At 37.7% G+C, this 72089-nt stretch overlaps 1 protein-coding gene and 1 pseudogene across 1 annotated transcript; both read left to right on the forward strand.

Moving 5' to 3' along the window:
* Nucleotides 1–641: 641 nt before the first annotated feature.
* Nucleotides 642–1538, forward strand: LOC128124328 (vomeronasal type-1 receptor 4-like; annotated as a pseudogene).
* A 5905-nt stretch (nucleotides 1539–7443) lies between these two features.
* LOC128124329 (vomeronasal type-2 receptor 116-like) lies at nucleotides 7444–59214 on the forward strand. The gene is made up of 7 exons (XM_052760473.1): nucleotides 7444–7448; nucleotides 35342–35521; nucleotides 51686–51977; nucleotides 52332–53138; nucleotides 53802–54020; nucleotides 55538–55661; nucleotides 58286–59214. Exons 1-7 carry the CDS (start codon nucleotides 7444–7446, stop codon nucleotides 59212–59214), a joined length of 2556 nt encoding a protein of 851 aa, XP_052616433.1.
* The last annotated feature ends 12875 nt before the right edge of the window (nucleotides 59215–72089 follow it).

The following is a 72089-nucleotide window of genomic DNA, read 5'->3' on the forward strand; positions in this document are numbered from 1 at the left end:
GGATTAATTTAAACTGTAAGAACAGTTAGCAAGAAGCCTGCCATGGCCATACAGTTTATAACCTGTATAAGTCTCTGTGTTTACTTGGTCAGGTCTAAGCTGCTGTGGGACTGGTGGGTGAGAGAGATTTGTCCTGACTGTGGGCCAGGCAGGAAAACCCTAGCTACACTTTATAGCTGCTAGAAATGTTCACTCATAATTTATATTGACCTACATGCATGATACAACAGAGATTTCAAAGAAGCATCATTGTAGGGTGAGCAGCTATGTGTAAGCACAAAGGAAGTACTGCACTGCTGTGTTTTATGAAGCCATTTATGCAACCATCAGGAAGTGCATCGCAACTTTGAAAGCTTTCTCTGTGGCCTTTTATCCAGATTTAAGCCCTGTTGTACCTATATGCAGAGAATGAATTTACACATCCAACCCCCCTCTTCCAAAGTCAGTTTCTCTAGGATTTTGTATTCATTTTACATAGATCATCCTCTCTTCTCCCCTCCCACTCCCCCACCAGCCTTCCCATTATTTCTAGTGGAGCTTTTTGTGGATTGAGAATATGGACTTTTCTTGGGACAGATATTCAGCCCATGCCTCATCTTCACCTGCATGATACTTAGGTTCAGAAATCAGGAAATGACAGGATGACTGGCAGGAATCTGGTTCTAGGAGTGGTCTTGTTATCATGCACTACATTTAGACTTCTGGTCATCTCTTCTATCTTCTAAAATTACTTAGTGCTTCACTTCACAAGGTACAAGCTGAACTCCACAGACTCGATTCTGAACTACTTTATTGTAGCCAATTTCTCAACTCTGCTGTGTAAAGGAGTGCCCCAGACCATGGCAGGTTGAATTTTTCATAACTGATTTTGGATACAAGCTCCTTTTCTACCTTCACAATTTGGGCAGGGTTACATGTATTTGCTGCTGCAGCTTCATGAGTTTTTTCCAAGCCATCAACATCAGCAACAGAGATTCCAGATCACAGAGTCTAAAGACAAAACTTTCGAGCACAGTGGCTTCTTCCTACACTTTGGTTGCATTCTGAACATCGTCATGAGTAATTATAGTCTTCTCTACATGAATGGAAAGTTGGGAGATAAAAACATAACAAGTTTAAAAGATTTTGGTTACTGCCCTGTTTGTCTTGAAAAAACTGTTCAAGTCCTGCATGCTGTGTTCCCGCCCTGATGCTGTATGAGTGGGCCTCATGGTCTGGGAAAGCATATCAACTATTCTCACATTTTATAGGCACAAGCAGAGAATGCAAAACATGCCCAGGATCAAAACTTCCCCAAGATCATCCACTGAGTCCAGGCTATCAAAACCATCCTTCTTCAAGTGGGTACATTTAATTCCTTTTGTATAATTACCTAGCTCTTACAACTATTCTTGGACTTCTTGCATAATCCTAGCTGGTTCCTAGTAAATACATCCATAGTCATTTCCGGGTATTTCCCAGCTGTGAGTCACTTTCAGCTCATGACCCAATATTCCCTAGCATCCAGCCCCAGTATTCCCTGGATGAGAAATGTATAAGACCCTGATATGAATAAAAATATGAACTGAAAGCCTCTGAATGTTATGTACATTGTGGACAGTCATCACATAAAAACTTTGGTGTGCATGCATAAAAATTTGTTTTGTAATATGTGTATGTGCTTTAATGTACCTGTGTTTAGGCAAGTGTATAAAAATTCTGTCTCAGAAAGTGTTTACCCTATTTCATGCAATGTATTTATCAAGTTGTTGGTGATATATGCTATGGGAGCCCATTTTCAGGTTTACTAGTGGCTTTACTCATTAGGTCTGCATAGAGAGGATGCTTAGACCAAGGACCTGAGTGCAGGAGTCTGAGATATTCTGCACTTGGCTGTGCTTGGGAGAGGTCTTTTGCTCCATTCCTTAGCATTTCTATAAATATTCTAGGACAGAGTTTATTAAGGCTTGATGGAATAGGTTCCAGGCCCACTTGAGGCTATCCTGTATCTTCTATCTGTTTATTTCCACACTCTAAATCCTTCTATATAATATTTCCTGCTGTACCCACTCAAGAGCACTCTGGGGAAATGTGGGGGTGATGGGTAGACCCCTCACAAAATGGTACCCTGAACAGGGACTGAAGACAAAAATAATAATAATAATAATATACATATTTAGATTTATTTTTATATATCTTTTATTTTAATTTAATTTTACATATCAGCCACGGATCCCCTTTTCCTCCCCCCTCCTTCCCTTTCCCCACCTTCCACCCAGACCACCTCCCATTCCCATCTCCTCCAGGGCAAAGAATCCCCTGGGGATTGAGTTCAACTTGATAGATTCAGTCCAGGCAGGTCCAGTCCCTTCCTCCCAGCCTGAGCCAAATGTCCCTGCATAAGCCCCAGGTTTCAAACAGCCAACTCATGCACTGAGGACAGGACCCGGTCCCACTGCCTGGGTGCCTCCCAAACAGTTCAAGCTAATCAACTGTCTCACTTATCCAGAGGGCCTGTTCCAGTTGGGGGCTCCTCAGCTATTGGTTCATAGTTTATGTGTTTCCATTAGTCCCTGTGCTTTTTCCAACCTTGGTCTCAACAACTCTTGCTCATACAACCCCCCCTCTTTCTTGCCAATTGCACTCCTGGAGCTCCACCTGGAGCCTGGCCATAGATCTCTCATCCGGTTTCCTCAGTCATTGGATGAGATTTCTAGCATGACAATTAGGGTGTTTGGCCATCCTATCATTAGAGTAGGTCAGTTCAGGATTTCTCTCAACCATTGTCAGTAGTCTATTGTGAAGGTATCTTTGTGGATTTCTGGGGACCTCTCTAGCACTTTGTTTCTTCCTATTCTCATGTGGTCTTCATTTATCACGGTCTCTTATTTCTTGTTCTCCCTTTCTTGATCCAGCTGGGATCTCCCGCTCCCCTAAGCTCTCTTTCCCTCAAACCTTGCCCTTCATTACTACCACTCATGTCCAGGTTGTTCATGTAGATCTTGTCCATTTCTCTGTCACTGGGCGATCCCTGTGTCTTTCTTGGGATCCTGTTTTCTAGGTAGCCTCCCTGGAGTTGTATCAGTCTTGTCATCTTCATTTTACATCTAGTATCCTCCTATGAGTGAGTACATACCATGTTTGTCTTTCTGAATCTGGGTTACCTCACTCAGGATGATTTTTTTCTAGATCCATCCATTTGCCTGCAAACCTCATGATGTCATTGTTTTTCTCTGCTGAGTAGTATTCCATTGTGTATATGTACCACATTTTATTTATCTATTCTTCAGTTGAAGGGCATCTAGGTTGTTTCCAGGTTCTGGCTATTACAAACAATGCTGCTATGAACATAGCTGAGCAAGTGCCCTTGTGGTATTACTAAGCATTCCTTGGGAATATGCCCAAGAGTGATATAGCTGGGTCTTGGGGAAGATTGATTCCCAATTTTCTGAGAAAGTGCCATATTGATTTCCTAAGTGGTTGTACAAGCTTGCATTCCCACCAGCAGTGGAGGAGAGTTCCCCTTGCTCCACATCCTCTCCAGCATAAGCTGTCTTAAGTGTTTTTGATCTTAGCCATTCTGACAAGTGTAAGGTGGTATCTCAGAGTCGTATTGATTTGCATTTCCCTGATAATTATGGATGTTGAGCAATTCCTTAAATGTCTTTCAGACATTTGAGCTTCCTCTGTTAAGAATTCTCTGCTTAATCTATAGCCCATTTCTTAATTGGACTACTGCACATTTTGATCAGCCATTAATGGTTAGGTTCACAACCAAAAATATTTAGATTTATTACAGTGTTTGGTAAAATGAGAGTGAGGACCTGCTAGTTGAAGTGAGTGGTCCAGTGTTGATGTTGAAGTGAAGGAAAGAAATTAAAAAGGGCAGGAGATTTTATCCTCGAGAGAAAATGAAAAAACAGACTGAAAGTATGTCCCATGCTGCATCACAAATATCCTCTATGAAGATTTCTATCTTTCTGTCTCTCAATTTTTACCTAAGATAAATAATTAAGAGTATAGTGTAGCAATATATTACAGGAAAAACATAGAAGTGTAAGGAGTGTAGAAAAAATTAAGGTAAGTTAGACAACTAGACAGAAAATGAGTCTTCAATTTTCTAAGTGTGGGGGCTATGAATACAAACTGGGGAAAAAATCTATCTTTTTTGAAGATTACAAACAGAGAACAGTTTTTTTTGTTTTGTTTTGTTTTGTTTTTTGTTTATCGGGCAGAAAAAAGACTCCTGTGGGAAGAAAGTTTCTTCCTGAGGAAAAATGAGGATGAAATAGAACATTTCACTCTACTGATGCTGCTACTATATAGAAACATCTTACCCTCAGAATTGGTTTCCTCCTGGCCAAGAAGCCAAAAAGTTTAGAGAATAGGTCTCTTGGGGAGAAGCCTTAATCTTTCCTTCTTAGGAAAAAAAATTAATCTCTTTAAAAAGCCTTTCAGAGATTTCTGTTTTCTTTCAATACAATGCAAAAAAAATCACCTGGATATATTAGTATGGGAAATCATCTGTGATTAGCTCTAAGGGAAAACAACAAACCTCTCAAGACAGCAAAACCTCCCTAAGTTCTGTCTTTCAAACCAGAAAAATCCTCCCTGCAGAAAGGGAGGCAGGGATTGAATTCCTAAATACCTCTCTTGTAAGCTCTCTTCAAGCCCATAAAAACCAGCAGCCAGAAGTTCCCTATGGTTAGTGCCTAACAACAGAGGCAGGCAGATAACTCCCTGACAGGAGAGGTGACTGGCAAGGAGAAAATCTGTAAAAGCAGAACCTTTAAGCTGTGGCTGAGCTCAAGCATCAGGAGCTCTGTTTACATCCCCTGAAGGGATACAAACCCTCTCTGTCAGCATTGTAACCTTGCTTCTAACTTACAACTGAGTAGAAAATAGCCAGTACCTCCAAGTTTGAGTCTATTCCATGGATACTAGAGATCCTGAAGTTGTGAACAGCTTTGTCCATCATGAAGCTGAGGCAGAAAGGTGCAAGACCTTGGAGAAAATTTCTGTCAAACAAGCAAAGCCAGAGCCTGTGGGAATGGCACTTTTGCCCACCTTCTTGAAAGTCCTGGGTTGATAGGAGGGGTTATGAAGTGTCCACAATTGCAAAAAGAAATCTGAGAAAATCTCTTTTCTATCAGAGAAAGCATCTATCTGAGAAAAGCTTTGTTTTGACTGACTACTGGTGAGTTGAGGGAGTATAGCCCTAAGGGGTGATTGCCTCTGGCATAAGCTCTGTTTGTGAGTGCATGGACAAACACACACAACCCACTGGGAGACCGGGTCAGGTGTAAGGCCTGATGAGGCAAAACACCTGTCCTAATGTGAGTTTAGGGATAAACTTCTGTTAGTTTAAAAAAGCAGAAGCTTGATTCTCATTACAGAAATGGAGAAGGGAAAAATCCTTCCCCAGAAAATGCAAGATGTGAAGAAAGCCGCTAGAGTTTGAAGCAGATTATGAGAAATGTTTTTAGCCCCTACCTCCAGAGGCAGTTAGCAGAGGAACAGAGACACAGCCTGAGATATCTGAATCTTTGTATTTGGGGAGTAAGGAACAAGCAAAATGAGATAAAGACATATTAGTTAAAGACTTTCTGAAGGAGCTGTGAGATAGCTTTGTTGTAAGTGCTTTTTTTTTCACTGACTGACTAAGGCAAACACAAACCCCAAGGGAAGTGGGTAAAAGGAATGCCCCTCTCAATGCATGCTAATGAGGCACATGCCTGGGTGGTGTCAGATGAAGGAGAAGCACCTGTAAAGACCAGTTATGGGAGAACAGAAATTTCCCAATGTCCCATAACTGAAAACTTACCTTTGGTTCAAACCTCCCAGCCAAAAACTTTGAAAACAAGTCTGGTAAAAGAGAATGGGAAGTGGAGTACCAGACAGTAAAAGAACTACAGGAAATGAAGTCCATAAATTAGCTTGTAACAAGGGACTGATATAAGAGAAATGCATTCTGGGAAAGGTAGTTTTTCTGCTAATGATGGTGACACTTCCCAGAAAAACTTTTCAGCTCAAAAAGACGTTCATAGTAAACTTAAAATAGAGCTTTTAAAAGAATAAGAAGGAGGAAAATCATCTCAGAGTCTTTTGAATATTAGTTCCAAGGAAAGGTGGTAAGAATATGAAACTCGGAGCTTTGTGGGTTTTGGCTCCTTTAGGAAAATACCTTATTCTTTCTAATAGCTAGGAAGGCTTTTTTTTTTTTTACAGTAGTTGGATGACAAAAAGCTACCTATAAAGAACAATCAAGTCACTTACAAATAGTCTAACAGGAGAACTTGCTGAATGATTCCTTTGCAAATCTTATAAGGAGACAAGAAAAGCAGGCACTCAAAAGGAAATGACTGCTTTATAGATGGTGTTCAAGCTTCAAAAATTCTAGCTGTCTTACAAAATAGAGTTGCTTCACTTGAAAGTTCTCTAAAAGAAAACAATGTTAAATCAGAATGTTTGCTTAGTAAATGCACTGATGTTTGTGAGAACAATCTGTGTTAGCATAACACAGCTGCTAGTAATAATAACATCAAGGGTTAAAAAGCTAATGAAATAAAACATGAAAGAACATTGAAGTTCGTGACTCCTTTGAATAGTAGCAATTTTGGTGAAAATATTGGGCTAATAAAATCTATCAGAAATAACAGCATTGTTAAAGGACTCATGGCAAATACAGCTTTAAAAAATTTAAGAAGGGGGAAAATTGTCTCATAGTTTGGGGATGAGTGTGGTACATTCTTCTAAATGTCAATTCTAATGACACTCCTCTAAAGGAACTGGAGTGATAAGCAGCTAAATCAATTTTCCTGATATTAAGGTTCCATGCTGCAATTTGGGGATAGTAGGAGCATAAAGAAGCTTCCAGACAGATGAGGAGATTTGAGACCATTGTAACTAAGTTTCAACAATGTTTTTGGTATACAGAGGAACCTGATGAAAGCTGTAGGTCTGGAACCCCACTCCAACTTAGACTATTGTCTTCTGTTGGAAAATTGTCTGAGTCATTTCCTAAGCAATTCAGAAACAAAATATTCCTTACAATGTTTTTCTTCTCATCTCTTTTCTTTCTTTTTGGATTTGGTATAAACTGAGATAGTTCTTAATAGAGTTTTTCTAGAGGATCTGGAACTCATAAAGTATTGTTTAGCAACAGAACTCACTAAATACCAGAATTGAGAGCATTATTAAAGAATCAGACTCTTGTTTCAAATGTTCAAGAACTTTCAGAATCATAAGCTCTGAATGTTAGAAATGGTTTGTGTACTTTCTGTCTTGTTAAGAGGATCTTTCTAATAGAGAGAGTGATACTAATTAAGAGTAAGAAATAGAAAATTATTGTCTTGTTAGAAAATGTTAGATATTTAGGTGTTTGCTAAGTTAGATATCTGCTTATAGATCTATAGAATTTCTTTAAGAAATGTAGTAATAAGCTTGTAAGAAGTAAAAAGGGCCATGATGTAAGTTTAAATAAGACTTATATTAGATATTTGTTAGGGTGGTTCTATAGAGTGTCTTTAAGAATATCTAAGGTAGTCCTAAAGTAAGCTTGTAAGAAGTATGTGAGTTCAAATGAGATGAATATAAGAAAGATGCTAGTTGTAAATGTAAGTTTAAATAGGAATATAAGAAGTAAATATAAGTTTAAATAATAATATAAGATGTAAATATGTAAGTATATTTGCTAAGGTAGTCCTATAGAGTTTCTTTGAGAATATTAGCTTGTAAGAGGAAGCTAAATAAGTATATGTGAGTTTGTAAAAAAGTGTAAATATTTTAATGTAAGTTTTAAATGCTTTGCAAGATATGTTGAGTGTGAGTTTGTGAAAAAGTGTAAATGTTGATTGTGAGTCTATGCTTAATGTTTATGGTGAAGGAACCTGTGACACAGAAGGTAGTGTGCTAGCAGACTGCAAAGCTGGCAGTCTGAGCAGTTTCAAAAGCTCCAGAAGCCTCTAAGAAGCTAAGAATGATGGATGCCAGAACTAGTACAACAACCACAGATAGACATCTGCAACTGAGACCCATTGGAAAATCAAGGCAACACAGAAAAACCTGAGTTAATAGCAAAACCTATACAGTTTAAAATGTTACTATAACTAAAAATGTCTTTGGCCTGAGAATGTAAGCCATAGTGATGTTTGCAAAAAGTTTTTGATTATAAAATATTTTTTCATATTTGGAAGTAAAAGTCTAGGACAAGAATTTACTTTTTGAACTTAAAAATGAGATAATACTACAAAAAATTTTGGTTATGGATTTCTTCATATTTGGAAGGCTGGTACTAGAATTTATTATTTGAATTTTGGAATTTAAGAAATGAAATGAACAATAATGGTTTCATTGCAGCAGGACAATTTTGAATTTACTTAGATTTGATCAATGGTGGTGACCTAGGAACTGTTTAAATGAAGAAATTTATTTTTTCTATGTAGTCTCAAGATGCAGTTTTGTGTATGCATATATGCTGGTGATTCAATTCAAAAATTGTTTTGTCTTAAAAGTGGAACTGTTTTTATGGAACTGTTTATGAAAAAGTGGAATTACTTATGGACCTGGTTTTGTGTTACAAATGGAACTCTTTAGATGAAAAAGTTTGAGTGTTCTAACTAGGCTTGAGATTTTGTTTAAAAAATTTATAAAGAAAAGACAGAGTTAATATTCCTTAGTCTATTTAATTTAAAAAATATTTTCCTGTTATTTGAGTAGATTAATGTTATGTTTTGTTAGTAAGAAATGCAAATGGGTATACTAAAATTTAAAGTGTAAAGAATTTTATTAAGAAATTGCTTGTCTCAAAAAACCAAAAAAAAAAAAAAAAAAGAAAGAAGTTGCTTGTGGATGTACTGCTAAAAGTTTTCAAAGTGTTAATGGTTAGATTGAGAATATTGCTTTTAAATATGGGTTTGTAGGAACTGTGTAAGTTTGGGTTTTTTATAACTAGGTTTAAGATTTTGTTTAAAAAATAATAAAGAAAAGGGGGAATTATGAGTGAATTAACTCATAACTGAATGTTGAATGTATGTTTGTACAAATTATGTTAACCTATTGATATTAATGCACCCTGATTTTGTGAAGTTAAGGAATTATTTAAGGTTAATGTGAAAACATCAGAAGTTTTTTCTGTGTTCTGTTAGCAAGAAATTCAAATGGTTCTATTAAGAGTTTAAGTTGTAAGCCTGATAAAATTCTTACTATATATAGCACCATTTATGTTATCTCAAGTGGTTCTGTTAATAGTTTGCTTTGAGTTGTAAGACTGAGAGAATTGTAACTATGCATAAGAATATTTATGTTAACCTGTTAATGATAATGATGAAGCTAAGGAATTCCTTAAATTTGCAATTGCATTAAGAGTTTTTGTTTTAGAAAGGAATGGATGCAGCTAAAGACTGCTATAGACACCCTGGAACCACTCCAAAAAAGAAATGCCGTCTTTATCATACTCTACTCCATACTGGGAGGTGTGACAGCTATGGAGATTGCTGTAAACTATTAATTAATGATGATTTGGCTTTTTTATATTTTAAGAAAGGGGGACCTGTAGAAGCCCATTTTCAGGTTTACTAGTGGCTTTACCCAGCAGGTTTGCAAAGAGAGGATGATTAGATGACTGGCCTGAGTGTAGGTGTCTGAAATGGTCCACACTTGACTGTGGTGGGGGTGGTCTTTTGCTCCACCCCTTGTCATTTCTATAAATACCCTAGGGCAGAGACTATCAGGGCCAGATGGAATAAGTTCCAGGCCCTCTCCAGTCTATCCTGTATTTTCTATCTGTTTATCTCCACAATCTACATCCTTCTATTTAGTATTTCCTGCTGCTCCCACTTTAGATCACCCCAGGGAAATGTGGAGGTGGTGAGTAGCACCCCCCAACACACAGTATTTGATCTACAAATGCCAAATAAAAATATAAATATATAGCCGGGCAGTGGTGGTGCACGCCTTTAATCCCAGCACTCGGGAGGCAGAGGTAGGTGGATCTTTGTGAGTTTGAGGCCAGCCTGGTCTACAGAGTGAGATCCAGGAAAAGGCACAAAGCTACACAGAGAAACCCTGTCTCAATATATATAAAATTTAGATTTCTAAAATAATACTGTTACCTTGATAAACTGACTAACAAAACCAACTATATTCATGTTTTCTTGATGTTTGGTGATTACCTTATGAAATCTAATTTACTTCTCTTTTTTTATTTAATTTAATTTTGCACATCAGCCACAGATTCCCTTGTTCTCCCCCTCCTACCCACCCCCCTGACTTCCCCCCAGCCCATCCCCATTCCCATCTCCTGCAGGGCAAAGACTCCCCTGAGGATTGAGTTTGACCTGGTAGATTCAGTCCAGGCAGGTCCAGTCCCCTCCGCCCAGGCTGAGCCAAGTGTCCCTGTATTCTTGCTCTATTTCTGTTCTTGTGTCAGTATCTGCATTTCCTGAAGCCCATATAGAATTGAATGCTATCAAACAGCACTTGACAGGAGCAACTGGAAAAAGTTCATTATAAAGCCATGGAAATACATAAAAATATATAATCTGGTTTTTGTTTTTGAGACTTTCTTAAATTATTTCCATTTATTTTTTATTATTTCAATGTCTTTTGGTACTTCCACATTCTGTGATTCCAAAACTTTATTCTGAAAGTCAAATTGTGTACTGCACTCTCTGTCAAACTTGCTCTTAGAAAACAGGGCATAATTATTTCTCATTTCTAATAGCTTGGACTTAAGCACTGGTAGGAATCTTGAAAGTGCTTCTATCAACAATTCAGACATTCATTGCAATGAATTTTTCATGTTAAACAGATATCTGCACGCAGATTTTACATGGAAGAATAATATCTTCCATCTTAAACATGCCTCTGATGCCTTCTGTATTACCCAGTGATTCATCATGCTATTAATTACATCCAGTCCCAACATGCTGGGTGTAATACAAGTTACATATCTCTTCCACTGAAGATTCAACCCTGAATGTTTACCGTTCCTGGCTTCCCAAGTGCTTATCTGTGAGCACAAGGACCTTGTGCCCTCTATAGTATAATGACTTGGGATTTTGGCCTCTGTCATAAGAGCAAAGGTTTCAGTAGAATATTCTTGGTGAAACTGTATATGAAAGAAGGTGGCCTGGAAGGTGGTTCAGTGGGTCAAGTACCTACTACACAAACAAGGATTTGTGGATAGATCCCTAGCATCCATGTGAAGCCAAGAATGATAGTGAAGATCTGCAAACTTACTACTGATGGTCAGAGGCAGGAGGATTCCCTGAAGTCACTGACAAGCCTATGTGTAGTATAGCTACTTTTCATTAAGAATATGTTTAACATGTGGAACATGTGATCTATTGAAGGTCATATAAATAGTTAAACACATAGTAATCTTGTCTGAAAAGTCAAGTGACAGACTAAAGATATAAAAAGCTTAAAGAAAAGAAAGAAAAAACTGCAAGGAAAACTGTTTTTAAAAACTTGAGATGATAACACAAATCAAAATAAGAAAACAAGACTATCCAAAAACCTATAAACCACCACTAATGATATTTTCAAGAAGCCTAAGAAAGCAAACTAGCTTAACCAAGGAGATACAAGATTTCTTATTGGAACTATGAAACATTGAGCACATAAATTGAAGATAACACTAGTATAATCAAATATGACATTTTCCATGGTTCAGCAGTATCATGCACTCCACATGGCTATTCCAGAATGAGTCAAATCCTCTCTTCATAGAACTCCCTATGACAGCCTTCACAGAAGTAGAAAAAAAAGTAGTCCTAAAATTCATAAGGCACTTCCCTAAAACTGCAGACATTAAATCAACCTTGAGTGGAAAAAGCAATAGCAAGTTACTATATTATCTAAAATCATAGCATACTATTTTTAATACCATAGGAAAATTAGTTACCAAAAAATACTTGAAAGTGCAATAAGGACAGATTAAAGAAATGAGTGAAGCATGGCAGATGCTTATAAAGCAAAGGCTATATTGTGTGTAGCCATCTGATTCTTGATAAAGAAGCTAAACATTGTTTTTCAGAAAAGAGAGCCTTTACAATAGAAGAAGCTATAAAAGTCAACATCCACCTGCACTGTGCCTAACTATGTCTTCACCAAAAACTGAACTTAAGATCATTCAGACAGCAAAAGTGTTTAGATAGTAAAGGCCAGAGAAGAAACCCTATCCCTCATATTGTAGTCAGATTTTAAGGAATACATAGCTAATAAAATAAGTCACAAGACGTAAAGTGAAAGGCTATCACTCTGCAAGTGTAAACACAACAGAGTGATAACAGGCCTCTCATTCACATTTACTTGTCAGTAAGGCACTGAAAGATGTAGTTCAACACAGTAGAAGGCACTGCTTTAATCTAAGCAATGGGAAAGCAGAGGCAAGTGGATCTCTAAGAGTTCAAGGACAGCCTGTTTTACAAGTATAAGTAGAGGAAAGCTAGGACTACATTGAGACAGAACTTGTCTCCAAATACATAAGTAAATAAATAAATAAAGATAAGGAGACAACTTTGAGTCGAGATTGCTGCACTGAGAGAAGCCATTTGTAAAGCTGAAAGAGTACGAAGACCAAGGATTATAAAATTTACAATAAAAAGAGGTGCCTTAGCAGATCCCAATAAAATTCAGTAAATAACTAGGGATCACACTGTAATTTCTCTTCTAAAAACATGAAAACTTTAGAACTAGACAAATTACTAGAAACATATGACTTGATAAAATGATTCCAAGGGCATAAGCAATAATAATAATGAGGAAGCATCATGAAAATGGTCCTCACAAATGAAGCTAGGACTCAATGGATCCTCTGCTTAGTTCTGCCAAACCTTTAAAGAGCTAACACCAATGTTTTGAAAAATGTCCTGAAAAACAGAAAAATAAGGAATACAGCAAAAATTGCTCATTGAATCAATCATCATCCCAATCATATATTCTATTCCAGTGAACCTCATATGAAATAAAGAGAACAATTGTCTTGTAACCTGCAAATGAATAAGAGAAAGCACCTCCCACAAACAAACAATAAATGTAATAAGAACATGAACAGTAAAAAGAGCATAAAACCCTTGCCAAGATAGATTTGAGAGCATATTAATGTGTAAAACATGAAAAGAAATTAATAATAAAATATGTTGACTCCCAGGAATTACAGATTTACTTGATACATTAATGAACAGCACAGAGAGATCTTGACAGAAGAAACACAAATGACCAAAAGAGAAAATAAGAGAAAAAGAAAAAGAGACCCAGTGTTGATTTTCCTCTCTATCAGTTAAATACAAGGTAAAAATGTTTGAGATTTCCCATCCTCCAATTATCAGGAAGACACATATCCCTGTCTCTGAATGATCTTTCTAAATCTATCTCTAATCAAATACTGTCCTTGAGAGTTTTGTGGATTTGGGAATGTGGGAAGAAATGGAGAGAACTCCTATGTGGTCATCATCTGTAGTTTATAACAGATTTAAGCAACAGCGGTGTATCTGTCAGTTACAGACATGTTGGAGTTGGCCTGTCACAGCATCTGTTTCTGAGGTTGTCTTTTGTCTGGAGATTTGAGAACCTGCACCTGTTTCTTCTTTACTTACTCCTTTGGTTTCTTTACTGTGACCAATAACACACTAAATAAACCACACTTTACTACAAAATGTGACTACTCATTGGCAAACATACATGGGCATGTGCACAGTGTCAGTATAATTGAACAGAGAACAAAATAACCTTCAATATGGATTATTGCCATTTTCCTATAGTCTATGAAGATCTTTCCCCTTCATTTGTCTCATTTCATTTTTATTTACTAACTTAAGTGTCATAGTCTCTCTCTCTTTTTTTTTTGAGACAGGGCTTCTCTGTGTAGCTTTGCACCTTTCCTGGAACTGGATTTGTAGACCAGGCTGGCCTCAAACTCACAGAGATCCACCTGCCTCTGCCTCCTGAGTGCTGGGATTAAAGGCGTGTGACACCACCGCCCAGCGCCATAGTCTGTTGAGAAGAACAAAAAGAAAATAACTAAATCTGTTTCCTTGGTAAAGAAAAGGATGCAATAGAACTTCCACAGCTCACTGCCAGCCCTTCACATGTCACAACTCAGTATTTATTGCTAATTCTCTGTGCAATCTTGTCTTCCTTCCATGGTAAAGAATTATCAGATCATCCTTTACAGTGTTTCATTAAGAGATGGGAGCAAAAAATTTGTAATTATTCTTGATTACTACTACTTATAGCAAACATATCTCAACAAAGTTCTTTGCTGCTGAAGTCTGTATGGCCATTGCTACTGTAGGTAAAAGATATTGCAGTTTTGAGGGAGAGTGAATGTTCAGAATCACAGATCCCTATCTGAGGGGAGGTCACAGATTCAAGACCCATATCTCAGGTGCTAGATGCTTCCCTGCAGCTAATCTTCTTGTCACAGATATCATGGAGCTGAGAAAAGCATGTTTCCAAAAGGAATATTATAGGTATTGTCTCCCTTCTATTCCTCTATGCAGATTCCCAAAGTCAAAGGCAATCACAAGATTCAAGGTGAGTGTGCTCACCAGGGAGTTTGTAAATGACATAAAGACAAGACATCATCAATCAAAATAAATCCAGAGAAACATGACCCAGCAACAGATAACTGAGGTTGTAGACCCCCAAAGCCTAGATCACCGACATGGATAGGATTCCACAATCACACTGCTCTGATTTAATATAAGTGATAATGACACCTAGTTTTCAAAGTATCAAAAGTTGTTTTAAAACCCATCTGTTGCCGGGCGGTGGTGGCGCACGCCTTTAATCCCAGCGAGGCAGAGACAGGCGGATCTTTGTGAGTTCGAGGCCAGCCTGGTCTCCAAAGCGAGTTCCAGGAAAGGCGCAAAGCTACACAGAGAAACCCTGTCTCGAAAAACCAAAAAAAAAAAAAAAAAAACCATCTGTTGCTCATCCCTCCACAGGTAGCACCCTCTCTGAATCATCAGCTTTCTAGTAGCTTCTCCTGTAGTGTCCACATGCACACAGTAAAGAGGATGCAGTCATCCTTGCCAGACACTGGATCTAGTGCTTGGAGGCTGAATTGTCTTTAACTCAGCACACTAGGGAACAGAAATTGTATCCTTCCTGCAGGGCCAGCTCTCTGGGCTCATGCTGAGTTGGATTCCTTCTTAAAGTTGGCTAAGACACCTTAAGATTAACATTAGGACTAGTGTTATCCACTCCCAACAACTCCAGTCATATGTGTATAATCTTTTATTTTGTTTAAAGAATTGCCTCCCTTTTTATCATGAAAATACCCATCTAACATACCAACTCAATCAGAGAACGCTGCAAGTTCATGGGTGTGCTGTAAAACTGATTTTGATTATACAACTTTTCATCTTCTTTACATTGGTGTAGACTTGCTAGATCTTAGAATTAACCCTCAAAATTTTATAGTAATTTTGAAAAGTAGAAACTAAGGGGTCCTTTAGCTGAAAGGAGAAGTGGATTCATTCCTTCACCACTTACTCCATGGCTATCTCCAAATGATTATCACTTTCTTTTTTATTTTATAATTTAATTTAATTTTACATATCAGCCACGGATTCTCTTGTTCTTCCCCTTCTCTCCCCCCCCCACCTGCCTCCCAGCCCACCCCCCATTCCCATCTCTTCCAGGGCAAAGACTTCCCTGAGGATTCAGTTCAACCTGGTAGATTCAGTCCAGGCAGGTCCAGTCCACTCCTCCCAGCCTGAGCCAAGTGTCCCTGTATAAGCCCCAGGTTTCAAACAGCCAACTCATGCACTGAGTACCAGACCTGGTCCCACTGCCTGAATGCCTCCCAAACAGATCAAGCTAATCAACTGTCTCACTTATCCAGAGGGCCTGATCCAGTTGGGGGCTCCTCAGCTATTGGTTCATAGTTCATGTGTTTCCATTCCTTTGGCAATTTGTCTCTGTGCTTTATCCAACCTTGATCTCAATAATTCTTGCTCATACACACCCTCCTCTTTCTCACCAATTGGACTCCTGGAGTTCCACATGGGGCCTGGCCATGGATCTCTGCATCCAGTTCCCTCAGTAATTAGATGGGGTTTCTAGCACGACAGTTAGGGTGTTTGGCCATCCTATCACCAGAGTAGGTCAGTTCGGGCTTTCTCTCAACCATTGTCAGTAGTCTACTGTGAGGGTATCTTTGAGGAAAAACAAAACAGAAGAAAACAGTAAAGCCCTAGAAGAAAACAATAAAGCCCTGAAAGAAAATCATGAAAATGCAATGAAACAGATGAAGGAAACAGTCCAAGACCAGAAAAGGGAAATAGAAAAAATGAAGAAGACACAAACAGAGGGAATGCTGGAAATAGGAAATCTGAGTAAATGAATGGGAACTTCAGATGCAAGTATAACCAACAGAATGCAAGAGATGGAAGAGAGGATCTCTGTCATTGAAGATACAGTAGAAGAAATAGATTCATCACTCAAAGAAAACACTAAAGCCAACAAAGTCACGACCCAAAATGTCCAAGAAATCTGGGACACCATGAAAAGACCAAAGCTAAGAATAATAGGGATAGAGGAAGGAGATGAATACCAACTCAAAGGCACAGAAAATATATTCAACAAGATCATAGAAGAAAACTTTCCCAACTTAAAGAAGAAAATGCCTATGGAGATACAAGAAGCCTATAGAACTCCAAACAGACTAGACCCCCCAAAAAAGTCCTCTTGCCACATAATAATTAAACAACTTAATGTACAGAATTATGGTGATATTTTATTTTTATTAAAATATTATTTGTATGTTAATAAATAAAGTTGCCCAGGGTCAGAGCTATTAGCAAGCCATAGGAAATCAGGGCAGTGGTGGCATACGCTTGTAATCCTAGCACTTGGTAGGCAGAGCTAAGTAAGTCTCTGTGTGTTCAGGGATACAGCCATTATTGGATACACATGCCTTTAATCTCAATACCAATCATGGAAAACCTGGAGGTCTATACAGAAAGGCCGTGACAAGGTGGTCATGTGGTTGGGTTTACAACAAATGAGAAGGCAGAACAGAAATTCTATATAAGGACTTTAACACAGAAAGTAGCTCTGGTTCGGAGAGTTAGGACCACCACAGGAGGAAGGGTAAGGTTTAAGCTCTTAGCTCTGACCTCTTGTCTTTCTTCTTTGCATTGGTTCTGTGTTTCTTATTTAATAAGAAGGTTGGTTACATCTACACAGAATAAAGAAAGAATATTAAGAGCAGCAAAGGAAAAAGGCCAAGTGACTTATAAAGGCAAACTCATCAGAATAACACCCGATTTCTCAATGGAGACTTTGAAAGCCAGAAGGACCTGGACAGATGTAATGCAGACACTAAGAGACAATGGATGCCAGCCTAGACTAATATACCCAGCAAAATTTTCAGTCATCATAGACAGAGTGAACAAGACATTCCAAGACAAAGCCAGATTTAAACAATACTTATCCACAAACCCAACCCTACAGAAAGCACTAGAAGGAAAATTCCAACCTAAGGAAGTCAGATACACCCTCAGAAACATAGGCAATATATAATGCCATAGCAGTAAACACACACTACCACCACAAAATAACAGGAATGAACAATCATTGGTCATTAATATCCCTTAATATCAATGGACTTAATTCACCTATAAAAAGATAATCACTTTCAAATGAATACTTAGATTTTTCCAAGGGAGTATCACTAGGGAAACTGACTTCTCTTAAGGATAGGCCACAGGTCCAGTACTAGATGGTCCAAAGAAAGTAAACTCAAAGTCACCTTTGGAGGTTCCTTGTTTCATTGTGTTGTGTCAGGCCTTTCCCATTTATTTTAAATTTCATCTGTCTGTTTTTTTTAATTTTTTTTTTAATTTAACTTTTGTTTTTATTTCCTCTCTCTCTTTCTCTCTAGCTCTCTATTTGTATCTTGGCCATATATTCCCTTTGCATAAATAAGCACTCAACAAATAAAGAGAATTACAGACCAATTTCCCTCATGAACGTAGAGCCAAATTTTCTCAATATATTAAAAGCAAAGGATCCAAGTACACATCAAAGTGAACATTCACCATGATCAACTATGTTACATCTTAGAGGTGTAGGGATGCTTCAACAGATGAAAATCAGCCAACGTAATCCACCATCTAAAGAAACTGAAAGAAAAAAAACACACAAGATCATCTCATTGAATGCAGAAAAGTCCTTTGACAAAATTCAATACCCCTTTATGACGGAAGTACCAGACAAATCAGAGAGACAAGTGATATACCTCAGGATACTAAAGGGAGTTTACATCAAGCCAATGCCAATATGAAATTAAATGAAGAAAAAATAATAGCAACTCCATGAATATCAGGAACAAGGCAACTCTATGTTGAACTTAGTATGATATTTTTTACTTCATCTTGCTATAATTTAGGTTGTCATGTTTTGTTGTTTTCTCTTAGAAGCCTGTTCATTTCTAATGAGAGACAAAAAGGGAGTAGATCCAGAGAGGAAGAGGGGTCAGAAGGACCTGGGAGGATTGGAGGGATGGGAAATTATAATTCGGACATATTGTATGAGAAATAAATCTATTTTCCATAAGAGAAAATAGTATAAAAAATTGGACTTTGTGCCATGCTAGAATTTTTTTTCATTATTTCAAGTCTTGTGAATACTGTCATAATCACTGTAACTTCATATATACACCTCCCCTGTGGTGTTCAGAAAACAATGTTTCTCTCAGGCTATCTACACACTCTGAATTTTACAGTCTTTTTACAGACCTTCTTGAAAGATGTTTAGTAGGGTTGAATATATTGTTTTTCACATATATGGCTGTGAGCTTCAGGTCTCTTATTGTCTGCTACTTGGTCAGTTGTAGGTTTCTGTTTGAATTGCCATCTACTTCAAATAGGACCTTCTCTGGTGAGGATTGAGAGATGAAGTAACCCGTGGTATAGCAAAAAATTACTAGGTCTTGTTTTAACACTGTGTCCATTTCAGAATAATAGCATCTGTTTTTTGCCTAGAGTCAAAGAACTATCTAGCCACATAAATTTAGTCATATTTATATTTCCAGCCATGTGATCCATACCATGATATGGGCCTTAGATACAATCAGAAAATGATTGGTTACAAACATAACTTTCAGTCCATTTCTCACCACAGGTCAGTTGTTACTGTACCTATCATGGTTCACAGATGGATGAATGTCATGATTTTATTTCTTCTATGAGATGATTCATAGTGTTTCTCAGCACTATGAAATCAAACCAGAAGAGACACATCTTTCAGATGAGTAATAACTTTATTCCTTTATATTATGTGATTAAGCATGTGGTGTCTTCAGCAATGGGGGTCTTACCATCAAATTATGGAGGATTAAATCGTATACCTTCCCAATATATATGCTAGATAATAAATGTTAAAAATGTAATGTGTTTTACTTTTAGATTATGACATTTGGCTTAAAATTCTAGACCCCAGTTCTATCAATTTTTCTGCAATTATTATGATTTTTTTACTTCCTTACAGGTGAATAAATCATCATTTCAGTATGTGCATCCAAATACATGTGCATAAGTTGCATTTTCTTTATTCAGTAATAACTCAATAGGCATCTAAGACATTCTTTCTGTCTTAAACAGTGAACAAAACAAAAATATACATGTATATAGGTTGTGTGGTATGTTAAGATTCACAGGATTCCAAAGGTTTGTTCAGGTGGCATGTGTATTTTTCAGTAGTACTGCATGTTTTTGTGGTGCACATGGTTCTTCTTGTGCACTTACAAATTTATGTACCTGCCCATGTCTCTTTATGTCTCCTGTCCCCACTCTCCCTTTCTCTCCAATTGCTTTTGTTATTTTTTTACACTCATATGCCTATTCATCCTTATCATGACTACAAAGCACTCTAAGTTGTGAACTAGAGTAATGTGCCCTTACGTTAACTTTTGCATGGTTTAAGTTTTTAATTGGACTTATTTTCATGCTGTTAGAATTCTTTAGATGGTACATATAAGTACTTGTTAAATATGGGACATGAATAAACATAGGGTTCTTAGTTAATGTAATTTAGGCACACAGTGGCTTGGATTGTGGTCATGTACACTACATTTTCATACATTTTATCACGTTCGTTATTTTTGTTTGATTTTTTCCACACTTTCATGTACTGTCTCTCTAGTGTAGGTCAGTGTATAACAATAAGAGCAGATGCTCTTCTACCATGATTTGTATCTTGTGATCAAACTCAGTTCTTCTATATCATTTGAAGGATCTTCAACTGGCTGAGCAAAGTTGGTGACCCATATGGTAAATGTATTTATACCTGGTGGCTAATATTCTTCCCCAAAATGTCAAACTGTCACTTCTAATAGATATGAATCAATGAAGTTTTTTCTTATATTTACTGAATTCTGACTTGGTATGTCAATGTGGATTGAAGCAAAAACACATTCATTTCTTATGTTAATAGCATCATAAAAACTCATGTATCATAGGAACGTACACTTGATAATTTGAATTTTAATAGTTTGTCTACTATATCATTGTAGACATAACTTTTTAGTAAGCACTTTTACTTATTAATATCAGAAATATTTGCTTCAGGTGGTTATAAAACGCTTTACAACTTGATATTTCTTCTTTTGATTTTTTGACATATTTATATTAAAGTTGTGGACTAGAGTCATGTGCCATTATGTTAACTTTTGTATGGTTTAAGTTTTTAATTGGACTTATTTTCATGCTGTTAGAACTCTTTAGATGGTACATATAAGTACTTGTTAGTACTTAAAGAAACAACACCAACTTTCAGATTTACCAACATTCATAAGTCCTATCTTGCTAATAACAATAAAAACTTAAGTATCATTTAAGAAAGACAAATGGTTAATTACTGGCCTACATAATCTTTAAGAAATATGCATTATACTTTTCTGGCATAGATAAACAGACATAAAATTGATCATTCTTCTTCTTTACAGTATGTGCTTAGCTGGAATAGAGGACAAAGTAAGTGGTGAGAAGAGAGAGGTAGTTGAGAGAGAGAATACATGGAGAGACAACTAAAACTAAGGGGTATTTGAGGGGTATGGAAACTTAATACAGTAAAAACTCCCTGATATACATACATATCTGTAGGTGATCTAAAGGAAGTTGTCTTGTAAAGGGGGAAGTCACAATTGTACCTCTCTTGTCACCAAATGAAGTTTCTAGAACAGGATTGGGCTTTCCCCAAGACAAGTTTCCTCTCCTATCCCCATAACAAAGTCTCATTGCTGAAGACAACATTTATGAAAATTATTGATCATGGAGATGTCGAACTGGTGCCTATGTAGAACATTAACCTTTACTTTATAGCATCTTTTGTACAGAAACTTACTCTGGATGCTGCCAAAAGCAAAATTTAAACAGCAAATTAGCCACATACCTTTTATCTATGATGGTATACTGCCTGCAAGATATGCTAGGGTGATGAAGACACAATACTTGTTGTGAGTCACCACCTTTCAAGACATTTGAATTAAAGCCCACTCCACAATATAAAATCCATACCCAACACGACTGGATGACCAAGAACCTGAGATTAGATTGCCTAGGGATCTACAGTAAAAGCAAATAATACTGGCCTAAAAAAGAAAAAAATGTATTTTGTCTTTTATTATATAATATAAAATGTTAATTAGGTAATATAAAATTAATGATAAAATTACATTTTTATATAATATATTGTATACCTACATGTAATATATCACATTTTATACTGATATTATATTGACATATTATATATTATATATCTATAGATATGAAGAATATATATGTGTGTATATATATCACACATATCACAAACTATATATATATATTTGTAGTGATAAAATAGCTCTAAGTGATATTCTATTATACTCATAAATCAGGACCTTATTCTGTCACGGACTGGCCCATCGGGGGTTCCACAACCATAGGAGAACCAGGGCTTGGGTAGTCAGGAAGGCAAGGATTCAGCGACTGACAGAAAGACAACACACTCAGAAGTGGTTTGAATCTGCTGCAATTTTACTTCTGCAAATCAGTAGTTTATACACAGAAAAGAAAACTATCAAGTCATACAAGGAACAACAAGAGCTTGGTAATAATTCAATTACATCATCTTTAAAAAAAATTAGCAAACACAATTATTAATCACTGCTAGACATATCCCTTCACCCACAAGAACTTTATGACTCTAAGAGCAGTCTGTCTTTTTTAAACTTAGTGCAGTCCCTAGACTTGTGTAGACTTCTTTGGGGTTGCAGCTGTGTCTTTCTTCTTATCTAGTTTATCACGCACTTCTACTTTCCTGGTTCTCATAACCCACTTAGCCAATTTGGATGCTGCAGACCCTCTCTAAGTCTTTCTTCAGTTCTTTTATCACATATCTTTTTTAATATAAAACCTTTTTAACCTGTTGGAATATGGACTCTTGTACTTTTTCACCTGTAAGAAGAAGGGGTTCTGTTGTAGTCCTTAAGTTTCCCATGTTAAACTTCCTCAACAGAGGGGCCCACCATCTGCCTCCTAGGAGATAACGTCTTCTGCCATACATCACTTTAGTTGGGATTCCTAAAGGATTCCTAGTGGGTGAGTGTTTATTCCCTAGAAGTGCCTAAACTATTATACTATCTTTATCTAGCAGCTTGAGGTCTTAAAAAATAGCTCATTTTGTTATATCTGATTAAGATCCATGTCCAGCTTCCCCTTTCCTCCATAGTTCACAACTCAAGCATTCATTAATTATTGTTGTGCTTCATAGATTAATTAAAACATTATCAAAAACAGTTATACAGAACCCAGAGCCCATGGAGCTCATGATCTGTGAAGTACGTCTTCTTCAAGAAGGAGGCATAATGCGGGCACTCTGCCAGGGACCTCCAGGGATCTTAGTCCCATGGGACACGTGTCCACTATTATAGACATAATTGTTTATGTCACATGGATGACACTGGAGTTGGTGTGGCATTATTCAACTCTCATCAGAGAAGCTTCCTCCTGCATCAGACAGGAACAAATATCAAGATAACACCCTACATTATACAAAGAGTGAGAGATGTAGCAGGAATCTTAAAAGTTCTTATTAATAAGATCAAACCTGAGGCCAGTTATTGGGGTGAACACTGGAAGATCAGAGAGATAGAACAAGCCACAGCTAACCTCACCTGGCCAACTTCTTAGCTGATCTTGTTTCCTCAGACTGGAAGCCTCTGTGTCCTCATATTCGAATGGCTCTCAGCTGAACTGTGCTGCTCAAAACCTAAAAGCTTAACCAGCCAAATGTTTAACCAGCCAAAAGATTCTAGTTTCTGGTCCTCACACCTTATATACCTTTCTGCATTCTACCATCACTCCCTGGGATTAAAGGCTGGTTTTCTGGAATTAAAGGCATGAGTCACTACGCTTGGCTGTATCCTTGAACAGATGGATTTCTGCCTCTGGAATGCTAGGATTAAAGGTGTGTGCTACCATTGCCTACCCCAAGTATCTAGTGGCTTTTCTGTTCACTGACCCCAGATAAGTTTATTAGGGTACACAATATTTGGGGGAACACAATACCACCACAGAGAGATATTGTAGTCCTCAGCCCTAAATGGGATGTCTCCATCAATTCCCTGCCCTCAGAGCTCAGGTAATCACATGAAAGAGGAGGAGGAAAGAGTGTAAGAGCCAGTGGGGATTGAGGAGAAAAATTAAGTCTCTCTAAATATACATGACCAAAGCTCATATGATCTCACAGTTACTAAACCAGAATACATAGTGCCTAAACAGGTCTGCCCTAGGTCCCTTATATTGTAGCTTCCAGTTTAGTGTTTTTGTTGGATTTCTAAGTGTAAAAACTAGCGAGTCTCTGATTCCTGTGCCATCTCTTGGGCACTATTCCTTCTTTTGGTTTGTCTTCTCCGACATTGATGTGACAGTTTTTTTTGATATCTCATTTTATTTCATTAATTATATGTAAGTGGTGGATGAGGGAATGAATGAAAGAAAGAAAAAATGAATGAATGTATGAAAACCTTTCCACTAACATAAACCTAAACCACTGAACTCTTTTTATAACCTGTTGGGATATGTAAGTTCAGTTTTCTCCTATGGAGTGACAGTGTGTATATAAACCACTGTAGGGTAGGCCTCATGTTCAGGAGATATTATCAACATGTAATGGAATCCACAGGGTTTGTGTATGTAATTTTATTTAGTTTTAGTTCAGTGGGTTTTTTTCTTTGTTGGTGTTGTATTATTTTGTTATCTTGGTTTTGGGGTGTTTTCTTTTACTGAGATTCTCTTTGTTTTTGAGAATGAATTTAATTTGTTGGATAGGGAGGAGAGCATCTGGAAGGACTTGTGGGAGGGGAAGAACATGAACAAAATATATTTTAATTTAAAATTGTTTTACATTATAAAAATATAAATAAGAATTAAAATGACATACAAATAATTAACTACATTCAATATTTATCTATCTTCTTGTATCTGTCTGTCTATCTTCATCTCTCTAGTTTCTCTGTCTGTCTCTCTGTCTGTCTGTCTCTCTCCGTCTCTCCATTCATTTGTATCACATCTACCAAAAGATATTGATGGCAAGTTCTTCTCTGACATTACAATGCTGCTTGAATTCTCATGCTATAAACATTTTAAGAAAACTCACATTTTTCATGAATATATCTGCTGTTCAAGCATTTCATTACTGCAATGGAATTTTGCAAATTCATTAGGGCATGGATCCAAAGAGAGAGAGGGATGTCCTGCAGGAAAACAATTGTTTGGTATTTGCTTTATCTACTTCTCTCTAATTTATTAGAATTTAAATGACATAAAATTTATGAAAACAAAGAGTATTATTTATTTCTTTATTTTAGAGAGATTTCAGGCCATCATGTCAAAGAGCAAATAGCAATAGGTGTGGTGAGTAGGCTAATGAGAACTTGTAATGTCCAGTGCTTACAAAGTTGAGGGTAAGAGTACAGAAAATAAACTGTATTACTGTGGACTATTTTGAAAGAGAATATAGAGAATGAGTACATATATGCTGTGGGATGGTCTGTATGTCAAATGTGTTGCTGATTGGTCAATAAATAAATCACTGATTGGTCAGTGGTCAGGCAGGAAGTATAGGCAGGACTAACAGAGAGGAGAATTGAGAGAACAGGAAGCTGGGTGAGGGAGACACTGCCAGCCGCCATCAGGACAAGGAAGATGTAAAGTACCGGTAAGCCACAAGCCACGTGGCAAGGTATAGATTAATAGAAATCAATTAATTTAAGCTGTAAGAATAGTTAGCAAGAAGCCTGCCACGGCCATACAGTTTGTAACCAATATAAGTCTCTGTGTTTACTTGGTCGGGTTTGAGTGGCTGTGGGACTGGCGGGTGTCAGAGATTTGTCCTGACTGTGGGCCAGGCAGGAAAACTCTAGCTATAAATGGCGTCCAACGTGGTGGCAAGAGTTTCCACCTAAAAACTGAGAAAAAAGATTCGAAAATGGAGCTAAAAACAGTTCCTAATTGTCTCTCTCAAATGAGCGGCAGCTGCCAGTTTGAGCTACTGGCGGGTTCCTAGCATGTGTGCATGCTCGACCTGCAGTATGGCGGGAATGAGGCCTCTGAAAGTGGCACATTAAGCTGTGTGGTGGATTTAGCCTTTGCTAGTACAAAAAAAAGAGGTTTCTGAGCTACACGCTGCTTTGATAGAAGCATAGACCCACTATTTCTGAGAGTTGATGGCTCCCAGAGCTGGCAGAAAACGTATCACCGCCATGTTGGGAAGCTGAAGTGGGCGGAGCCAGCAGCAACAGCGCCCTTTCAGGCTTAGAAGGCTGCAGTTTAAAGCAATAGGCTCAAGCTAATATAAAAAAATAAGCCATGTAAAGATGGCTACCACACAGAGAATCTGGATTATGTTCTCTTTGATATTCGTAACTGAAGAAAAACATTTGATTACAAAAGCTGTTTAGTTATGCCAAAATGTATATTTTAAAGTTACTTTGACTTCAAAATTTAGATGTAAGGATATGTTGCTTTGGAAAGGAGGCTCTGCTTTTGTTTCCACAGAAAGCCAGAGGCTATGGATTTGTTCCAGATTAAGATACATCAGGTTTGACCAGCCAAGACCACCTGAAAGGTCTCTGATGACACCATGGCCCAGATGATCCAACATCCAGAACCATTTCAAGGCAACTGGCTCAGACGATACACCCTCATGGACTACTCCCTAATCCTAAAGTATTCTTTGTGTCCCCATAAGATACAGCGCCCCCCTCCAGCAGGAAGTAGTAAGAGAAGCTACGCCCAAATTCCCAAATATACCAAGCTGACTTTGGAGATGTGTAAAGGTTAAAACCTTCCTTTTTAAGAAAAGAAAAGGGGAAGTGCTGTGGGATGGTCTGTATGTCAAATGTGTTGCTGATTGGTCAATAAATAAATCACTGATTGGTCAGTGGCCAGGCAGGAAGTATAGGCGGGACTAACAGAGAGGAGAATTGAGAGAACAGGAAGCTGGGTGAGGGAGACACTGCCAGCCGCCATCAGGACAAGGAAGATGTAAAGTAACAGTAAGCCACAAGCCACGTGGCAAGGTATAGATTAATAGAAATCAATTAATTTAAGCTGTAAGAATAGTTAGCAAGAAGCCTGCCACGGCCATACAGTTTGTAACCAATATAAGTCTCTGTGTTTACTTGGTCGGGTTTGAGTGGCTATGGGACTGGCGGGTGTCAGAGATTTGTCCTGACTGTGGGCCAAGCAGGAAAACTCAAGCTACACATATATTTGTATATTTATGGGATTTATGTGACAGGTTTCCCTGCTGTGTTCTAGGTAGTTCAGCAATCAATATCTCACACTGGAATGACTGACAATTCAGTAGTTCAGTTCAGGGGGCTGGATGTCTCAGCAGTCCAAAGATTGTATTGAAGTCTTCGAAAATTCCTGGAGAGGTGCTTATTGCCATTCTGTGCTGAAATCATAAAGAATCTGATAGAAATATCAGTGAAATAATCGCAGACCAACAGTAGAGACTGATATGGTATATGAGTGAAGACAAGTCCCTGAAATTAATTTTTTTTGTCTAATGCCCTTTGTCCTGTCTGTTACCAGAAGTTGATGCCCACCTCCATGGTAGGTCTTCTTGCTCCCAGTATTCTCATTAAGAACATATGTTTCAAGCATTCCGAATAGTTTTTTAGATTATTCAATATGCAGTCCTGTAGCTGGAGTTATCTCCAGTCCCGCCTGTGCCAGCAGCCATTCAGACTCAAATAAACATACATATGCTTATATTATTTAAACTGTTTGGCCTAATGGCTCAGGCTTCTTGCTATCTAAATATTACAACTTAAAATAACCCATTTCTATTCATCTATAAGTTGCCCTGTGGCTCATGGCTTACTGGTATCTATTTAAAAAATATTTTTTTATTTTATAATTAACTTAATTTCACATATCAGCCATGGATTCCCCCATCCTCCCTCCTCCTATCCCCTAGTGGTCCCCCCCCAATTCACCCCCATTCCTGTCTCCTCCAAGGCAAGGTCTCCTATGGGGAGTCAGCCCAGCCTGTTAGACTCAGCCGAGGCAGGTCCAGTCCCCTCCTCCCTACACCAAGGCTGAGCAAAGTGTCCCAGCATAGGCCCCAGGCTCCAAAATGCCAACCCATGCACCAAGGACAGGTCCTGGCTCCACTGTCTGGGGGCCTCGCAAACATTTAAAGCTAATCAACTGTCTCAGTTATCCAGAGGATCTGTTTCAGGCTGAGGCTTACTGGTATCTTAACATCTTCTCATGGCAGCAGTTGGCAGCGTCTCCTAGCCCTCTTCTACCCAGAATTCTCCTTTCTTCTTGCCCTGCCTACACTATCCTTCCTGTCTGGCTACTGGCCAATTTTATTTATCAGTCAATCATGCAACATAAATTTACAACCTACAGGACACCCCGCAGTACTTCCACTTTTATGTTTTTTTTTAAAGGAAGATTTTAACTTTCACATAGTAAAATTGCATATAACAAAACAATTATCAAGCAAGAATTACAGTCACAATATCTAGTCTATTTATAACATCTAATCCATGTATTTGGCAGAATTAAATAAGATATCCTATATATCTTATATTTGTGAGTCTAGGGTTTCATATCTAACTTATCTTTTATCATAACTAAGGAAAATTATAACTATCTAGTCTTCAACTACATCAAAGACCTCAGAAGAATATAATATTACCTGAGAAATGGGAGAAGGTCACAAGCAACTTTTGGGAGTCTTGCGAGAGTAGACAGAGACAGCTGGCAGCCTGAACAGTCATCTAAAGTTCATCTGTTAAATTGGGGCATCTGTCTTCAGCCTATAGGTCTAGAGTCTCTCAGTCACTTTTCTCTTTGTCCTGTAGAATGTCTGGCAGTTTCCTCTGTGAAGCAGGAACCTGAATGACCATTTTGCCAAACAAAGTTCTGTGGTCACCTTCCTATGGGTCCTGCATGTCCAGTCAATTAAGCAGTCCAGGCAAGAACAGTTTCTTGCCCAAATGGCTTTTTGCCAAGAAGAAGATAAACTCCATACAGAGTGTCTTCAATGTCCATCCTCCTATCTGAAGTAAATTGGTGCTGCCAGGAGCAGGCATGTCTCACTGTCTAGAAAGTCTAATTTTTAAAACATTTTAAATGCCATATTCTGTAGGTCTTTGAAGTGTTTGAAGATTACCTATCTATCTGAAATATATCTATGTATACCTAGAAAACTTAACTAACGTGGCTACAACTTTGACTATTGTAGCTAGAGTTTTCCTGCCTGGCCAACAGTCAGGACAAATCTCTCTCACCTGCCAGTCCCATAGCCACTCAGACCCGACCAAGTAAACACAGAGACTTATATTGGTTACAAACTGTATGGCTGTTGCAGGCTTCTTACTAACTGTTCTTACAGCTTAAATTAATCCGTTTCCATTAATCTATACCTTGCCACGTGGCTCGTGGTTTACCGGCATCTTCACATGCTGTTTGTCATCATGGTGGCTGGCAGTGTCTCTCTGACTCAGCCTTCCACTTCCCAGCTTTATTCTCCTCCTTGTCCCGCCTATACTTCCTGCCTAGCCAATGGCCAATCAGTGTTTTATTTATTGACTAATCAGCAACACATTTGCCATACAGAACATCCCACAGCAGACTATCATAAAAAAACTAATTATTAATCTGTATTTCTTAATTATCCATTACAATCTAAATGAGTTACATAAACATAATACCTCAAATGGGAGTAGAAATTATATATATATATATATATATATATATATATAATAACAAAATTAAGTTCAAACTAAATCCATAGCAATGTAAAACATTTCTAAAGAAGTTATTGCTCTTTAACAGTAGGTTCATTAATCTATCCTTTCATCCTATGATATCTATACTATCTCCTTTTCTTTTTTAGGAAGAGATTTTATTCATAATCAACCTGTTTTAAATAAAAATATTGGTTTTTATCTTTCCCACACTAGAGGGCTTTTCTGATATGGGACACAAGAATCTCTCAACCTTTTTTTTTTCTATTTTTTTAGGAATATGCTTGGGTTTAGAGAAGGAGTGAGCCAATTCCATCTCCAAAGTCAGCTTTGTATATTTGGGAATTTGGGCATAGCTTCTCATACTACTTCTGGCTGGGTGAGGGCACTGTATTAATATGGGGGCATAAAGAAAATTTTAGGATTTTTGAGTAGTCGGTGAGGCTGTATTGTCTGCTCCAGTTGCCTTGAAACCATTTTGGATGTTGGATCACCTGGGCCATGGTGTCATCAGAGACATTTCAGGGGGTCTTGGCTGGTCTAAACTGATGTATCTTAATCTAGAACAAATTCATAGCCTCTTGCTTTCTGTGGAAACAAAAGCAGAGCCTCCTTTCCAAAGCAACATATCTTTAGATCCAAATTTTGAAGTCAAGGTACCTTTAAAATATACATATTGGTTTAACTCATCTGACTTTATAATCAAATGTCTCTCTACAGTTAAAAATCCCAAAGACAACACAATCCAGATTCTCTATGTAATATCCATCTTTATGTGGCTTTTTATTTATACTACCTTTACTGTCACTTTAAAGACTTTATTTTTAAATACTATTTCTCTATATAACTGCATATATTTTTTCTCTCTTTCAAGCCTATGTACATTTTTACATACATTGTAAACTGTTTAGAGGTTTATCCCATCTGAATCTGTCTTATTTTGAATCTATTGCTTTAAACTGCAGCATTCTAAGACTGAAACTGCAGCTATGGCTGCTGGCTCCACCCACCTCAGCTTTTCAACATGGTGGTGGTATGTTTAACACCAGCTCTAGGAGCTATCAACTCTCAGAAGCAGTGGGTCTATGATTCCATTAAGCAGCATGTAGCCCAGAAACCCCCTTTTTTTAACTAGCAAAAACTATATCCAACACACAGCATAGTGCACAGCTTGGAGACACCTCTGTGTAACATAGCGTAGGTCAAGCCTGCATGCCACAAACCCACCATAGAGTAGCTCAAACCCACAGGCTGCCACTAACTTGACAGAGACAACCAGGAAGCTGTTTTTAGCTCTGTTGTAGAATCTTTTTTCTCAGGTTTTAGGTGGAAACTCTTGCCACCCCATTGGGTACTATTTGTAGTTGGAATTATCTCAGTCCCACCCAGCTATCCTTCCTGCCTGGCTACTGGCCAATCAGCATTTTATTTATCAATCAATCATAGCAACATATATTTACAGCATACAGGACATCCCACAGCACAGTCCAGTAGTAAACAGAGCCTAACCATCAAAAGTTCATTCTATAAACATGACACACAATCAAATCTTTTTATGTCATGATTTATTTGTTATGAAAACAATAGCCAGGTCATATGCTCCAACTAATATAATACAAAAATCTCATTTATAATGTCAAATGCATCATTATCATTTTAAAATAGATGGGGATGTCCCTTGAGGAACATTTAGTCTTTTTTTTCTCATGACATTAGAAACCATGAATATATAAAACACTTTTATGACATATGAGGAATAATGAATTAAATCACAAATACCAAAGTATATTCATATTTATACACAGAAAGGTGTTTCTAACAAAAAATGTCTGCATTTCTGAAACTGTTCGTGTGGTTTTAGATATTATTAATAACCTTATACTTCCACTCATTATTTATTTTCCCCATAGTAACCAAGCACCTAAAAAGGTCTTTTTTCTTTCCCTTAATGGTGTGATATCTATCTTCACTCTGAAAGTCATGGGCTCTGTATCATCGGACATGGATTAGTTTTAGTTTTAGTTTTCCACTGGCATTAATCCCAGGACATGGCAACACAGACCATAGTCCTAAGGGATCTGCTTTAATCCAAGTATAATCTTCTATACCTTCATTATAGAAAAACAATGGAATAGTTCCTCAGTAGTGTGGACCAATCACATCTCTTAGCACTGTTAATCCTATAGTAGCCTACTCAATAAGGGCCTTGCAAGCTCAAATTGAAAAGGGTGACATATAAGGTTCTAATTTGGAGAAATATATATTGTGTCTCCAGGGAGTAGTACTCCAGCTCCTAAAATCACATTTTTAGGACAGCAAACTATCAGTTCATGGCAGCAATAAGCATTACTTCCTGTATCACTAGAAGTGATATGGAATGGAAACATTCTAATTTCTACCCCATAATTCCTTGACCCATAAATGATGGCTGAGAAAGAAAGCATACAATATACTGGATCCTGATTAAAAGCAAACACCACCTCCTGGAGAGCACTGTCACAGCCCACAAAGCAAACACCACATAAATGTATCCTAATTGGAAAGGCCATTTCACCATTACATGCTGCCTAATGAGGGATGGTGGAAGCCATATTGAGACTAGTGAATTTCACGAATATGGGCCTAATGTTGTAATTTTCTGCCTGTGAAGACAGTTTCTTGGTAAGAAATAATGCTCTGTTGGTGTCCGAGCATCCCCCCATGAAATTCTTGTCTGGTTATAGGAGATGACTGGTTTAGGCCCAATATCCCCTATTGCTAAGAGTCTTAGAGACATCCTCATCGATTTCTGAGAGTTTCCATTGCTCTAGGTTCTAGATCATCACAGAGATGCCCCAGACTCCAGTTGTCTCTCCCAGTACTCCACTGCAGGGGACTGATCTAATCCATCTGCATACATGTTACAGTTGTGTAGCTTAGTCTTCTTGCGGAACTACTAACAGTGGGATGAGGGTCTGTCTCTGATTCTGTTGCCTGATTTTGAAACCCATTACTCCTACTTGATTGCCTCCTCTATCTTTAATAGAAGAGGAATTGCTCAGTCTTACTATAACTTTTTATACCATAGCTGTCTGACATGCATGGTGGACCAACATGTATCTGAAGAGAAACAGTGGAGGAATACTGGAGGGGTCTGTTCAGGAGTGGGAGGATGTGGGGAGAGGGGAGGGAGAGAAAACTGATTGGGATTTTAAAACAAAAAGAAATAAATACACACAAAGAAATAATGTGTGGAATACCATGATGGTGGATATGGTATTCAATAAAGTACTAGATGTTAGTTTTGATATGTGCATTATGTCTGGATAGGCAAATCCATAAAAAGAATAAGTATCTAATCCATTAAAGTGAAATTATTTTGCTTTCTTGGGGTAATATTGTGTCCCCCAATATATTGTGTACCCTAATAACCTTTCTGGGGTCAGAGAACAGAACAGCCACTATTAGACATAGAGGCCAGAAAATGGTGGCGCGCACACACACACACACACACACACACACACACACACACACACACACCTTTAATACTAGCATTCTGGAGGCAGAGATCCATCCAGATCTCTGAATTCAAAGCCACCAGCCAGGCATGGTGACACATACCTTTAATCCCAGGAAGTGATGGCAGGAAGCAGAAAGGTATATAACTCATGAGGAACTAGGCCTCCTACTAGACCCTGGTTAAGCTTTTAGGCTTTTAGCAGCAGTTCAGCTGAGATTCATTCCAGATGAGGACTCAGATGCTTCCAGTTGGAGGAAACAGGATTGGCTGAGGCCTGTTCTGTCTCTCTGGTCTTTCAGTGTTCACCCCAATACCTGGCTCCAGGTTCATTTTTATTAATAAGACCTTTTAAGATACATGCTACACTTTCTTCTTTTTAATTTTCCAAGTTTTAATAAAAATATGATCTTTTCTCATACAATATATCCTGATCATAATTTTCCATCCCTCCTCCACTCATTCCAGTTCCACTCAATCTTCCCTCATATTAAAATCCACTTGAGCTGGATGGTGGTGGTACATGCCTTTAATTCCAGCACTCAAGAGTTAGAGGCAGGCAGATCTTTGTGAGTTCAAGGCCAGCCTGGTCTACAGAGAGAAATCCTGGAAAGGCACAAAGCTACACAGAGAAACCCTGTCTCAAAAAAACATAAATAAATAAATAAACTACTTGCTTTAAAAAAAGAAAAAAAACCACTTGATTTCTTTCTCTCATTAGAAAATAATGAGCTTCTAAGACATAAAGCAAAATATAAGCTAAAATAAAAACCAACACATCTTAGGATCTATGTGATAAAGTCCAAAGAATGTTGTGTGTAAGTAGCACATCCCTTACGGGACATTATACAACATCCACATATCCTCTTCGGTTATCTCGGTTCATCTTACTTTCTGTTATTGACAAGTGATATTTTTCTATGCAAAAGTGATGGAGGAATTTCCTAATTTCAATTCCAAGTGGGTTATTTCAGATGATTCAGTCTGCCTTCTCCTTCATATGACTCAGAAAGAAATAATGGTTATCAATCCTCAGAATAATACCTGTGTTTTTTTTTTCACTTCACTTTTCCATCATTTCCTCAAGGAGCTTATATATGGTTTGGAGAATCAATTCACTAATGCAACATAATACAAAGTACTTTCCCTGTGTTACCTTATCTTGTGAACTGGGAAATAGAGCCCTCCTTATCACAGCTTTTGTGTATTAGGTGAAGGATACATTTAGAGGGTTTTACATTATTATGCTGTAGAAGTAACCATCTTATTAAATAAGAAACACAGAGCCAATATAAAAAAAAAGCCCAAGAGGTCAGAGCTAAGAGCCTTACCCTTGCTGCTTCAGAGATCCTCTTCAGCCAAGAGAGACTTACCTCCTGTGTGTTTGTCTTTATGTAGACTTTCTGTTCTGCCTTCTCATTGGTTGTTAACCCAACCACATGACCACCTCGTCACTACCTGTCTGTACAGACCTCCAGGTCTTCTAAGGTTGGTATTGAGATTAAAGGCGTGTGTCTCCAATGCTGGCTGTATCCTTGACCACACAGCGATCTACCTAGCTCTGCCTACCGAGTGCTGGAATTAAAGGCATGCACCATGAATGCCAAGCTCTGCTATGACCCCCAGGCAACTTTATTTACAAATAAAATCACATTTCAGTACAAATAAAATATCACCATATTACCTTTTATACAGAAAAGAGAAGGATTTTCTATTATCCCCATGTTCTCAGAAAAGTAGCTGGAAAAGCCACATCACTCGATACAGGTATGGACTAGAACAACGTACCTATTCAGTGATTTACTTAGAATTAATTAGGAAAGCAATGGCACAGTAGCTCAAAGTCCAGAATCTGAACAAAAAAATTCATTACTCAATCAAGTGGCCCATTTGGAACTGAATAATTTAGCAGAACTATTAATTTTCTCAAAGTGAGAAGTAAGTGGATTGTACTGGATGTGGACATTATATTAATATGTATATGTAGATATATCACAGAAGGAATGAAACTCTGAAACACAGACATTAAGCAAGGTAGAATCCACTGATACTTTGGTTTGGGAAATCATGAAATCATTTTGGAGGGTTTTGTCCCTCTTGGGAGTTTGGCCCCTACTCTTTCCCACTAAAATTAGAATGGCATCCTCTTATGTAGGCTGTTTACAACAATCTCAGTTGTTTTCATATGAAAAGTTTCTTGTTTCATTTTTGTAATGAAATTGGCCAAAGAGGACTTAATCCCTGAGCTCTTACTGCCTGTTGCTTTAGCTGAAATCATGATGCCTGCGGATACAGAAGAAAATTTACAAACATATTTTCCAGCTTGTTTTTTACCTGAGTACAGGGCCTCAGGTGCAGAGCCCAAGGGTAGAAAGAGTTCCAGAATTCTCAGTGGCAGTGGAGATTGTATAAGAAAGTGCTCAGAGTGATTACTGTGACAACCTCACTCATCAACAAAGTTAGAAGCACATATAGTCACAAACACTTGAGCTAAGTATAAACCTGCAGGACACTATGAGATCTGGATCCATCAGACTGATGTCTGAGCAGACACATGTGTTAATAAGATGTTTTCTTTTTGCTATTATTATCAGGATCTTGTTTAATCACAGTCATGCCTATAGCTCCTCTGACTGTTATGTCAGAAACAAAGAAGATTTTCACCGTGAAGGAGATGTGGTCATTGGTGTATTTTTCCCAGTTCATACTTTCTACGCAGGTAACAAAGTTCCACATCCTAATCTGCCGTACATTTACACTGACTTTCGCATACAGTAAGTGTTGTTGTTCATTTATCCTGTTTCAGATTTCATGTTAAAAATGACCCAGGTGATATTTGGATTCAAGCTTCTATACTTGTTATTTTTATCATGAAAAACCCTTTTCCAATCCAAAATTCCTAATTTAATTGTATGTCACTCTTCATTTACTTTTCTTTTCTCAATGATGATACAATAAGGTTGCTTGTTTGTTTACTAATTAGTGTTTCTTAATATGACAATTATAATCTTTCCATCTTGGTTGGCCATGACTTTACAGCCACTTGTTTCTCATGTTAGGTCTTCGGAGGGAAGATGGTTTTATCAAGATTTGACCTGGCTCTCCAGTGCAATCTAGAAGTCTTTATGTTATCTTGTGAAAAGATGCAATGTCCCCAAAAGCTGTTACTATGAAGGGATGTGATGGTAGATTCACAAGTTTGCGTGTGTAAGAGGCCACTGATTTAGGAGTAAGGGTGTCAGATTTAGAAGTTGGTAATACTTCTTTGTTGTCAAAATACCTCTTCCTGTCTTCAAGATTTTTTTAAGTTACATTAATTATTTGCTAATATTTTACTCTCAGACAGATTTTCCCTTTTACATGTTTGCTCCATGCATCTTAAATAAGTTTTTTTTATCTCATTTTCATGAGTGTGTTCATAAGACAATTAAATATGATTGTAGCCACATAGGACTGTTTTGTATTAAGTCAGAAATAAAATCAAACTAAATTTGTGACAGGGAAATATTTTTTGTTACTACAAAAGATTAATATGTATGACTTTCCACCTTTCCTTTTCTCCCTCAAATTCTACCACTGTATATTTTCCTAAGTTTTTTTCACACATGTTGGGGTACAAGAAGTGTATGTATCTCTAAACTAACATCATTTTGTATGGCTTCTGAATGCATCATTTATTATAGTGTGAGAGTGCATATATATGTTCAAAGAGTGAATGTGTCATCTCTCTAAGGCTCTGTCTCTTTGTCTCTTTTCAATTGTTTCTGCATTTTTACATGTTTAGAAATAATCATCTTAGTTATCAAGATTACAAATCATATATGCGGTGGGCAGGAATTTAGCTCCACTATATTGGTTTTTGTGTGTTCCAAATTTCTAACTGGATTTTACTTTAAGACTATCATAACTGTTCAGATAATATGATATATGAACATTAAAAATTTATTCCAATTAATGTAAGTTATCTTTTATAGGCAACATGATGTAGTCTATTAGAATGCACATGGTACAGACTTTTCAAAGCATTTTTACCACAATGTTTGTGTGTGTCCATGTACACTTATGCCTCAGTTCTCACATGCAGGTGAGAGACCATCTGTGAGAGGATAACTTCACCTCCCACCATGTATGTGTTGAGATCAAACTCAGACCATAATCAGTGCTAATTTTGCCCTGGGTGAACCATATTTTGTCCCATATTGCAAATCCTGTTATACATGGTGGCTGTTATCCTTCCAAATTAAAATTGGTATTGTCTCTAGAAGTGTATGACATGAAGAACATATCCTTCCCATTTACTTAAAAATGTGACTGACTTGATATATCAAAGTAGCTTACTACAACTCTACAAACATTTTTTATGTTAATAAGGTGATATAAATTCATGTGTCATATGAATATTGTCTTGCACAATTTAGATGTTAACAGTTTTTTTCTTTTAATAAATTATATTCCATTTTGTGTGCAGTTTCATACATCATAAGCAAAAGCATTTTCTTGCAGCTTATTCTAAAATATTTTGCAGTGGGATGCTTGTTCTAAGTTTTTTTAATACTTCATTTATTTTTGAAAATATATATACATTTTATTTTTTCTGGAATTGAAAAAAATAAAGGGATATAATTATCAATTTTCTGGAGCATAACTCAGACAGACAAAGTCACCTTGTGTGTTTTTCCTCATGTGTCCTCCGGAGGTCTGTGTATTACCAGTAAAAATGTCTCTACTCCTAAATCTGTCATGATTCTGAGATCTTCTCTCCATTATTGCCTGTGGTCTCATGATTGATGTCCCTCTTTCAATGAATTGAAGGTTTATGAGCTTTTCTTTTCATATGGGTAGAGTGATCACTGAATGCTCTCTACATCCTTTTGTAAAGGTCTATGGGGACTGCATTAATTTATTTTTAAAGCCCTTCTTTGCTGTTTGTTCTGGTTTAGCCACTGCGTTTTTCTCATCCTCAGTATGTACTTCTCATAAGTGCTGAGATCTTACTTGCTATCCTCTTTTTCTTAGGGTGTTTCACAATAAATGTGTAATCTTCCCAGATATATTATATCACAGCCAGAAACAAACATACAGGAAGTTAATCAGATACACCAACCTACCTTGTGTAAGAATGTTTTTCAGGGTCTCACAAAGTGAGTGCTGAAGGCTGTCAGTGTTACCACTATGGTGATTCTTTTAAATTTCTCTCAATGTGTCACTTCCTGAAATACATGTGTCTATCTACCACTGAATTCACATTCAGTAATAATTCAGATATTTTAGATTGATTTTTGTCTGACGAGATTAAAAATATTAAATTATCCAGCCGGGCGGTGGTGGCGCACGCCTTTAATCCCAGCACTCGGGAGGCAGAGCCAGGCGGATCTCTGTGAGTTCGAGGCCAGCCTGGGCTACCAAGTGAGTTCCAGGACAGGCGCAAAGCTACACAGAGAAACCCTGTCTCGAAAAACCAAAAAAAAAAAAAAAAAAAAAAAAAAAAAAAAAATATTAAATTATCCAATTCCACTCTTGTATCTAGTGTAATTGAATAAATAAATAATGATGTATCTGATTTCCAGTGGAAATTATGCAATTCAGGAATTCCTAGAACATATTCTCAAATTTCTAAGCCTTTGAATATGACTGTATATCTTCTACAGTTATCATCCACTGACAATACTTCACATCATATTTTGAAGAGTCAGAATCTTCTATTTTTATTTCTAATCATTTTTTGCCAGTTTCTTAAGGTTTTCAAATTAGTGAAATTTTTTAAAAGTAAATATACATCAAATATATTAAAATCCAAAGTCAATTTTAACTAATACATAGGAGATAGGTTTAAAATTTTGCATAGAAATTCTCAAATATCCCCATCTCAAATTTAAGTACTTGATTGTGTCATAAGTTTTCTTGATTTTGAACACAACTGAGCGCTGATTCAGAAAAATCTAATTTGTTTTTGTTTCCTTTTTGTTTCTCTCTTTTGGATTCTGGACAGATCCTAACTATGCTTCTTTGATATCTTGGGCTCTCTTTCTCTTTCTCTGAAGGCATCTTCCCTGCCATGTGGCTTCTTCTCAATCTGTGTCTGACCTCCATTTTTGCTTAACTCAACAGTTTAAGCTTGGCTTTCTTACTTCTCTCCCTCATTGCTGGCTTCTAGGCAACCTGTATGGTTTACTCCACAGCTATCTCAGTGTTTTGTTTTGTTTTGCTTTCATTTTTTGGTTGTGAGCCTAGCCTTTAATGGCTGAGCCATCTCTCCAGCCCTCGCTTCATTTTTAAACCCTAACAGTATAGTGTTCATGCTGCAAAAACATTTTAAGTGTCCATGCATGAACTGTACATAAATTTTGGTATGCTATTGTAAGAAACAGAGATCCAACATAAACTGATCACATGTGGTGATTATCGTTTCTACCCCTTATCTTTGCTTACTGTTTGGATGCTTTGAGCAATTGTGCTGTTTTTTTCATGGAAAATATAGCAGGGATTATGAACTATAATAGGTTCATGAGAGTACATACATGCATGAAACTCTCAAAAAGTATCGTGTATGTGTGTATGCATAAATACATATATACACACATTTAAAGCTACATATTTATAGAAGAGAAAACTTGGTTTCCACTCTTTTTTCTTGGTTTCCACTATTGAGGGATTTTGTGCTCAATTTCCTTCCAGTATCTGCAGTTCTTTGATTTATCATTTTGGTGTGTCTGGCTGCTTTCTTGGTGTCTTTAAATATTTCATCAATTAATTGAGAACTTAAATACAGGGTGTTTTGATTATATTCATGCCTCCCCTAACTCCTTCCATATGTACTCCTCCATACTAACCATTCTATTCATCTAAGTTTGAAATTTCTTCTTTTATCGCCAAAGAGTCCTGTTTATGTGTTGAATTACTCTTAGGACTGGAACTTCTCTGGACTGTGGTAAAATTATCAAAGGGCAAACTTTGAAATTAATTTTCTGTCACAAAACCTATCAAATGCAAAAGCCCTGTGGTTAGTAGTGAGATTTCACACAAAACTCTCTTCTCTATGCTTGAGAACTTTTTCCTAGCATAACCTTTTGCAGATCTGGTGTCACTGAAACTATGCATTTGTATCCACAATTACTCTGTTCTTTCTGGAAAATAATTATCTTTTAATTATCTACAACCTCTGGAAGATGACAGAAATTTCTGTGCCTGAGAATAATATGTATTCTTCCTCTGAAGCTGAGCATTATCATGTGCCTAATTCTCTCCAAAATGATCAGGAGAGGTTTCTGTGACAAAAATGGATCAATGTTCTGATCTACGGTTTGACAAATAAATTATTAGGAGTCATACTAATTCTATTCCATTTAGCAGAATAGTATTATATTCTCTCCTTGGGCCTATGGTCTCTTTTGTGTTCCAAATAAACATGCTATGAATGAGTTTCTTCTCATGGAACATGTCCTCGATCCAAATAGAAAATTATTTGAATATTTGTGTAATATTTCTTTTGCTATTGCATCAGAGGTCATGTTTTATTAGGTCAGTTATTTTTGCGCCTTGCAGGGCTCGTAACTGGATAATATCAACTAATTTTTATTCCTGGTTTTATGTATACAATTTAGTATTTAGGATGTTCACCAGAGAAGAATTTTGGAACATGATTTAAGCCAATATAAAACCTTTCTAAGCCAGCCTGGAACTATACTAGATGATCAGAATCCCAGGGTGCCATGGAGACTTTCTCAGGATGAGCTTTTAAGTACAAAATACATGTTCTGTGTTAAAATACGTCAGTTAACAAGAACAGGTAGCTGGAATTGGAACTACAGAAGCAAAAAGCAAGTTTAATACATTTAGAATCTTTCTGAAAACTACGTGTGTTGTTTTCATTTTCATCAGGTGGTGCTGTCCATTTGCTGAGCTTTACAAGCTGAATGGCACTTCCACCATCCAGTCAGTTGTGGTAAGCTCTGGAGGCCTACTAAGGACTTGGGCACTGCTACATTCACCACTGTTCTCAGGGAATGAGCCAAATCATGACTATTTTAGTTTATGATCCAATCAGAATGAGAGTTAGATGCTCTCCCAGTGCTGATAGCAGAGTAATTTGCCAGGGGGATCAAACATTTTCACAACCATGACAAGAATTTCTCCTGATCAATTAGTAAAGAGAAACCTGTTTTCTCCCAAATCCATACATACTTTCCTATATTTCATGAGAACTCTAAGCCTCTCCAATTTTGTGGGAACATTTCTGCAAAAGAATCTAACTGTACTATAGTTCAGAAACAGGAACTCTTAATGTTCCTCTATAGGCTGAATATCAGCTATCCAAATAAGGAAAAGCCTGTAGGTTAAAAATTTGGGATATTAGATTTCTTTGTTTTTTGTAAGTCTCCTAATGTTAATTAAGGCTACCCTGAGTCACTGTAAGTATGTCAGTCAATGGGATGACAGTCTGTTTAATTCATATCCCTTTGTAGTATGAGGGCATGGTCTAAGCATAACCAGCAATTCTGGCTGATTTTGGATGGAAATGATTAACTCCACCCCTAAGGTCCCACCTGCAGAATATAGTCTGATTGCTTAGGTTATTCCTATTTCCCAGTGACCAGATGTTTTTAAATCAATTGTTTTAGGACTTTCCAGTTTACAATAGAAATCTCCTTGATGCTGGCAATTAGGGTACAAAGCCACAGGGAATGCATGGAATTGTAAACTCTGTATTACTATCTAAAAAGATAAACTCTCACATCCTTCATTTCTCCAGTACATCCAAACACTTAAAGTAGACATCAGCAAGTAAAGGTTAAGATGAGATAAATGTTGCTTCCTGGTCTGTAGTCACATCAGATAATACATTCCATGTATCTGTCATCCTCATTCTCCAGTCCAGCCCAGAGAGCAATGAGGCTTTGACTGTGACCCTATGTTTATACCCTTAGTGAAAAACACAAGATTCAGTAAGAGTTATAAGAGCAGGAAGTGCAACAACCTGAGGACCAATGAAACCTTATTATTAATGCATACATAGTTCAGAGACATTCCATTTGAGAATATCATCTGTGACTTCCACTTTCTTTATCTGGGTGTGGTAGGTTTATGATGTAAGAGCGCCTACATTCACCACCAGAGGAGTAGAGAGAATGACCTTGTAGGGTCTTTAACAGATTAGCTCCAGTGTCCCTTTGGCTACTCACTTGACACAGAGGTTATAGATCTACTTAAGCAAGGTGAAATTGGTGGTGGACTCAGAAGATGGCTGATATCTCAGATAATTCAGTGAATAGCCTGTATGGAGAACTGGAACGCCTTTAGTGACTTGGTAAAGGAATGGTTACATAATTTTGTCAACTACTTCTCTCTGAGCTGGTGAAGCAGGTGGGCAATATATAATTCCAAATCTAATCTCATAGGTACTTAATCCTTCCCTATATGGAGAGCAGTAAACTGAGGCATAGTAAAGGAGGAAGCCTAGCCATCTTTTTCTGGATTCTAATGAGATTTTTTTTTTAGAGTTTCATTTGATATCCTGTTCATTCTTTCTGCCAGCTCAGAATTCTGAGGTCTAGATACACAGTGAAGTTTCTGCTCTATGTCTATATCCATAGCTATTAATTAAGAGGGTTTGGGCTATGAAAATCAGGATATTGTTGGACCCTATTGCTACAAGGAAGCCAAATTGGAGCAGCTATTCATGCCTTAGCTTTTAGCTACTATTCAAACAGTTTTAGTCTATGTGGGAAACACTTCTAACCACTCAAAAGTGGTATCTTTAAGAAAGTTGTAAGTATTTTTCCCTTTCCCAGTAAGCCAGATCTTGGTTGAAGTCAGTTTTTCCAAAGTTTTACTGGGTGTTGGTCTTTCATTTGGACCCCTTCCTGGGTAAGGGCTCTCTGTTTTTTATTAACTTTAACACAATCCTGGAATATCACTGAGATATGCCATGCTAATGTGTCAAGCATAGGTATAACAAACCTTGGTCTGAACAACTCAGAAAGTTTTATGGTACCCAGGGGAGTAGCCTGGTGAAGGTTTGTTACCAGAATCCAGCCAGTTATTTCTGAGAGAATGAACTTTTCCTCTGGTACCTTCCATTAACAAATAGGTGATAGAGGAATGTCTTTCTGTATGCTGCAAATATGTGTTGCTCTGATTGGTTGATAAATAAAGCCATTTGGCTTATGGCAATGCAGCTTAGAGGCAGGCAGGAAATTCAAAAAGAAAGTCAGGAAGAAGGCACGGGAGAGACGTCAGCAAGTCACCCAAGAAGCAACATGTAATGGGACACAGGTAAAGTCACAGAATATGTGGTGATACTTAGATTAACAGTTATGGGCTAATTTAAGAAATAGGAGCTAGCTAGCAAAAACATTGAGCAATAGCCATGCAGTTATAATTAATATAAGCCTCTGTGTGTTTACTTGGGGGATGCAAGTGGGAGAGATTTGTCCCGATTGCCAGCAGGCCAAGACATAGGATATCTCTTGACTACATATAGTTTTTTTTTTTTTTTTTTTTTCTATTTCTATCCTTTTTTATTTCCCTTTCTTTTTTTTTTTAAATTTACTTTAATTTATTTTGCAATACAATTCAGTTCTACATATCAGTCACGGATTCCCTTGTTCTCCCCCCTCCCGTCCCCCTCACCTTCCCCCCAACGCCCCCCCCCCCATTCCCATATCCTCCAGGGCAAAGCCTTCCCCACAGACTGAGGTCAACCTGGTAGACTCAGTCCAGGTAGGTCTAGTACCCTCCTCCCAGGCCAAGCCAAACAATCCTGCATAGGCCCCAGGTTTCAAACAGCCAACTCATGCAATGAGCACAAGATCTGGTCCCACTGCCTGGATGCCTCCCAAACAGATCAAGCCAATCAACTGTCTCACCCATTCGGAGGGCCTGATCCAGTGTGGACCCCTCAGCCATTGGTTCATAGTTCATGTGTTTCCATTCATTTGGCTATTTGTCCCTGTGCTTTATCCAACCTTGGTCTCAACAATTCTCGCTCATATAAACCCTCCTCATTCTCGTTGATTGGACTCCCAGAGATCCACCCAGGGCCTAGTCATGGATCTCTGCATCCAGATCCCTCAGTAGTTGGATGAGGTTTCTAGCACAACAATTAGGGTGTTTGGCCATCCCATCACCAGGGTAGGTCAGTTCGGGCTGTCTCTCGACCATTGCCGGCAGTCTGTTGTGTGGGTATCTTTGTGGATTTCTGTGGGCCTCTCTAGCACTTTGCTTCTTCCTGTTCTCATGTGGTCTTCATTTACCATGGTCTCCTATTCCTTGTTCTCCCTCTCTGTTGTTGATCCAGCTGGGATCTCCCGCTCCCCCAAGCTCTCTTTCCCTCGACCCTCACCTTTCATTACCCCCACTCATGTCCAGGCTGTTCATGTAGATCTCATTCCATTTCTCTGTCATTGGGCGATCCCTGTGTCTTTCTTGGGGTCCTGTTTTCCGGGTAGCCTCCCTGGTGATGTGAGTAGCAGACAATTCATCCTTGTTTCATGTCTAGTATCCTGCTATGAGTGAGTACATACCATGTTTGTCTTTCTGAGTCTGGGTTACCTCACTCAGGATGATTTTTTCTAGATCCATCCATTTGTCTGCAAACCTCATGATGCCATTGTTTTTTTCTGCTGAGTAGTATTCCATTGTGTATATGTACCACATTTTGTTTGTCCATTCTTCAGTTGAAGGGCATCTGGGTTGTTTCCATGTTCTGGCTATTACAAACAATGCTGATATGAACATAGCTGAACAAGTGCTCTTATGGTGTGGTTGAGCATTTCTTGGGTATATGCCCAAGAGTGGTATAGCTGGATCTTGGGGGAGATTGATTCCCAATTTTCTAAGAAAGCGCCATATTGATTTCCAAAGTGGTTGTACAAGCTTGCATTCCCACCAGCAGTGGAGGAGAGTTCCCCTAGCTCCACATCCTCTCCAGCATAAGGTGTCTTCAGTGTTTTTGATCTTAGCCATTCTGACAGGCGTAAGGTGATATCTCAGAGTTGTTTTGATTTGCATTTCCCTGATGATTAGGGATGATGAGCAATTCCTTAAATGTCTTTCGGCCATTTGAGTTTCCTCTGTTGAGAATTCTCTGTTTAGTTCTATAGCCCATTTCTTAATTGGACTGTTGGGCATTTTGATGTCTAATTTCTTGAGTTCCTTATATATTCTGGATATCAGTCCTCTGTCAGATGTGGGGTTGGTGAAGATCTTTTCCCATTCTGTAGGCTGTTGCTTTGCCTTGTTGACCGTATCCTTTGCTCTACAAAAGCTTCTCAGTTTCAAAAGGTCCCATTGATTGATTGTTTCTCTCAGAGTCTGTGCTACTGGTGTTCTATTTAGGAAGTAGTCTCCAATGCCAATGCGTTCAAGACTACTTCCTACTTTCTCTTCTAGCAGGTTCAGAGTAGCTGGATTTATGTTGAGGTCCTTGATCCACTTGGACTTAAGTTTTGTGCACGGTGATAGATATGGATCTATTTGCAGCCTTCTACATGTTGATATCCAGTTTTGCCAGCACCATTTGTTGAAGATGCTTTCTTTTTTCCATTGTGCACTTTTGGCTTCTTTGTCAAAAATTATATGTTCATAGGTGTGCGGATTAATGTCAGGGTCTTCAATTCGATTCCATTGGTCCACATGTCGGTTTCTATGCCAGTACCAAGCTGTTTTTATTACTGTAGCTCTATAGTAGAGCTTGAAGTCAGGGATCGTGATGCCTCCAGAAGTTGTGTTATTGTACAGGATTCCTTTGGCTATCCTGGGTTTTTTGTTTTTCCATATGAATTTGAGTATTATTCTTTCCAGGTCTGTGAAGAATTGTGTTGGTATTTTGATGGGGATTGCACTGAATCTGTAGATTGCTTTTGGTAAGATTGCCATTTTTACTATGTTAGTCCTGCCTATCCATGAGCATGGGAGATCTTTCCATTTTCTGACATCTTCTTCAATTTCTTTTTTCAGACACTTAAAGTTCTTGTCATATAGGTCCTTCACTTGCTTGGTTAGTGTTACCCCAAGGTATTTTATGTCATTTGTGGCTATAGTAAAGGGTGATGTATCTCTGATTTCCTTCTCCACTTCTTTGTCCATTGTATATAGGAGGGCTACTGATTTTTTTGAGTTGATCTTGTATCCTGCTATGTTGCTGAAGGTGTTTATAAGCTGTATCAGTTCCTTGGTGGAATCTTTGGGGTCGCTCAAGTATACTATCATGTCATCTGCAAATAGGGAAAGCTTGACTTCTTCCTTTCCAATTTGTATCCCCTTAATCTCCTTATGTTGTCTTATTGCTCTGGCTAGAACTTCAAGTACTATATTGAATAAGTATGGGGAGAGTGGACAGCCTTGCCTCGTTCCTGATTTTAGTGGAATCGCTTTGAGTTTCTCTCCATTTAATTTGATGTTGGCTGTTGGCTTGCTGTAAATTGCCTTTATTATGTTTAGGTATGTTCCCTGTATTCCTGATCGCTCTAATACCTTTATCATGAAGGGGTGTTGGATTTTGTCAAATGCCTTTTCTGCATCCAGTGAGATGATCATATGGTTTTTTTCTTTGAGTTTGTTTATATGGTGTATTATATTGACGGACTTTCGTATGTTGAACCACCCTTGCATCCCTGGAATGAATCCTACTTGATCATGGTGGATAATTGTTTTGATGTGTTCTTGGAGTCTGTTTGCCAGTATTTTATTGAGTATTTTTGCATCAATGTTCATGAGGGAGATCGGTCTGTAGTTCTCTTTCTTTGCTGTATCCTTGTTTGGTTTAGGAATTAGGGTAATTGTAGCCTCGTAGAAGGAGTTTGGTAATGTTCCTTCTGTTTCTATTGTGTGGAACAATTTAGAGAGTATTGGTATTAACTCTTCTTTGAAGATCTGGTAGAATTCTGCGCTGAAACCATCTGGTCCTGGGCTTTTTTTGCTTGGGAGACTTTTAATGACTGTTTCTATTTCCTTAGGGGTTATTGGACTATTTAAATAGTTTATCTGGTCTTGATTTAACTTAGGTATGTGGTACCTATCCAGAAAGTTATCCATTTCTTTTAGGTTTTCCAGTTTTGTCGAATAGAGGTTTTTGAAGTATGACCTGATGATTCTCTGGATTTCCTCAATGTCTGTTGTTATGTCCCCCTTTTCATTTCTGATTTTGTTGATTTGGATGCTCTCTCTCTGTCTTTTGGTTAGTTTGGATAAGGGCTTGTCTATCTTGTTGATTTTCTCAAAGAACCAACTCTTTGTTTCATTAATTTTTTGTATTGTTCTCTTTGTTTCTATTTTATTGATTTCAGCTCTCACTTTGATAATTTCCTGGCGTCTATTTTTCCTGGGAGACTGTGCTTCTTCTTGTTCTAGAGCTTTCAGGTATGCTGTTAAGTCTCTAGTGTGAGATTTCTCCAACTTATTTATGTGGGCATTTAGTGCTATGAATTTCCCTCTTAGTACTGCTTTCATAGTGTCCCATAAATTTGGATATGTGGTGTCTTCATTTTCATTGATCTCTAGGAAGTCTTTAATTTCTTTCTTTATTTCTTCCTTAACCCATTGGTGATTCAGTTGGGTATTATTCAGTTTCCATGAGATTGCAGGTTTTCTGTAGTTTTTGTTGTTGTTGAAATCCAACTTTAGACCATGGTGGTCTGATAGAACACAGGAGGTTATTCCAATTCTTTTGTATCTGTTTAGATTTGTTTTGTGGCCAAGTATGTGGTCAATTTTAGAGAAGGTTCCATGGGGTGCTGAGAAGAAGGTATATTCTTTTTTGTTAGGATGGAATGTTCTGTAGATATCGATTAAGTCCATTTGAGTCATGACATCAGTTAAGTCCTTTATTTCTCTGTTAAGTTTCAATTTGGGAGATCTGTCCAGTGGTGAAAGTGGGGTGTTGAGGTCTCCCACTATTAATGTGTGGGGTTTTATATGTGATTTAAGCTTTAGTAATGTTTCTTTTACATATGTGGGTGCCCTTGTGTTTGGGGCATAAATATTCAGAATTGAGACTTCATCTTGGTGGATCTTTCCTGTGATGAGTATGTAATGCCCTTCTTGATCTCTTTTGATTGATTTTAGTTTGAAGTCTATTTTGCTGGATATCAGGATGGCTACACCCGCTTGTTTCTTAAGACCGTTTGATTGGAAAGTCTTTTCCCAGCCTTTTATTTTTAGGTAGTGTCTATCTTTGAATTTGAGATGTGTTTCTTGTATGCAGCAGAAAGATGGGTCCTGCTTTCGTATCCATTCTGTAAGCCTATGTCTTTTTATAGGTGAATTAAGTCCATTGATATTGAGGGAAATTAATGACCAGTGATTGTTCATTCCTGTTATTTTTTGGTGGTGATGTGTGGGTACTTCTATACGTTGGGGTTTACTGCTGTGGCTTTATCTGTTGCCTGTGTTTTCGAGGGTGTATCTGACTTCCTTAGGTTGGAATTTTCCTTCTAGTGCTTTCTGTAGGGCTGGGTTTGTGGATAAGTATTGTTTAAATCTGGCTTTGTCATGGAATGTCTTGTTCACTCCATCTATGGTGATTGAAAGTTTTGCTGGGTATATTAGTCTAGGCTGACATCCATGGTCTCTTAGTGTCTGCATTACATCTGTCCAGGTTCTTCTGGCTTTCAAAGTCTCCATTGAGAAATCGGGTGTTATTCTGATGGGTTTGCCTTTATATGTCACTTGGCCTTTTTCCTTTGCTGCTCTTAATATTCTTTCTTTATTCTGTACGTTTAGTTGTTTAACTATTATGTGGCGAGGGGACTTTTTTTGGGGGTCTAGTCTGTTTGGTGTTCTATAAGCTTCTTGTATCTTCATAGGCATTTCCTTCTTTAAGTTGGGAAAGTTTTCTTCTATGATCTTGTTGAATATATTTTCTGTGCCCTTGAGTTGGTATTCTTCTCCTTCTTCGACCCCTATTATTCTTAGGTTTGGTCTTTTCATGGTGTCCCAAATTTCTTGGACATTTTGGTTCATGATTTTGTTGGCTTTAGTGTTTTCTTTGACTGATGAATGTATTTCTTCTACTGTATCTTCAACGCTAGAGATCCTCTCTTCCATCTCTTGCATTCTGTTGATTATACTTGCATCTGAAGTTCCCAATCGTTTTCTCAGATTTTCTATTTCCAGCATTCCCTCTGTTTGTGTCTTCTTCATTTTTTCTATTTCCCTTTTCAGGTCTTGGACTGTTTCCTTCATTTGTTTCATTGATTTTTCTTGATTTTCTCTCAGTATTTTATTGTTTTCTTCCAGGACTTTATTGATTTCTTCTAATTTGTTTGCCCTTTCCTCTAGTTGTTTACAGCGTTCTTCACATTTTTTTGTCTTTTCCTCTACACAAGCCTCTAGCTTCTTCATGATGTCATTCATAAGGCTGTTTTCTTCTGCTTCTTCCAATTTCTGATGTTCAGGTCTAGGTGTTGGAGGAGGGCTAGGGCCTGGTGATGCTGTATTGCTATTCATTTTGTTGTATATGTTTCTGCCTTGACGTCTGCCCATCTCCTTATGCTTCGTTACTGGCCTTATCCGCACACTTGGTTCAGCCAGACCAGTATTCCAAAAGGGAAGTCCGGAGCAAGATGGGAGCTGGGGGCCGGCCTCTTAGTCTCAGGAAGAGGCTTGGGGCTCAGGCGGATGGGCGTGGGGGCAGGGCGTGGAGACTGCAGGGCCTGCCAGGGGTCTTGGAGAAGGGGATCCTTCCCGGTGGGGCTAGCAGGGAACCTGCCCGGTGGCCAGAACCTGGGGCCAAGTTGGGTAGGTCTTCCCTGGAGTGGCCGGTGCCCAGGGATGGGGTCTGGGGCAAGGAAGGGTACTCACCAGTTTTTCAAAAGGGAAGTCCGGAGCAAGATGGGAGCTGGGGGCCGGCCTCTACATATAGTTTTGTACTGACCATTTTTCTTTACCATGCAATCTCAAGTAGCACTGGCTTGTGGTATGTGTCATCAGAACATGAATAGGTTTTAGTGTCATCTGTCACACAGTGAATTCAACAGTATGCCTATGGAGGACAGCAATTTCTAGGGGAAGCCACACAGCCCCTAGGAGGGACAAGATTTTATTGTCTTTTTCCCAGCAGTGAGAAGCCATTTTCTCTATAGATCACACAGCTGACATACCCACTTGTAAATTCATATCAACTGATGGTCCATGTATACAGTAGTGGAATTTCCTTTTCCCCATATGAGATACTGGGCTAGATCATTCAGTTCCTCTACCTGGGATGAGGTTCCTGGTTTGGGCACAAATAATTTTAATAAAAGTAAGTATTGCATCTCCCATATACCTGGTTTCATCTTTCATCTGGTGACAGTCTTATATGAGCAACTGTAGGTCATCATCAGGCAAGAGGGATAGCTCATTGATGACAAACTGAACTCAAGTTGGGGCCATGAGTAGAGTCTTGTACTGGGCCAAACTGTCATTTAACATTTTTGATTTTTTTCCTCAGTAGAAGACCTCATTTTTCCTAGATAAAATGAGTATCAGATCTTAACACATTTAACTTGATTGCATTATTTTATTAAGCTAGCAGTACTCTCCACACATATTTGACAGACAGGTCATCCTGTGACTACAGGTTCCAATCATTTGGACTGATGTATCACAGGGAATTTCCATGATTCCAACATTTGGGTAAAACTCCCTTTGTCTTTTCTGTGATGGACTGACAATGAAAGGGTTTTGAGACATCTGGAAGTTCTAGGGCTGGAGCCAAATTCAGAGATATTTTTAAAACCTTGAATGTCTTTCATTTAATCTCAATCAAGATTAGGGTCTTATTTTTTCTACTCTGTGGTTATGTGTAGAGGCATTGCTTATTCCACAATCACTGGTATCTAGAGGCTGAAATACCCTGCTGCACCTAGGAATTCTGGAATCTGTCCCCTTAGTCTTTGTAGTTGGAATCTGAAGGATGACAACAATCCTGCTGAGAGAGTCTCTTTTTCCATCTTCAGCTTGTAGCCAAGAGAGGTAGCCATCTATAAATTTGGCTTTTTAAGATGACATTCTGTAGCCCAAGGACTGGAACTCTTGTCACAGTCCCCCAATGGCCCTTTTATAAACTATTTTCCCACTAAACCTATTTTTCTAAATTTCAGACATTGACACTAAAATAAGGAATATCACAGAAGGTAAAAATGCTTCATTTGCAAGTGAGATTCCCTGAGTTAAGATCCACAGAAAATTCTTGAGTGAACATTTATAACCTAGGGATCATGTATAGGAGAGGAAACTTATACCTAAGAAGCCTTGAAGTATGCAATGAAGATATCCAGGCATATGCAATGGAAACAATAGAGACTCTGTTAAAAAGGAAAAGAAAAGCCAGAACTGCCTATACAGGTTTTCCTCTGTCTTGCACTCACAACATCTAAAATTCAAAATTTTCACATAGAGTGGCGTGTGCACACACGCACATACACACACACACACACACACACACACACACACACACACAAGCGCACATACAAATGATACAAAAGTAATATAAACTCACACAAAACAATGTTGTCAAAATATCACAAATATTTATAAAAATGAGTCACACTACCTCAGCAATATTCTTGATTAAGATATTATCTTGGAAAGCCAAGTGTCTTAATGGAGGATTGTTTTCCTATGTAGAAGACAAACATCAAAGAACAATGCAGCAGGAGATAAAGTATTTTGTAAGGTATACTTTTTAAATTCATGGGTAAAATTTTTAGTGTACCAAATACAATAGAAAGTACAATGAACTGTCATGGGACAGCCAATTATGTGGGTCATACTTACAGGATCTTATATCATCCTAACAAGGTAACATAAGCAGTTGAACTCATTCATTTAGTGGGAAATTTTAAATGTGAATTTTATATAAACACTAATATTTGAACTAGAAATCTACTGCAAAAAATCTGCAGCTCGGTGTGGTCTATAATTTCTTCAGGTGTGTTTTTATTTAATTTATGCAGATATAATTTTAAAATATACCAGTTGGTTCTGTCCCTGGTATTTGCCATTGAGGAGATCAACAGGAACCCTCATCTTTTACCCAACATATCTCTGGGATTTGATTTCTATAATGTCCCATACAGTGAGAAAAACATTCTTGTGAATCCCCTTTTTTGGCTCGCAGGCCTGAAAATTCCCTACTGTAATTATAACTGTGTAAAGGAGAGAAAGTCAGCTGCTGCACTAACAGGACCATCATGGGCAAAATCTGCCCATATTGGGACACTGCTTCAGCTCTACAAATTTCCACAGGTGAGGCGTTGTGTGGGAAAAGTAGCCAGATCTCCATTGCTGAAGTTTCAAGTGTGTCCGAAGGTAAAAAGGTATATTTGGATTAGTTAGCTATCAATGACAACTGTCCAGACAATTGGAGATGGAGCTCTACTTCAGTCACTTGGAAAAGAAAGGGGAGAATGGAGTAGACAAGGAGGATTATTAAAAATAGAAAATAGCACAGTAATTGTCTGAAAAATTCACTCACCGAAATTTGCCTTTAAAATCAGAATGAATCATCCTTATGCTGACCATTTCCATCTGTTTCTGAAGAACAAGGATTGTGCATAATGCCATTGTTCTTTCTCTTGTTCCCAAATTTTTTCTCTTCAGCTCACTGTTGGTCCTTTTGATCCTATCTTCAGTGACCGAGGTCAGTTTACTTCTCTCTACCAGATGGCCCCCAAAGACACATCTCTGTCTCTTGCCATGGTCTCTCTGATGCTTCATTTTGGCTGGACCTGGGTTGGTCTGCTTGTCCCAGATGACCACAGAGGAGCTCAGTTTCTATCAGATATAAGAGAAAAGATGGAGAAAAATCAAGTCTGCACAGCTTTTGTTGAAATGATGCAAAGCTCCGGAACTTCATTTCCTGACAAATACTGGAAAACTCTTGATATCATCCAGAAATCATTGGCCAATATCATCATCATTTATGGTGACAATGATTCATTACAAGGTTTAGTGCTAAATCTAGGGCAACATATTTTGACAAGGAAAGTCTGGGTCATGACTTCTCAATGGGATGTTACTAATATCGCTGATTATTTCTTGCTAGATTCATTCCATGGAAGTCTCATTTTTTCACAACACCATGAGCAGGTGGCTGAATTTAAAAATTTTATCCAAACAGTTAATCCTTATAAATACCCAGAAGACAATTACCTTCCTAAATTGTGGTTTTTGTTCTTCAAGTGCTCATTTTCAAAGCTGGATTGTCATCTTTTGGAGAACTGCCACCCCAATGCTTCCTTGGAATTGCTGCCTAAACATATTTTTGACATGGCAATGAATGCAGACAGCTACAATACATATAAGGCTGTTTATACCGTGGCCCACAGTCTCCACGAGATGAGTCTTCAGCAAGTACAAATGCAACCATTTAGAAATGGGCAAAAAATGGTGTTCTTCCCCTGGCAGGTAATATCCCTTCTGTTCTATTAGATAATCAACAATGTGATATTTTGAGAGTTTTCAGAGGCACCAAACTAGGTATTACATATTTCAGTATTTTGCATATAATATATGCATATGTATATGTGTGTGTGTGTGTGTGTGTGTGTGTGTGTGTGTGTCTGTCTGTCTGTCTGTCTGTCTGTCTGTATTCATCCACAGGAGATTCTTCATGTGTTATCCTATCTTCCAGGTCAGTACAAATCTTTCTGTTTATGTTGCTGAGGAATAAGGAGCTAGTGGCAAATAGGAAATGATTTTAATGAATACAAAAATTGTGTCACAAATAGATGAACAAATTTTTCATTGTAATGATTACACCAGAAACCTAAGAATTTTCTCAGTGAAACAATGAAAGCTCAATATCCCAAGTTACTAGTACATAAATGATTTCTTTTAACTACTTTTTAGTCATAAGTACCCACATTTTACTCACTGAACTTTAGAATACACCCTGTGTGTAAATGGGTATAGCTTTCCATACCACCCTGAACGTACCCGATCTCATCTGATCTTGGAAGCTAAGCAGGGTCGGGCCTGGTTAGTACTTGGATGGGAGAGTTATTCTATAATCCTTTGGTGGTCGAATCTAAAAATCTACTTTAAAACATATTCTTGCATCACTTTCAGCTTCATCCTTTCTTGAGGAATATACATGAGGAAGCTAACATGGCTCTAGAATGGAAACAGAAGTTAGATGATGATAAGTATGATATTCTCAACTTTTGGAATTTTCCCAAGGGTATTGGACTAAAAGTGAAAGTAGGAAATTTTTTGGCCAATGGTCCCCAGAGTCAACAGTTGACTTTATCTGAGCAGATGATACGGTGGCCAGAAAGATATTCAGAGGTGGGTTATATATTATCTCAATGCATTAAACTTATCATAATAATACAAATATATCCCCCAGTATAACAACTTCTACTTTTGAAATTAAATCCCAGTACTATAAAATTCCCAGTAGAGAAAGAGAAAAAATAACTACTAGAAGACAATGCTTTATCATCCCCTGATTCTTAAAAAAGGACAGTTTTAGCTATAAATGTCTGCTAATATTCAGTGATGCATGGGTTGGTTAAATTTTGTCAAGTTGATACAAATTAAGTGCACCAGATAATTGGTATATGCAGTCCTCATAATGTCTTACAGGACATTCTGATGTAGAAAATCTCTAAATTCACAACAGAAAACTGAATAAGTTATATTTTCTTGCTATGATCAAATATAATCTCCAGAAGTGACTTTTGGAAAAAAGAGTTTATCTCATTTATACTTCTGGAGGTACATGAGTCTTTTACTGTCAGGAGGCATGTCAGTGTGTGGCACTGATAGAGAGATGGGCAAGAACCTGAAACAAAATATCTCAGTCTACAACTGGAAGCAGAGAGTGAAAACTGGAATTAGGTGAGGGTCATAAATTTTCAAAACCCACAACCACTGAAATAATTCTGCCAATAAGTCTGCGACTCTTAAAGTTGCAATAACTCTCAAGATAGCACCACCATTGAGAAAATATATAGTCACATATCTGTGTTTATAATTGCCACTTTTCATTCAAACCAATACACAATGTCTCTATTAGAATTCCTTCACTGTATCTAAAATTTGAATAGTTCATCTTGATTCCATGTTTAAAATTACAAAGATAAACAGTTATCATTTCTTTTACCCACCCCTTCAATTGAAATACTATAGCATACATGTATGTGTGTTATCTCCTCTTCTGCTACTGAAGATACATACATACCAATGTAACCTAAGCAAGGGATTCTTTTGGTTGACAGTATGAGCATTCAGTCCTTATCTTTGGAAATTGATTGCTTTAGGAGCATGAGGTTCCTGATGACATCATATCCTCAGTCAATAGAAAAAAGTAAATACCACTAATCACCTTTTTCTCATTTTTAATTCTGAGACAACAGCCTATAGAATGGTGATGCTCACTTTTAGAGTGAACCCTTTAAATTTATCTTTAAGAATACTCGCAGGAATATTTGTTTACATGCTGATTATAACTTCTGTCAAGTTGACTAGCAAGATTCACAATCATGGTAGAAATAAAAGTGTTTCAACACATTAGAAAGCAAGCACAGAGACAAGGTCCATCTGGATGGACCACTTGCCTTTCTAGATCATGGCTTCTATGACCTCCCTGCATCAAACCTGTCCCTATCTCATTATGCTCCAAACTGCCTAATTGTGTGATAACCCTCAGACCAATTTTGTGTAGGGCACAGATTTTCAAAATCACTTTCTATATTTATAGGATTAAAACTGACAAATTATTTAATTGATATTAAAAAATGTCATTTCAGGGGTTTCAATAAACCGTGAGCATTTGTTAACTTTACTCTCATAATTCTCAGATCCCTCAGTCTGTGTGCCATGAGAACTGTGGACCTGGATTCAGGAAAATTTCCCTAGCCGGCAAAAGTGTTTGCTGCTACGATTGCACTCCTTGTCCAGACAATGAGATTTCCAACGAAACAGGTAAGCAGAAATCTTATTGGGAATGATTCCATATTTCGACCGGAATCTGAATTATTCTAAAATCTGAAAAATATCTGGAGAGAAGTCAGACAATTTTATTTCTTCTATTATTTAGGATATAAAAAGTACATCACCATGTCTTGAAATAGTGCAAAGTAAGCACTGAAATTTATAATTGATTTACATTTATGATCAACTTCAGCTATTGTTTTCTGCAGGAAACCCCTTTCCTCTGTACTAATCAATATGCTTTATTTCCCCACATACTTTAAAACATAGTAATAAAGTACACAAATTGGATGTTTTTCTAACTGTATTTCAATAATGATTAGAACTCACCTAAATGTAGGATAGGTTATTTTAATAATTATTCTTCCCAGCAAGAACAGAAAATTAGCAATTTGTGTTTGATATCCCCAATATAAAATTATTGACGGCACAGCATAACTAAAATTTCAGATTTCCTTAATGAATAGATTTATGTCCATTTTTATGCTCCAATTCTGAGAAACAGTATATAAAACAATATCCTCAAAGCAGTTCCAATGGTCTGTTACTGAGAGTTGTATCAAGACCTAAGGGCTGCAATGGAATATAGAGTCTCCATTTAGAAGAATATGTCCTGAACATATTCGCAGCATGTTTCATCTGGAAGAAACATCTTTAAAAGCTAGTATTTTCACACCTGATATTAAATTTGTGATCAGGTTTATTTCAATTTTGAAATTTTGAAATATTTTTTATTCTTTGAGAATTTCATACTATATATTTTCATCATATTCCTACCCTCCCAAATATTCCACTTTCCTACCTAACTTCTTTTCTCTCTTGTTAAAACAAATTAAGAAAAACTCATTGAATTCAGTTTCTGCTACCCAAATACACTTTCAAGTGGGGTCCCTGATGAAATATGGACTAATACCTACTGCCACACTCTTAAAGATTAAAGTGTCTTCCCCATGTAGCAGCTATGAGGTCAAATAGCTTCTCAGTTAAGTGTAGTACTTTATGCCAACTCTCCATACATAATGATATTTGGTCTGCCCTGAGCTTTCGCATGTTATATGCATGATATCAAACCTCAAATTTACGTAATCAACTGCCCAGCTGTGTCTGGAAGTTTCTATTCCCTTGAAGTAGTTCATGACCTCTGACTTTTACATTCTTTCTTCAACTTCTTTCATGGATTTCTCACATTGAGATGTAAAAGACTGTGCCCTCAAGCTGTTATTCAAAAGAAACAATCCTTTAGTGAATATGCATGTGCACATTCACACACACATATATATGTATATAGTAGTTTTTATTACATGTATTATGTGCATTTAGTAAGGAATGGAGTTATACTTTAGTCACCCATTAAAACTTAGAAAACTAAAACAAAACGAACACCTCTACATAAAAGAGAAAGAAATAACAGAACCTGAGGTTATACCTTGAAAGTAGATCCTGAGAACAGATATAACAATGTGTCACAATAGCTGAAGGAAACATTATTTACAAGATATATAGAAATAAGTTTGATTCTACTAAAGTGAATTCAATAACATGTTAATAAAATTTTCCAACAAAATAAAATTGAAAATCAGGTAATGAGTTTCTTTTTAAAAACATATGAAAAAATGACAGTAGAAATCCAGCATGCATAAATCACTGATCTCGTACTTCAAATACAAGAGGAATTTTATGAATTTTCAAGAGCAGAATATTATAACATTGTTTTATTTCATACCCTAAAACTGTTTCAATAGTTCTGACATTTGTCCAATAGGAATGATGAGTGTTCACTAGTGCATTAGTCAAGCCTGTAACAATGTAGTAATGCCTATTCACTAAAGCTTCCAGAGAGAAGAGTCAAAATTAGAAAACAGGAAGCATTTTATAATTATAAAAAAATTGAGATCCTATGTTTAAGAAGAGTATTTTATGAAAATAATTTCAAGAGCATACTCCCTCTTTTGCAATATTCAAATTAATTATGTGGATATGACTTATGATGTGGTATCAGAAATACAGTAGGCTTATGTATTGTAACTCAGTATTGTAACAATTCCAAAAGAGATACACCAATATCACAAGAGGCTTGAAGGTATATAAGAGAGAAAAGTGTAAGGTGTATTTAATTTATATCACTATAAAGAAGATGGGTTGTATGAGAAGCTACTAGTAATTGATAACTACTAACAAAAGAGGAACATCACTTTTCTTTAAGGTTGTGGACTGTGAAATGTTGCCCATATTCCAGTTGTTGTCCCCATAATATGTAAATACTAGCATCACTGAATAGACTCAGTGAGTATTAAAAATGTAAAAAGAAGAGACAAGAGAGCACATTAAGTTGGGAAGTAAAAGTGGGAGAAGGTGAGGAATGGAGTAGAAGGAAAAAGGGCTAAGTTGGATCAACACACTTTATAAGTTCACATAAATAATAACTGAAATATCAGATAAAGAAGTTGGGTGGTGAAAATATGAAAGTTTTCACTACAGAGTTCGTGTTTCTTTGTCCCTGAGAAAAAAAAGGAACGTGATGTAGATGGCAGTTCTGTCAAAAAGTACAGAAACATGGCTTAGAATAAAAGGGATAACTTCAGCTTGGATTAAATCTCTCCTTCATTTCTGATCAGGTATAAATCAGTGCATGAAGTGTCCAGAGAGTCATTATGCAGAGACAGAGAAGAAACATTGCCTCCAGAAAGCTGTGAGTTTTCTTAACAATGAGGACCCCTTGGGGATGTCCCTCACAACCATAGCTCTGTGCTTCTCTGTACTCACAACTGTGGTTCTTGGACTCTTTGTGAAGCACAGAGATACTCCAATTATCAAGGCCAATAATAGGACCCTTAGTTACACATTGCTTATCACACTCACTGTCTGTTTTCTATGTTCCTTGCTCTTCATTGGCCGACCCAACACTACAACCTGTATCCTGCAGCAGATCACATTTGGAGGTGCTTTCACTGTGGCTCTTGCCACTGTGTTGGCCAAAGCTATCACTGTGATTATTGCCTTCAAGGTCACTTTTCCAAATAAAGTGGTGAGGTTGTTAATAATATCAAAGGCTCCAAACCTTATAATCCCCATATGTACTCTGGTTCACCTTGTCCTCTGTGGAATCTGGCTAGGAACCTCTCCTCCATTTTTGGACAAAGATGCTCATGCTGAACATGGACATATCATCCTTGTGTGTAACAAGGGCTCAGATTTTGCCTTCCATGGTATACTGGGATACCTCTGCTCTTTGGCACTTGGAAGTTACATTACGGCTTTCTTGTCCCGGAATCTGCCAGACACATTCAATGAAGCCAAGTTCCTATCATTTAGCATGCTGGTGTTCTTCTGTGTCTGGGTCACATTCCTCCCTGTCTACCACAGCACCAAGGGAAAGTTCATGGTGGCTATGGAAGTCTTCTCTATCTTGGCTTCTAGTGCAGCCCTCCTTGGCTTCATTTTTGCACCTAAGTGTTATATTATTTTAGTAAGGCCAGATAAGAATTCAGTCCATCATATCAGGAATAGGCCACATTCTAGAAGGAATCACTCTCCCAACACCTAGTTCACAATTAAACATAGTTCTTATGATAAGTGATGAATTTAAAAGATGAAGTCCAGTTGATATCTGCTACAAATGTGTATTATACCATTATAGTATGGGCTTGATTCATTGGGCTAGGATGTGTTTAACCAATTTTATTATAACTTCTTTATACTGGAGCCAATGCAGTTATCCATGCTTAAAATCCAGGTTGTATTTTCATATGAGCAGGACCTCAGTATACATCTGGGCTCGTCTGAAACTTTCTGTGATTATCATGTTATTTTGAACTCATACAGATTTGCCTACATCTGACTCTGCTCTTCTAGGATTAAAGATGGCATGTCACAGAATTCGACAATATTCTTCTCTAATATAGACTGTTAATATTCATGTTATTGATTTACATTTTAAGAGCTTCATGCATATTCTCTTATCCAATTTTGTTAATCACATTTTGTTTTAAATTTTGAAAGTGAGCCGGGCGGTGATGGCGCATGCCTTTATTCCCAGCACTCGGGAGGCAGAGGCAGGCGAATCTCTGTGAGTTCTAGGTCAGCCTGGGCTACCAAGTGAGTCCCAGGAAAGGCGTAAAGCTACACAGAGAAACCTTGTCTCTAAAAACCAAAAAAAAAAATTTTGAAAGTGGATTCTAGTAAATTTTTATCTTGTCTCCTAATCACTGTGATACAATATGTAGATTATAATTTTATTTTATATTCAACTTTCAATATACCAGATTTGTACAAGGGCATCAATCTGTTTCTTAAGACCTCAAGGCCGTTAATAAGTTATCATGCTTCTTTTGGGTTTGAGTGATTATACTGAAGAATACAGGATTTTGAGAATGTGAATGTAATCTTTTGTGAATATAATACTTCATCAGTCATTGCATAATATATTGCATGCAGAGTTATAATGTAGACCTAGTAAGAATCATATTACCCAATGTCAAATGTCAGTCACTCATAACAAGTAACTAGGTCTAACTACATGGACCCCTTCCTTATTTGTACTCTGAAGACATGTGTCACATTTCTAACTGTTTTAAGTCTTAATGCTACCCCCAAATTTCTCTTTAAATGAAGACATTTACACCTCATTTATCTGAATGCTTCTTTCAATTTACTGTTTTTTCTTGAATTGGTATGTATTTTTCATGTAAAGTCGTGAATAGGTTACAACATACAACTTTATTATTTTAAATTTCTCTAGAATACATCACTGGTTCATAAAAATACATATACTATATTAAAGTATTTTCCCTTTCCACATCATTAAATAAAAGTAAAATTCCATAAAATTGTTAGACCTTTGCTACTGTGAGTTTTATCCTTGCTGTGGTGACTTCTTTGTTTTTATATCTGTATACTATGCTAGGTGGTTTCACAAACACTATTGTTAGCTGTAATTGAACATAATTCCTGCTGGTCAAGAGGGAAATTTTGCCTAACTATGGAAACCAAACCAACTACAAGATCTAGTGAAGTTTTAGATCTCAGAGTAGAAACAGTAACTTCCATTTTACTAAAAGAGCATAGCACCTAAACATTCTAAATACTTGTTCCCATACATAAAATTAAGTCTATTCCTCACATCTCTTTAAGGACATTTCATATTGAAAGAGATGCATACAATGACGTAAAACCACAATCAATCAAAATGAAGAATTGTGGATCCAGGTTCCACCTGATATATTTACAATAAATGCAATTGCCATTCCTAAGGTTCAGGTTTCACTGAGGAAGATGGAATAGAAAGAATGTAAGACCCTGAGGACCAGGGAGTTTGCTGTGAGATTATGTCTCTTAGATATGTTATACATTGCCCATAAAGACAGAGAAAGTCTGATAAACATGACTTCCTAAATATGAGCTGAACTAGGACCACAACTTTTGGCATCCTGATGTGAATGGGAAAAAAATCTCATGGGGCCTCAACCATATAAGAACTACAGTCGCCGGGCGGTGGTGGCGCACGCCTTTAATCCCAGCACTCGGGAGGCAGAGCCAGGCGGATCTCTGTGAGTTCGAGGCCAGCCTGGGCTACAGAGTGAGTTCCAGGAAAGGCGCAAAGCTTACACAGAGAAACCTTGTCTCGAAAAAACCAAAAAAAAAAAAAAAAAAAAAAAAGAACTACAGTGTACGAATCAATGCTAACAGAGGAAGAAAAAGCCTACCATGGGGTAGAGCAAACTAAATAATTTATAAGATGAAATGGTGTTCATATATAATTTAGGATTATACATATACATATGAATGTACATATACATACACATATTCATGTGAATCATATATTATTTTAATTAAATGCATAGGTTATTTGTGCATGTAAATATGTTAAATGTTATGTATCATTATTATATATACATTTATATTCCTAAAATCTACTCAAACACACATATATATGTATTTATGTAATAATAATTATGAAAAAATTCATGAGTTTGAAAGAAAGAATGGGTATACAGGAGCATTTAATGGGAGAAAAGAATAACCAAAAAATGAGGTAATTTCATTATAATCTCAAAAAAAATTGTTTTTCTACTCATTGGCATTTAAGGTTGATATATGTCATCTACACTTTTAAAAGTGGTCTTCAGATTTCCTTACTTTGTAAGTAATTAGATATGTTTTGAAATTACCATGAAACATACATCAATCTTATATTTAAACAGTTGTCCCAATAAAAATTAAGAAATAAATTAAAATAAAATAAAAGGACAATGAATGAGTGGAGATATTTCTTCTTACTCTCAGGTTTAATCTAATAGTAAAAATTGAGACAAAATTTTCTCATAATATAGACATTCTATGTTTTAGATAATCATGACAATAATAATCTGTTGACTTTACTATGTGACAGGTCAGCCTAACATTCTACTAACACACTACTGTTTTTGTTTTCATAATAAGCATCTATAAAGGAAGTACTTTGCTTGAAGTCAAAAGTAACTTAAAATAACAAAATCTATATTCTCAAGAAGGAAAGTACCACAAATGTTTTAAAATGTTTTTGTTGCAAAAAGTCATTCCCAAGGGAAGCCATAAGCTACATCTACCCCTTCTTCTAAGGTACCATTAAGAACCAGAGTCTCAATTCCTCTAAAATTCATGCTGTGGACCCAATGCATTTGCTAGGCTTCATTACAGAATATAGATGAGGAGTTCTTAACAGTGGGGTCGGGACTCCAACCCAACTGCCTGCACCTGGAAAGTATATTTCAGGAGCAATTAGGTGTCTTAGACACATAGATGAAACCTCATGTCTAATTTTTCTCCATATTCTTTTTTCTCCCTCTCTCCATTTCTTTCTCCTCTGTCTCTGTCTCTGGCTATGTGTGTGTGTGTGTGTGTGTGTGTGTGTGTGTGTGTGTGTGTGTGTGTGTGTTTCTGTGTGTGTCTGTGTGTGTGTCTGTGTGTGTGTGTATGTGTGTGTGCATGTCCTTTGAAAGGACACGTGCAGACTTGGCAGTTTATAATGGTAAACAAGCTAGTTTTGATGATCTTTTGCAAGAGGACTCAGATAAAATTCTCGAGGAGGCATATGTTGGCATGATATTCCTCTTTTTTGAGCTGGATTTGAGCCTAATTAGAGATGTTTTTTTGTTTACTGCCAAGATATTTCTGTCACTCTGGAACTCATTGGGTTATTATGCTATGCAGGTCATTGATAAGATCCTCAATCCTACACAAATAACTACAGAAAAATGAGTAAAGCTGAAGTAATGGGAGGTAACACTGTCCAGGTATTGCATACAAAGTGTTTGTTCAGTGTCAAATGCTTAGTTCTGTAAATATGCATACATTATAAAAAGATACCTCTTTTCTTAGAAAATGCAATGTATTTCCTCTAAGTGAACTCACTATTTTATAAACATTGCTAAAATTAGTTAAAAGAGAATTCACCTCTTTTTCCTAGAAAAAACAATGCATTTCTTCTACGCAAATTCACTATTATATTCATATTGCTAAATACAGTTGAAAGAGAAGTTGTCTGTTTTCCTAGAAAAGACAATGAGCTTCTTCTACCTGTACAAATTAACTAGGTTCTTTGTAGTGGGTAGCCATTCCAGCTTTGATCTGGAAGTTCCAACCCCCATTGAGACTTCGGCAACTGTCACGCCTACAAGACGGGGCCAAGGGAGGCTCCTGGGGACCCGAGATCTGGATCGGCAGGCGCTTGCTCTGTGGCGGGACCCTGGATAGTGGAGGTGGACCGAGCAGAGCTCCAGAGAACACCGCTGGACTGCGATACACCTTCCCCAGACTCCGCGACCTACTTATCCCTTAATTTGTAAGTTATGCCATTAAATAAATCTCCCTTTAACTACGTGGAGTGGCCTTAATAATTTCACTAATAGTTCTTGTTCTTTGGCTTTTCCTGAAGTTTGGCCATCTGTAGTCAAAGGACTCTGCTGATACACAACATGACCAAGGATAAAACCCTGTAACTATTTTTCCTTCAATGCGTGCGTCCCTAGTAACTACTCAGAATGCTCACTAATGTGTCAGCCCTGCTGCATTTCTCCTAACATGTCTCCATCGTGCATCCTGAAAACATGGCCAACATCCTGCCATTGATGAGACACCATTTCTCATATATTTAATTTGGCATTCTACAAAGCCACAACTTCTTCCTTACCGAGAACTTCTAGATGACCTATGTGGTTCCTAATGGAAATGGCCACCTTTATCTCACCACCTCCATCAGGATTGCAAAAAAACAAACAAACAAAAAATACCCTTTGTTCCCTCAGCTCACTCTTCTACATTCTTCACAAGCACATATCATTGCACTTCTGAAAATCTTATGATCTTCTCTAATCACTTTCTATTGTGTACTCTTCATACTCCTATGTCATATCCACAAGGGCATGTCCTCCAGGGACCCAAAGTTCAGTGAGAGAACATGACTCAAAGCTAATCTTAACAGCTTTCGATCCATGTGTTTTGGTGAAGGTATCAAGAGAATATGCCCTGGAGTTAAACAAGCATTTTTGACAAAACTATACATTCACTTACAGATTGAAATTCATCCATATTTCCTACCCTGTACAGACACCAATTAAAAATGGGTTAAAGAGTTCACTCAAGACCTGAAACACTGAAACTTGTAGAAGAAAATACAGAAATTACAGGTAAAAGAAGAAATCCATGAAAAGCATTTCAACATCATAGAAAATGGTTTCAAGAATCAACAAATGAGGGTCATGAAATTATTTTCTTCACAACAAAGGAAATTATATTTCAGAGAACAGACAACCTACAGAATAGGCAAAAATCATTAAAAACTTTACATAATACAAGGTATGATATCTAATGTATGTAACTAAATATGAAAAGAAAACACCATAAATACAAACCTACCAGTAATTAAATAGTCTAGAGAAATGAACAGACAATTCTGAAAAGAGGAAATGCAAAATCTAGGTAACATTGTTTTTTAAACTTCAACATCCTGGGCTATCAGAAAAATCTGAATAAAGACCACATGAAGATTCCATTTCATCCTAGAAATAAATGAGCATGTCAAGAGAAAAAGTGATGAGACTGTGGGAATTTAGGAGGGATTATCAACTCCTCATGGGAATAGTAATAGGTAGAGTCAATAAAGAAATCTAGGTGAAAGATTTTATTTTATTTAAAATATAATTGCTGTTTCACCAGTTATACAAATTAGTGCATGTCACAGCCATATCTGAATGAAATGGCAGAAATCATAAGGCCAGCACAGCTTCATGACAAAGATTGAGCAGAGTTGAGCCACATGATGGCAGCCATGCCACCTTTGGTTTTCCTCTCCACCCATTGCATACTTGGGGCACTTTTAATATTTATACAATTTGGGGATATTAGATTGATGGGAAATTTCTTATGAATTATGTATGCCTTCTCCTAGGAATGCTTCTTCTAAGCTTCTCCATGACAGTCCTGAACATACTATTCCCACTGCTTTTAGGAAGATATCCTTATCTACTTAAAGACTTTCCTCATGCCTTGGAGGTTGTGACATAAAAAAAGCCAGAGATCTCTTCATGAGGCTGTGAGACATTCTTGAAACAGCTGTCCCTGTATTTACACAGGAACAAGATAGTCAAAACAAAATAAACTCAAAAAGGTCAACAAGATTCAGTGGGCTAAGGAGTTGACCACAGTTCGGATTATCAGCCACTTCCCACTATACACTCAGACAATTTCATGGTGTACAACTCTGCCCTACATAGAGACATATTGATGAGCAAAGTATGGAGTGGAAAGATGATAAAAGAATGAGATGTCAGGACCTCCCTCTCTTAGAAAAGTTGGCTCATGCAGAGCCACTATAATGCAACAGAATGCCAAGATTAGACATATAGACAAATTCTATGAACATATTAATATGAACAATGATTGTATTGTGCCAGAACTTGAATAATAACTGCAGCATCTTTGGTCTGAAATTATTTCCTGGGCACTCTGAGCACTACACTGCTTGAGACATGGCAAAATGCCCAGGATGGATTAAAGATTTATTTTGGTCTAGTGTCCTTGAAGCAACCAAAGTTACCAGCCTGAGAACAGGCTGCCATTTGCCTCTAGATTCTCAAAACTTGAGTTATGGTGTTAATTAGTAAGAATGTCAATTCTGTTTATTAATGATGTCAAAACTTGAGGGAAAATGATTGCAAATGATAACTCTGTTCTTTCACAGTTTATTAATGATGACTAAAAGATGAGCAAAAGGAAGTGAAACACATGTCCAAAAACAAAATGTTATGATCTATGTTTTGGAACATCATGGATGTATCCCTGCTTCCTAAATTCTGTATAAATAAAGAAGCACTCTGGCTGCTAATCAGTCAGGCTGTAAGATCCTTGTAGCTAGAGTTTTCCTGTCTGGCCCACAGTCAGGACAAATCTCTGTCACCCGCCAGTCCCACAGTCACTCAGACCCAACCAAGTAAACACAGAGACTTATATTGCTTGCAAACTGTATGGCCATGGCAGGCTTCTTGCTAACTGTTCTTATATCTTAAATTAACCCATTTCTATAAATCTATACCTTGCCACGTGGCTCATGGCTTGCCGGCATCTTCACATGCTGCTAGTCTTGGCCGAAGCTGGCAGTGTCTCCCTCAGCATTCCTGTTCCCTCAATTCTCCACTCTATTAGTCCTGCCTCTACTTCCTGCCTGGCTACTGGCCAATCAGTGTTTTATTTATAGATCAATCAGAGCAATGCATTTGACATACAGAATTCCCACAGCACTTCCTCTTTTCTTTTTTTTTCAAAAAAGAAGGTTTTAACCTTAACATAGTAAAATTACATATAATTGTGGGAGAGGTAGAACTGTTAGTTTGAGTGTTTGTTTCCTTGAGGGACCTAAGAGAGCCAGAAGGATTTGGGTCTCCAACAGGAGATGACACAGGTCTTAACTCAGATTAGGGGAGGGTGTGATACCAGAGAAAGCCACAGATAAATACAAGTAAACAAAAAGGTCAGAAACACAAAGAAGGACACACACACACACACACACACACACACACACACACTTACATGCACATGAACACACTGAAAGCAACCTGGGTTTGGTCACCACACATTCACACATCTGAACAAATAGAGGGAACCCAGTGTCATTTCACATGGTTCCTAGACACTGGGCCAGATGTCACCTCTGACTGCTTTTCTATGTGTCCACTCAGAAGGCACTTTAATAAGACTGACAAACAAGGTGACAGAACAAGAGACTTTCTAATTTGTTTCATTTTGGGGTGAAGGTGTCAGATTCCTCAGATTCCCTAGGCAAAAACTGATCAAAGTACATTCTGTGTACATGGACCTCTGACTGCAAACCCACTAAGAATTCCTTGACCCCTGCACTCTTCTTTTCTCTGAAGAGCTCTAAGACACTTTATGTCTCAAGGTCTTGCTCTGATATCTTGGTGGAACCTCCAGAAAGGTTGTGGCTACTAACCATAGAACACTGCTTGGACATGAGTTTAAGGAAAAAGAAAGAATTTATTGGCTGGCTTAAACTATACTAGGTGCTCAGGATCTCAGTTGAGCACTGAGATATTATCAGGGTGAGCTATTAGGCACAAAAATCATCTTCTGGGTTGATATATTTCAGTTAACAAGACTAGTTAGCCAGAAGCAGAACTACCCAAGCAAAAAGTAAGTTAGTACAATTAGAGACATTACCAGAACTATGGACTTTGAATATCTTGCAACATTTGTCCCCATGTCTGTCTCATAACAGTTTTTTGACCCATCTTCTATGAAGTTTCCTGGTCTTTAAGTTTAGACACTGTCTCAAAAATCCAAAAACAAAAAAACAAAAAAAAAAACCAAAAAAACAAACAACAACAACAAAAAGTTTAGACACTGTATTGTAAATGTATTAATTGGCGTTAAAAACCCTGCAGTTGGCTAAACAGTATACTATTACAAATTATGGCATCCTGTAATGATCTGCATCTACCATATAAAGAAGCATCTTTATACAGGTAGAAAGCTATACTTATTTGTGGATGTAAGGTTAGTTTAGATTACAGTTAGAGAGTATACTAGTGAGAAAACTGACAGCAGTAGGTTCTTCTCTAGAGCCCATGCCTTCTGCTGCAGGTAGTTGTCTAAGTGTACAACATACAGGCAAAGCTTCCTTGCTATCCCATCATGCCTTAAGTCCAATTTGGTGACTGTGAGTTATCCAATGCTATAAGTGTCATGATTACACCTATCAGAATGACTTACTCTGCTTACTAATGTTGTCATTCATTCTCCTTACAGATGGATAGGACTACTGGTAGCTTTTCTTCATTATGACTGCATCTGTAACTTTGGGAGGCATTCCTCAGTAGGGAAGCTTCCTGGTACATACAGATTGATCATTTCACTGTTTGAAGTGTGTGATATCTTCAGTAATAAGATCTTTCCTTCTTTTTCTAAAAGGCATGAAGGGCATAGAAAACAGCCTATATTTTTGGAGGAAGTCTCTTGGACTCCCCTAAAAACAATTCAAAAACAGTTTTCCATTGCCTGGCATGGAGGTTTTTAAGCAATATTTTATGGTATTCTAATGAAATCTATATTTTTAAACTTCAGGAATTGACAATTAAGGTATATCTCAGAAGGTAAAAATGCTTCAGGTTCAAGTGAGATTACCTGAGTTCAGATACGCAAAAATTGCATGAGTGAATATGTGTAATCTAGCGATCATGAGGAATAGAGGATACTTATACATAAGAAGCCCTGGAAGTATGCAATAAAGAAATCCAGGCATATGCAAATGGGTGAGTAGAGCCACTGTTAAAAGGAAAAGTAAAGCCACATCTGCTGTGGAGGTTACCCTCTGTCTTGCCCTCATAACATTTAAATTTCAAATATTTCACACACAATGGCAAACACATAAAAGATACAAAAGTAATATAAACTCACACAAAGATAATGTATCAAATTTGCAAAAATATTTATAAAGATGAGTCACACAACAAAAAAACAATGCAGCAGAGGATATAGTATTTTGTAAGGTACTTTTTTACATTTATGGGTAAATTTATTTGTGTACCAAAAACAATAGAAAGTACAATGAGCAGTCATGGGACTGCCAATTATAAGGGTCATATATACATGATCTTATATCATCCTAATGAGGTAACATAGTGAGTTGAATTCCAGGCATTTAGTGGCAATTTTTTATGCATATCTAACAGATTTATTCATTTAATTAGCTGTATTCTATAAACACCTACTCAAGGAATTATTTTCGATACTGTAAACAAAGAGCAACAAATTCTCAGTTCTTTTTTTAATGATGTAATTATACTTTACTTTCAAAAAATTTAAATAACCAAAAACATCTCTCACAACTCTCCAAATTCCATAATTTTTTTCTCCTCAATTCTTGTCAGTTAATTAGTTTGGAGTTGATTCATTAAGAAAAAGGTTTAGGATTCATGCATTTTCATTCTCAGAAATTTTTGTACATTTTCATTTTTTTTCATTTTTTTTTATTTTGCAATACAGTTTAGTTCTACATATCAGCCACGGATTCCCCTGATCTCCCCCCTCCCACCCCCCTCACCTTCCCCCCAGCCCATCCCCCACTCCCACCTTCTCCAGGGCAAAGCCTTCCCCACAGACTGAGATCAACCAGGTAGACTCAGTCCAGGCAGGTCCAGTCCCCTCCTCCCAGGCCGAGCCAAGCGACCCTGCATAGGCCCCAGGTTTCAAACAGCCAACTCATGCAATGAGCACAGGACCCGGTCCCACTGCCTGGATGCCTCCCAAACACATCAAGCCAATCAACTGTCTCACCCATTCAGAGGGCCTGATCCAGTTGGTGACCCCTCAGCTGGCGTCCAACGTGGTGGCAAGAGTTTCCACCTAAAACCTGAGAAAAAAGATTCTAAAACGGAGCTAAAAACAGTTCCTAATTGTTTCTCTCAAATGAGCGGCCGCTGCCGGTTTGAGCTACTGGCGGGTTCCTAACGTGTGCGCTCGACCTGCGATATGGCAGGAATGAGGCCTCTGCAAGTGGCACATTAAGCTGCTTGATGGATTTAGTCTTTGTTAGTACAAAACAAAAAAAAAAAAAAAAAAAGAGGTTTCTGGGCTACATGCTGCTTGGATAAAAGCATAGACCCACGATGGCTCCCAGAGCTGACGGTAAGCATACCGCCGCCATGTTGGGAAGCTGAGGTGGGCGGAGCCAGCAGCCACAGCACCAACGCCGTTTCAGGCTTAGAAGGCTGCAGTTCAAAGCAATAGGCTCAAGCTAATATAAAAAAATAAGCCACGTAAAGATGGCTACCACACAGAGAATCTGGATTATGTTCTCTTTGATATTCGTAACTAAAGAAAAACATTTGATTACAAAAGCTATTGAGTTATACCAAAATGTATATTTTAAAGGTACCTTGACTTCAAAATTTGGATATAAGGATATGTTGCTTTGGAAAGGAGGCTCTGCTTTTGTTTCCACAGAAAGCCAGAGGCTATGGATTTGTTCCAGATTAAGACACATCAGGTTTGACCAGCCAAGACCACCTGAAAGGTCTCCGCTGACACCATGGCCCAGATGATCCAACATCCAGAACCGTCTCAAGGCAACTGGCTCAGATGATACAGCCTCACGGACTACTCCATGATCCTAAAATTTTCTTTGTTTCCCCAGAAGATACAGCGCCCCCCTCCAGCAGGAAGTAGTAAGAGAGGCTACGCCCAAATTCCCAAATACTCCAAGCTGACTTTGGAGATGTGTAAAGGTTAAAACTTTCCTTTTTAAGAAAAGAAAAGGGGAGGTGCTGTGGGATGGTCTGTATGTCAAATGTGTTGCTGATTGGTCAGTAAATAAATCACTGATTGGTCCGTGGCCAGGCAGGAAGTATAGGCGGGACAAGGAGGAGAATAGAGCTGGGAGTGGAAGGCTGAGTGGGAGACACTGCCAGCCGCCATCAGGAAAAGGAAGATGTAAAGTACCGGTAAGCCACAAGCCACGTGGCAAGGTATAGATTAATAGAAATGGATTAATTTAAGCTGTAAGAACAGTTAACAAGAAGCCTGCCACGGCCATACAGTTTGAAACCAATATAAGTGTCTCTGTTTACTTGATCGGGTTTGAGCGGCTTGGGACTGGCGGGTGAGAGAGATTTGTCCTGACTGTGGGCCAGGCAGGAAAACTCTAGCAACACTCAGCCATTGGTTCATAGTTCATGTGTTTCCATTTGTTTGGCTATTTGTCCCTATGCTTTATCCAACCTTGGTCTCAACAATTCTCACTCATATAAACCCTCCTCTTTTAGTCGCAAATTTTTTTAATATGGATTTTACATAAACACTAATATTTTCACTAGAAAACCATTACACTAAATCTGCAGCTCTGTGTGGTCTGTAATTTCCTCAGGTATATTTTTATTCAATTTCTTCAGATATAATTTTAAAATATATGAGTTGGTTCTGTCCCTGGCATTTGCCATTGAGGAGATCAACAAGAACCCTCATTTTTTACCCAACATATTTCTGGGATTTGATTTTTATAATGTCCCATACAGTGAGAAAAACATTTTTATGAATGCCCTTATTTGGCTCAAGGCCTGAGTAATCCCTACCTTAATTATAACTGTGTAAAGGAGAGAAAGTCAGTTGCGGCACTGACAAGACCATCGTGGGCAAAATCTGCTCATATTGCGACACTGCTTCAGCTCTACAAATTTCCACAGGTGAGGAGTTGTATGGGATAAAGAAGCAGATCTCTTTGCTGACATTTTGGTAAATGCAAAAGCAAAAGTGTGAGGTTTGAATTAGTTAGCTATTGATGACAAGTGTCCAGACAATTGAAGATGGACCTTTATTTCAGTCACTTGGAGAGGAAATAAAGGGGAGGATGGAGTAGACAAGGAGGATTAATAAGAATGGAGGACAGTCCAGTCATTTTCTGAAGAATTGTCTCATAAATTTGCCTTTAAAATCAAGATGAATCCATCATAATGCTGATCATTTCCATCTGTGTCTGCAGAACAAGGATAGTGCATAATGCCATTATTCTTTCTCTTGTTCGCAATCGTTTTCTCTTCAGCTCACAGTTGATCCTTTTGACCTTATCTTCAGTGACCGAGGTCAGTTTACTTCTCTCTACCAGATGGCCCCCAAAGGCACAACTCTGTCTCTTGCAATGGTCTCTCTGATTGTTCATTTTGGCTGGAACTGGGTTGGTCTGTTTATCCCAAATGACCACAGAGGGACTCAGTTTCTACCAGATATCAGAGAAAAAATGGAGACTAATCGAGTCTGCATACCTTTTGTTGAAATGATCCAAAGTACCTGGAATTCATTTTCATACAAATACTGGAAAAGTCTTGGCATGATCCAGGAATCATCAGCCAATGTCATCATCATTTATGGTGACAATGA

Source organism: Peromyscus californicus, unplaced genomic scaffold, assembly GCF_007827085.1.
Source record: "Peromyscus californicus insignis strain IS unplaced genomic scaffold, ASM782708v3 Scaffold_4__1_contigs__length_199733344, whole genome shotgun sequence".
Classification (NCBI taxonomy): Eukaryota; Metazoa; Chordata; class Mammalia; order Rodentia; family Cricetidae; genus Peromyscus; species Peromyscus californicus.

Coding starts and splice junctions, on each gene's coding strand:
- LOC128124329 (XM_052760473.1), top strand. Junction 51,978..52,331: donor AGCTCTACAAATTTCCACAG/GTGAGGCGTTGT, acceptor TTTTCTCTTCAG/CTCACTGTTGGTCCTTTTGA. Junction 53,139..53,801: donor TGGTGTTCTTCCCCTGGCAG/GTAATATCCCTT, acceptor CATCACTTTCAG/CTTCATCCTTTCTTGAGGAA.